Consider the following 60,948-nt stretch of genomic DNA (forward strand, 5'->3'; position numbering starts at 1 on the left):
AAACCAGAAGTTCCTTCCTGTCTGAAAGAGTTAGGCAGATGATATTTGTGGCCTGATTCTCTTCTCAGCTTGAGTTAAGTCAGATATATCTCCAGTGAGTTGACAGAGCTACTTCAGAGTAAAGCCAGGGCGAGGGAGACAAGAATCTGTGCCACACTAATGAAGTCATAACAGCAGCAGCCGTCCAGAGCAGAGTCAGCATTTTAAAACCAAAATTATGTTGATCTTTCAGCTGGAACACACAAGATTTTGAAGCTCATTCAAGTCCTCTGCACCAAAATATTCAAATCCTTTCCAGCATCATTTTATTGCAGTTGATAATATGGGTCTGTAGCATGTTGGGGCCAAGAAAAATGGTAATGACTTTACTCTCTTCTCTCAGCTTGCCAGTTTTTGACTCAGAGGAAAGACTAAGTAGAATAAACAACAGCGACAGGTAAAGAGCCCTTGTAGGTGCCACAAGGTGTGACATCCTCCTAAGCACTGATGACAAGAGGCATTGTTGTGATCACAGCCTAAGGCACATAGACCACAGAAGCTGTTCAGAAATTCCTGCAGTCAGACTTGGGTGACTTGAAAGGTCTAGATTAGAAAGGTTTGGACACTGGAAATTATTTTGAATATTTGCCTCAAATAAGGAGAAAGAACTACCATCACATGCCTTTTTCTTTTTCTTTTGAAAGCTAGCTATCTGCATAGAGTCTAGAAAAAGAAGAATCTCAGAGGATTCTATCTGTGATAAGTAAGACTCCTTTCTTTGAAGAAAGACAAGTGCAGCCTCCAAATTGGGTACCTGCAATATTTGAGATTCACCACCAAATCTGAGTTTCTGGTCCTAGTTAATCCAGTACAGGCAGATTCTGCTATGGGGTATATATGTGTGTTTTCAGCATACAGTGCTCTTTGTCTGCTCAATCTTTCCTTTGGCCTTTGAACCTCACTTGTAATTCCCTACTTAGCTCTTGACCCTTCTTCACAGACTTCTGATTTGACCTTTGCTAATATTCTTTCTCCTGATCCTGACCTGCTTGTCTTACACTGCTTTAACCTTATCTCATCTGCTATCCCAGAATCTGCTCCGCAGTTTATAGTCCCTAATTTTGTGGTTAAGCCTCTAAGGACCTTCTTGACCAGACCTTCTGGTGAAGTGCAGCCTACTTCCCAGATTCTGACTGACTGCAGTACTTCCATCCCATCTCTAAACCTTGTTCCAGTTTGACCCTCCTCAGGGGGCCTGATTACCCACACCCCACTGTATGTGTTTTATCTGCCAGGGCAGAGGAACAGAGTATCTCCAGAACCATCTCTGCTAACTACCAATATCCAGCCTACACTCACTGCTAAGCCATCCTTTCTCTTCTACATCAGAAATCCTCTCCCTTTTGGCCAGGCTTTTTGGGCTGAAATTTTTTGAATTTCTTTTTACATTCCTGTACTTAAGCATTTGAATCCAGTGGAGGCCCTGAACCATCAGTAGATATCCTGGATCCACCTTGCACACTCCAAGTAAAAGATGTTTTTTTCTGTTTTGCTACCAAAGGCATTTCCCTCTCTGGCAACAGATAGCATCAGCCCAAGGCAGTGCTGGCCATTCAAATATCCAAGTCTCACATTGCCCTTCCAGTCTTATCATATCTTCTGTGATACTTTCCTGTGCTACCTTGCCTCTCCTTCCCAATTCCATCCTGATCTTCACAGCCCAGCAAGCATTGACCAAGAGAGGATCCTTTCAGGTCCCATCCTCTTATTGGTCCCATCTTGCACAGCATGTTGTCATTGTCCCACATATGAATACTTAGCAATATCACAGCGTGACTGTACAACAAGGAGCCACGAGGGCATCGCCTTTCCTTTTGTCTGCATCTCCAGAACTGAAGGCCCTTGTTCTCCAAATGAACCACTTCTTCTTGAGCAAGAGAAGCCCAACCTCACTGAAAAATGCAGCTCCCCTGTGCACACTCTGGCGGGTCTGCTGGCTCTTTCCAGTGGCATCGGGTGAAGAAGGCGAGATGCTTCCTGCCTGCAAGCCCAGCCCTTTGGAAGCACCCAAGCTCTGGGTGCTATAACACTCCCAAAGAGCTTAAATTAGAGCTCTGTCAACAGGGTATGAGACTGGTGGAAAAGTATTGTCCTCTTCCTTACCACCAAAATCTGAATCAGCTCAAAGCTATTTAAGCAAAATTGCATAGAGGTGCTGTTAATTAAGTCATGACTATTCAGAACAATCTTCCCATAACAGGGTACTCAAAAATGGGTGAAAAATTATTCTAATAACAGGAAACCAAATGAGAACAAGGCTGTAGATATTATGCATAGATTCTTCCCCAGGCTGCACAAAGGCAGATCTTCTCAAAGTCACAGACAATTTATTAAGTTGATCCTGTACTAGATCCTTTCTTTAATCATCTCCTCATATCTGTGAAGTAAAATGATCCAGAAAGTTGTTGGCCTCTCCAGTAAAAGGAGGGGTCTGGGTGGATATTTGTGAATCTAACAGCTAGAAGTTACGTGATTTTCCTCCTTACCTGCAAAAGATACTGCAAAAGCCTAAATAAAAGGCTTTTTTTCTTTCCTTTCTGGAGAAATAATCCAATCTGTGTGCCCTAACACACTGATGATTTTTTTACTTTCTCCCTCACTTGTCTTCTGATGGAGTGTCCAAGAAACTAAATAGGTGGAGGTTTAATATTTTATTACTTCTATAGCCTTATGATGATATGTTTACAAAGGAAATCGACCTCTTCCTGGATACCAATGAACTGTCAACTTCTCCCAGTCAGATTCTTTGTAACACATGAAAAATCTTTCTCATAGGCAGGCTTACTAGACTAGCTCCACTATAAAAGGAAAAGAAAGCAGAGCAGTTGGATGAGGAGCATGCCTCAAATCCTTCTCTTGAACTCCTCCTCATATTCATCAGAAACATGTAGGAGCTTGGTGTGTGGTGCACATCTCAGGCTGTGTTCACTCTTCTCAGTTTTGGGAAGGATCTGCGCAAGGACAAGGCAGACAGTGTGTCAGAGCTTCCACTGAAACAACAGGGCTTAGGCAGAATCTTTCCTGCGCATTGGAATACCCAGAATAAACTGTTCATTGTTCCCAAATATACAAACAAGAGATTCTTTAGCTTTCACCCAAGCCCTTACAATTTCAACTCTTTCCTTCACGCATGTATCTGGAAATGCTCTTTGCTGATATCTAAATTCCCCATTTCTCTGTCCCAGCAGGAAACCTGGGTTGTCCATTAAGAGCATCACAGCTTGCCAATACCCTGAAACCCACAACACCGGGTAAAACACCTGGCCTGATGGTTCCTAGGTTAATTTTAGGCTTTTTTTTCTCTCTTTCTCTCTCTCTCACACACACCATAAACCTGCAGGCAACTACCTACTTTCCTCTACAAGCATCTGGAGGAGAGTTCTGTCCCCTCTACCTTAAGGGAGGGTTTGATTTCAATCGTTTTCCAAGCTGGGCTGGAATCACAAATCAGGCTTGAACTATTGACCCACCTCTCTTGAATTCTGGGAGGTAAGTTAGTGAAATTCATGCACAATATCAGATGTCTGAGCCAGGTGGGGATTCATAATGGCTGGGCCAGCTCAGATGGCACCTTTAGCAGGATTAGGACAGCAAGCCCTTCATGGCTAGGGCAAAGAAATAGGTATTGACCAAGAACAGTAAATGCACATCTCTCATGATGTGATTTTGAGCCCTCATATATGGAACATGGTCTGGGAAAAGCCCCTGCTCTACAGTCAGTTGGCTCAGAGACCAAAGCAGTGCATAGCAGGGGGTAGATAAAAGCCAGCGTCTCTGCAGAAGGTAGGAAGCTTAAATGGATCACATCCCTGCAGGGCAGTGAAGTCTCTGAACTTTTTCAGGACAAAAGCAGCTAAAGCTTCAGAAAATAAAATAAAATTAAAATAGAATATGAAAAAAACTAAAAAACAGAAACAGAAACAAACAAAAGTTTGAGACAGCCCAAGGGCACAGTGCTGCCTACACTCTTGCAAGGACCCAGGGAAAGAACCTATTGTGGTTATTTGTCCTGGTGTGTGGCAGTGGTGGGATTTTTGAGTTTTGATACTGGGAACAGAGAGGAGGCAGTTGAAGAAGGAAAGGGGCTGGGGCTCACCACACTGTGGGGAAGAGAGGGCTAACAAGGAAATGCAGGAGGAAAGGGAGCTGTCAGTCTGAGCTTAGGGCACACACCACTAACTCAAAAGCTGCCCTGATGCAAGGATGGTGAGTGCCAAGGGCCTGGGAAGAGAAAGGACAGGGTTGAGGGCTGATGGTCTGACATAGATTTGACAGTAGGATCCCATGTTAAGTAGCAGGAGAATTTTGCAGTCATGACAGTCTCTCTCAGGTGGAAGTGTATTTCGTCCTCTTCTCCATCCAGTTCTCTGGTTCCCAACATGCTTTCACCTGGCAGGAGCAGCCCAATGGCTCATCAGTTCATACTACCAACAGAGAGAACATTTTGTTTGTAGTGCACCCTTGCCCTCCCAGCATCAATCCATCATTTTAGTTCATTTTCAGTTTACAGAACTTACTGGTAAAAAGTCAGAGCTGCTGCAGCTCCCCTTGCTTCCTGGCAAGGGGAAGAGAGGAGAAAAGATAAAAATACCAGGAAACTGTACAACTGTCAGAAGCAGCCTTTCTGTAGCCAGCAGGAGACAACCATCAGTGAGGGGCATTTTGCCTTTCCATGTGGGAAGCACAGCACATTAAAAATGTACATTTCCCCCTGGATTGCTCATCTACTCTGAGTTGTCCTTCTCTCATCATATTATTGTTCTGTTACAAAGGTTTAAGGGGATTAGTGAGTGCTTTATGCTGAGTTTGGAATAATGCCAGGATGGCTGAAGGAGGCTGAGAACAGCTGTGTCAGATACCCAAACAGGACATTGGTGTGCCCCTGTATGTCCCCAAGACTGATTTCCAGTCCTGAAAGAGCAGGGTCAAGAAAATGGTGGACAGATCTGGACCCATCAACATAACCTCCCTGGCTCATTGTAACAATCGGTTGTTACATATATTGTTTTAGTGCAGGGCACTAAACACTGGGTAAACAAAATGCTGTTTGGCCAGGGAAAAAAAAATCAATACAAAAGGTAATATATCTCACCTCGAGGGACTTTCCCCAGCTGTGACAGTTTGATGAAGTTCTGCAGCCTGTGGTTTTCCTTCCAACCACACCATTCCGAAATGCTTCTTTCCAGCCACACCATTCCAAAATGTACTCCCTTTCCAAGCATCTCACACAGAGTTGCTCCAAATATGCAAGTCACAACATTGCTCATGAAACAGTCAAAAACTATTCTGCCAATCCATTGGCAAACAATCTTACTTAGAAAAAAGAAAGGGAAAAAAAAGAAAACTGAAGCGCTAGTGAACAGGTATTTCAGTTCAAAAAAGCTACTCCTCCAAGAGCATCAGGCATGGGTAGCTGAGAAAGCACAAGTCAGGCCCAAAACAACTCCAGTGCCAGCCCAGCTCTCCCCAGCTTCCTCCATCCAGCCCATTCCTCCACCTGCTCTGAACTGAGGGCTTGACACAGGAGCACACTGAGGATGTGCACAATCACAGTAGTGATCGGTAATTTTGTTCTGTGGCAATTGCTGCCTTTCAGCATCAGTAGACATCGAGCTGCTGGTCAGACAGGACCTAAGGAGGCAAGAGCTCTCCCCTGGCAGTCACACTCACCTCAGCCAGGGGTGCCTTGGCTCTCCAGCAAGGAGCCATGCCTGCCTGAAAGGCTCATCCCTGCCTTTGCCCTCACCCTCCCCTTGCCAGTGTTTCAGTCCTGCACTTGCACTTCCCGCAGTGATCTCGCCCTGACCTTTGACAGGCTCCACACAGTTAATTAAGTTTGTCTGAAGTTGCTTCATTTTTACAGGGGTTTTCATTTTGCCTATTCCCTTTCACACTGCAGGATACAGCTCCTCAAGGGAAACAAATTCTGTCTTCAGTTGAAAGTCCAGAGGGTTTTTTTCATTGACCTAAATGAAACTCCGGATTTGCATTGACATCAGAATTTAGTCCTAGGACTTTCAAGTCATGCCAAATTCATAGAAATTGAGAGCAGCATAGTTAAAAATCTGCTTCCATTCTTTATTTTAATTAAACAACATTTATAGTACAATTGAACATATGTATGTGCATTTTGAGTGAATATTAATATTTTAAATTAGGCAATTAAATTAATCATGAAAATAAATTAGATGCCAGTACTCAGGGAGTCAGCAAAAGCAGGGACAGAAAGGATTTCTCCTCTTTTACCTGCTTAAGAGTCGAAATTATACATGTTAATGCTAGAAGGTGGTTCATGAATTAAAATATCACAGGGGCTTCAAAAGAGAATAAAGAGCTAGGTAAGAATGATTAATGTGCTTTTACACAAAGAATGATACTTTTTATATATCTTTGACCTTCTAAGGTCAAAGGGTTTATAGGACTGTTTGAAGTTCAGGAGGAGCTGAGCAAGGAAACAAGAGGGCTTTTCATGGGGTGATGAGAAGCTGTGGCTGACATTTCAAGAGCAGAAAGCCTATTTTTATTAACTCCTTCTTTCTCAGGTAAAAAATGTTTTTGACAGAAGAAAGCAAAACAAGCATGCAAATGTGCAAAAAATAATCCAATTTCCTCTGCAAGCACACAGACCTCATCTTGAAGTTCAGCAGATCCAGCAGCATCAGTGTGACTGACCATGAGGAGGCAGAAAAGAAAGACCCACAGGAGGCAGGTCACTGAAGGCAGGACAGCATGGCACTACTGGAGCTTAAATTAACACTGCTCACTGCACTTTTGGAAATTTATTAGGGCAGCTGTTCAAATTCTGCAGCAGTCATAGCATGTTGTTATCGTAGATTTTTCTGCTTAAACTCCCAAAGAGTGTGCCTTGTGCATTTCTGTGCACAGCTCAATGGGTAAGTGAACATCAGGGCAGTTATTTGAGCATGCAAATAGTGGCAAATAAAACATGTGCAAACTAGAGAAAGGAGTGCAGCATGAGGTCTCTGGGGTGGATTAGGTTATTTATCCTCAGTGAGTATTTTACATGCTGAAAAACACTTTTTGCAAGGGGGCAGCGGAAGGATAGGTGAAATTTAATTAACAGTTTTGACAGTGAGATCTTACAAAGATGAATGACAGGCCAAAGTGTTTCATTTCATATTTTCACTATTATTTCCCTTTCTTGTTTTAAAATGGCATTTTTACTTTAAAGTTGTCTGATTACTTTGAAGGGGTTTAAAAAAGAGTTTAAAACCTCCCAAAGGAAATGGAATATTTGAGTAAAATGAAAGTTTTTGATCAACCCTAAATTATTTTTGGTTTTATAGTATAATTACAAATGTGTATGTGACTTTTAGCATAAATGTTCATATTTTGTACACATATGTAGTGTATAAAACATAAAGTAAATTATGTGTATCTACTTACTCAGCCACAGTGGAAAAATGAGAAAACCATTTTCTTCTTTATCTGTTCTAAAATAAACTGAAATTTTATATTTTAATGCCACAAGAAAGTCCTGATGTTGAGTCCTTGCAGAACAGGACAAGTACAAATACAAACAAGTATTGGTGACTTAGGTGTCACCAATATAGAAAGAGCCTATTGCAGTGTCCTCAATTCAGCTACCCAAATGAAAATTCACTGGAGACCTTGAATGGAACACTTGGGTCAGAGGTTGCTTCTCCCTTTTCATTTTTGTCTGCTTTTTCGGTCACTTTATAGACAAAATGAAACTTTCTCACTTTTACAAAATTACTTTTTATTTTCTAGCTCTAGTAAAGAATTGGAAAGGAAAAAAAAATCTCATTTTTCACTATCTTCCTTTGCTTACCCTCAAGCTGTGAATGCTAATACTCGACTGATATTAATGCAGCTTGCTCAATTTAAATAGACTTTCTGAGCATAAGCTGAGATTGCCAACAAAAGTTCTTCATCTGCATATACAAAGCCACATATACAGGTACCATTTTCTACAAAAATGCAGTGAATTGGAAAATTAAAACTGAATTGGAAGTAGACTGCAAGCTTCCACAGTCTAAGGGATGAGTAATTTGATTCCATGCAGAGGAATTGGCTTGGTCTCAGCCTTTTTCCTTGTCTGTATCAGGAAAACACAGGAAGGTTCCATCTCCATGAATATGCTACCACAGAAAAAGGAAAATCTATTGAAGGCTAAACCAAGCCTCTTTCAGCTCATCCTCACAGGTAAAGTAGTTTGAAGCGACTGCTTCCTCTTATTCTTTTTAATATTCTCTCTACAGACATTCAAATGCTACAGGCAACTTCAGCAAAGATTTTTCAATCAAGGGCTTAGTCCAAGCACAGAACTATACCTCGAAGATATGGTATCTACCCTATGAAATCTACAATTCAAATTTCTTTGCTGCCTATAGACTACTCTGCTATAATTCTATCTGTGTTGAGAGAAATGCCATGTACAGTCTTGATTTCTAGAGCTTTCTGAAAGGAAAGGTGAATTTCACCTTAAAGGCTTAATTCAGCCCACTGTTTATTCTGGACCTGTACTGTAAATTCACACATGTTCAAGGACATTTTTTATTTGGTGGGATATCTGCCATGTAATATATGTAGCAAAGGGCAGGCTGGTCAAATTCACCAAATCATTTAGGCTTGAAGAAAAGTTAAAAAAGGAAGACTCAGGAGAGCATTAGTTGTGGTATACTTTTGACTAGTATTGTATCAGTGGACAGCACAGCTGGATGTGAGAAAACACTGGTTCCCTTCCCCTGCCAGAGGAGATGTAAGCAATGGCCCTCACCTCACAGAAGCTCACCCATAGTATCAACTCTTTTCATATTCAGGGCAGGACATCTACCTCCATCTGCCCTGCTATCTTGTTTCACTAGTAATCAATAATTTTAAAAAACCTTAAACTGCAGGTTTCTTACCTTCCAGTTGAGCTCTTACCCCTTGGGATAAGAAGCCACATTCTCTTGCTCTAGCTGTCTCAGTTCCTAAAAATCAAAAAAACACTGCAGAAGAGCTTCAACAGAAGCGACTGAGGGAGCCCCACTAAAACCTGATGGTTTGGATGTTTGCTACAGAGATCTGACTTCAAATTCACTGCTTTGTGCTGCAGGGGCTTGGCAGCACAGGAAATGTGAGCTGTGCATGTCAGGAGTGGTTAAAGGCTATACCATGCAAAGAAGGTGTATGTGAACTCAGCCTTTGTCTTTACCACTGCTGTGCTTCAGAGCAGGATGGGAATGAAGGTGCTGCCTTCTGGTCTACTGATTGTTGAATATTTTTTCAAATCTTCAAGGGAAATAGATACAGGAGGAGGCGTAGGTAGCCTGCAAGTTGGAACAGTCCTCTGGGATCATTTCTGTTTTCCAATAAATATTTATACAAAGTTGAAAAGTCACAAAACAGAACAGTTCTCTGGCAATAAGTTAAAAGTGTCTGACTCCTCTATTTCATTTTCCAGTTTTGTGAATCCATCCCTTCATTTCCTTTGCTTTTCTTGCAAATGCATGGGAATATAAATGTTTCATTTCGGGTTGAACAGAATGTTTCACTCAAGATAAAATGTAATTTTGGGAGTTTTCATTCTTCTTTGGGGAGAAAAAAAAATGTTTAAAGGTCTAGATTTATTTCAATGCAAACCAAAATCTTGATTTTCTGGTTTTTTAACCCCATCACCAGAGGGAAACAAAATCAATTCTGCACACAGCCTTAGTGATACAGTCAACCAATTGCATATGTTAGGTCTCATTTTCTCAGCCTCTGTAAGAACTCCAGACTACAAAAGAAATTGTTGCAACTGGAAAAGGTGTACTAAGCATGTTTAAGTAGAAGACAATATGACGAGAGGAGAGGAGAGGAGAGGAGAGGAGAGGAGAGGAGAGGAGAGGAGAGGAGAGGAGAGGAGAGGAGAGGAGAGGAGAATTGTCTGATATTGCTTGCAGCAAGTCCTGCTGAAAGCTACACTTATTCTGACTTTGAGAAATGCGAAAAGCAAGCAGGCAATGGGAAATTTGGATCTGTTGCTCTGTAGCATTAATGAAAAGAATTAAAAACTAGTCCAAACTCCTACACTTCAAGACTCTTCTGCTCACAAAACCAGGTGAGCCTACGCCAATTCTTTCCAGCATGTGTGTTGAGACTTGGCTGATGCTGCATTCCACAAATAATTCCTCTTCTCTGTGCCTGCAAGACATTTTGGTGTAGGAATTAGAACACAATCCAACATTTCAATTAAAATAATTATTCAAAACAAGCAACCTCTGAGATACATCTATTGTTTCTTGTTTAAGAGGTGCCATTTAAACTTCCAGAGATATGCAGAGAAACTTTGTTTATAGATCAATGCAGTTCTAAGAAAATCCTGCAACCCACTTGCGTCTCCTAAAGGCCACAAAACCCCCTCTAAGGCCTCCCTGTAAGAGGACATTGTTACGATGTACAGGTAAGGATCTTATTGCACATTCGGGAAAATGTTCCTAATAAAACATAAACTACAGGGCCACAAACACTGTGCAGGATACACATAAAATTATTCTGTTGCTTGCATAGAACAACCCACCATCTCCCTTTCTAATGCTTTATTATTAATTAAGGCTCTTGCTAGCCTTTTCAGATGCTTTACTTTAGTTTCCTTATTAATACATAGGAAAACAAAGGAAAATGTGAGAGATTGTTTTACTTTATATTTCTCTTTCTTCAGACTGAGAAAAAACAAGGTTCATGAGAACAGCACATATAAACAAATAGCTTGTTTTAATTACAAATTGCTATTAAGTCTCATTTGTTATGCAAGAGCATTCTCAGAGAGAATCTGGTCTGGTGCTACAAGACTCTGATTTCTAAGCTCTACTAGTGTGTATATGCATCACAGCTTTGCTGAGGCAAGTTCTATTCTTTGACTCTAAATGTCTCCCCAGTGGCTCAACCCTTTCCTGTTGCTTTCATGAAAATGAGAAGTAGTCCTTGATCACAGAGTTCCCAGGTTTTTCCTCACACTGACAAAGGAGATTGTTGTTAGCCTGCTGGCAAGTGTTTTGAACTGTACCAAAGAAATGGGATTCAAGTGAATATTCTCATGCATTGGGAAGAGGGCTGTTAATCCTCCCTAGAAGTGTTATGGACACAGAGATGGGAACATGCAAGGGAAGCTGAGGGCGGCAGTGCACTAAGCACAGATCTTTGGGCAGTTTCTCAGCTTTTCCCACTCATGACCTCACTTCCCAGTGCACTTCCAGGCTTGTGACCCCACTTCTGATTGCCAGCCCTACTGCTGCAACCAACTTCCCATCCAGCCACCTCTCAAGTACCATGACCTCTTGTTTGTAACCCAGTGTTCTAAGAGTCTGCTAAAGAGGTAACTCCCTTGTGGTTCCCTCAGCACAGATGCTGCCAGCAAACCACTGAAATCTCAGGCTGCCTGCTCTGCATTTCCTCACACCATGTCTAGGAGAATATTTGTCCTGCCATTACGCACCCCTGTCCTTTAAACCGTAGAAATAAGAAGTTTAAAGCCTCAAAATACAAGAAGGCCAAGATGTCTCACCCTGGCCAGCCTGATCACCCAGCCTGTGATCTCTCAGTCTCGAAGGCACATTTCCACTGACCACACAGACCTCCATGGATTTCACAGCCATGAAGAGGATGTCAGACTACACCTTGCCATGATCCTTTCACAATCACTTCACCCACAATTTGCAGTGTTCCTTGTGTTACTAACAAAGGGAAGGGGAAAATAAGTGATCTTGGTAAACCTCCCTTCATTTTAATCCTTCCTCATAAAACAATGTCTCAGTCTCTCCTGACTCTGTGGCACTTCATTTCTGGCTTTCTCCCACTTTACCATTGAAGTCTGAGAGTTTTCAATCACATAACCTTTCTCAGAGGCAGTCTTTTATACAGCTAATCACAGAAGAACTACCAACCCAGGTCACGATTTAGGACTGAAACTGATGCCTAATCAGCCTCATATATGCTCTCCTCTCCTTGGTATCTCCTTTTATGAGCTGCCCAGAATCCCACACTGTTTCATTTGTCAGACTGCAGATGTCACTGCAGATTGGTAGAATCCCACAAGGATCCACGTTCAGTTCTCCACGGAAGATCCACACAGGTCAGCTTAAGGTACCTGCATGCAGGTCCACTAAAGCAACAGAGGGAAAACACATCCTACAAAATGTTTTTGTTTTAATAACAAATATTTTCTTGCAGTGTGTTGGTACATCTGCCACACATCAAAAATGCCATCTCTGACTGCAACAACCATATAGGGAACCTTGGAGTCAACTGGAAATTTCAGATGCCTGTTAGTAGTAATGCCTCATGACTCCCTCTCTCTGACCCTGTTTTTCTGAATACGGGGGAGATCTTCACACCTACACACAAAGGCACAGAAGCATGGATTGATTTTTTTCCCCCTTAATGATCATGCCTGCCAGAATGCAAGCCAGGAAATACCAGCTTCCATAGGCACTACCTCTGTGGGTGGTTCGAGGCTGGTTCACCCATCCCTCTGGGGGAACAGATGTTGCCACTGATTCACTTTGCAAGCATGTGAGTCAAAGTCTGCATCTGTGACAACTCACAGTAAAGAATTTTGAGCAGCTGCAGAGCAAAAAGCACAGAGTGAAAAGTCAATCAAGATGTAAGGTAAGATACTGCATCAACCCTGAAAACTGACAAATGGAATCCATTTGATTCAAGCTGCAGCAAATCTACCTGAGCAGAAGAAAGAAACAGAAAGGAACGACAGGCAGCAGTTCACGACTACCCCGTGTATGATCCACAGTGACTGCTCTCTGACGCCTTACATACCTCCTTTGATATTAAAAAAAGCTGGAAGGAGTCTGCAAGATACCACAGGACTTCTAACAATCTTCTAATTCGAGTGCTGCAATCCCTGACTGACCCAGTGAATCACTCAGAGGGTCTGGCTGAAGTGCTGCACCTTGCCATTTGTAGTCACAGAAAGATCTAGGATGTTCTTCATTGCAATGAAAGTGTTGATTCAAGTCTGCTGGTCAAATTCTATTTTTACCATTTCATTTGCCTCTTTGATACAATATTGGCACGCTATCAAAACTAGGGGAGGTTGCTTCTAATTGGTATGCAGTGTCTACCTCACACCACAGGCAAGTGCAGTTCAGCTGACACCAATGTAATTGAAGTTATGTGTTGGTTGTTGTTTGCAAAACAGGTTGGAATTATCTACATGAAAAGTATTGCCTACATAAAGAAGTAACTACCTCTGTGCCTACACAGGAAAGTGAATACTAGCGGGGGGGGAAAAAATGTGTGCAAATATTTGATCAACTTTCTAAACAAATGTTTCCCAGCTGCTTTTTCCTCCTTTGTGTTTGCTTTTTCTGGAAATTTATTATATTGGGTTTAACTAGCTCAAATGCTTGTGCAAGGCAGAAATGCACAAAGTTGCATATTGAGAAAAAACAGATTTTAAATGGGTTTTATCCCTTAACTTGACAATCAGCAGGATTATATTACTACACAGGTCAGTCACAAAAGAGAAACAAGTCCACAAGTCTTAAGTAAATTAGGCCTGTGAGTGAAAACTTTCTCAAACTTACAGGTAGCATTGGTACACCAAAAGATAGTTATCTTCATAGTCTTCAAACAGCTTATAATGATAATTAACCTAATTTAGTCAAAGTCATGGTTTTCACCAGTCAGAACGCTTTTCTAGCTGCTACCAAGACTGTAATTATGCAAAGGGAAGCAACATCTTCAAAATTATGTTCTTTATGAATGTTTTGTCTTCCAAACCAGTGTGGTTCAAGGACTTCTCAAATTTAAAAGGAGTGATTTGACTACATGAATAGTTTCTATTTCTTGTTGGGGTAGGATTTTCTCTACTGCATATGCTACTAGTAGCGGCATAGTAGCTACATGCTGAGCAGATATTTTTCAATGTTTTTCTTGAGTTGCTGCTGTAACATAGAACTATCTACAGTGTACAGAACACTTCTGTGCATTTGCACTGTATTTATCCACTGTTTTTATAACTAATACTGCATTTATTAATTACACTGAGCTTCAGTTGCTATGAATAGTTAATTTACCTGGATTTCTTAAGCTTCACCAAATTTTTCCCAGTTTTCGTTTTCCTATCTACTTCTTTCATCTTGACTAGTCTAAATTATTTGGGGGCCATCTGCTGACTTATTGCCTCTGGGCTTACCATCCTTTCCAAGTTATTATTATATACACGAAACATTGGCCCTAACACAGAAATTTGTCAGACCCTGCTCTAAGGATTTTGTAATAATGAAAACTGATCACTGATAGAAATTGATTCCTTCCTGCTTTTTCAGTAATAACAGCTCTTTGACTTTTAGCCAGTGACTATTTAATTTTTTAATAGCTGCTGTCAAAGGTCTTTCAAAGCCTAAATAAATTTTATTAACTCATTTTAATTTATCCACTGACCACTTCATTGACATAATCAAAGAAGTCCAAGGATTTGCTCAGCACAATCTCCGCTGCAAACACTCATTATGGTCTTCCAGATTAATATTATTTCATTAGTTCAAAGTCTTTTGCAAGGCTTGAATATAAGATTCCAGGCCTGAATTTTTCTGAATCATCTCTAAACCACTATAATATTTCTTTACAAAATTAAGACAGACAAAAAAGAAAAGTTTCAAATAAAACTTTTTTTTAAATGTGAAAGGAGAATTTTTGGTGAATTGCACTAGAAATGTTTATTTTCATTCTGGATTTAAAAAAAAAACAAACATCCTGTCCTGTTTTTCTTGAAAGAATTTTTTTTTTTATTGCTACAATTCTGCTAGGCTGGTCTAGTCTAGCTCTCCAGATTGATATAAAATTATGGTCTCTAAGACAATTATCCCTCTAGAGTACAATCCTTTATGTGGATATTGTCACATAAATACCAGTTGTGTAGCAAGAATCCATCAATAAAGAAAATAAAACAGTGGAGTTTTTAAAGAAAAGACCAAAAAGTTGTTACTATTATGCCACTGCATTATTTCTCATGTGACTGTGCCTTCAACACCCTGTGCAGTTTTGTTCCTCTGACGCCAAAAAGGATATATTTGAACTGAGGAAGGTTCAGGAAAAGGTCACAAGGATGATCAAAGGTGTGGATCAGCTTCCCCACCAGGAATCACTAAACAGAATAGACTGGAAATGAAATGACGGAGTGGGGGTAGGACAGAGGTCCATAAATCACACACATGTGTCACGGGGGGAGCAAACTGGGCACAATGGGAGCACTGTCCCCTCAGGGCAGGAAAGGGGGCACAGTGTGAGGAGAGAAGGTAGCAGGTGGAAAACAAAGGGAAGGCAGAGGCTCTTCACACAGCGTGTTATTAAACTGTGGAGCACTTTTCCTCAGGAGGCTGTGGATACCAGCTCTTCCAAAAAACAGCCACACAAATTCAGGAAACAAAGATATGCAGGGGACTGCTGCATTGTACAGATGCAACTTCCAGCTCAAGGGATGTTGAGCCCTAAATTTCTGGCTGGCAGAAGAGCACACCAGGCAAGCACTTCTCACTAAGTCCTACTCTTGTTTCACCTGGCCATCCATGGCTCACCAGCACCAGAGAGGACCCTAGGTTAGGTAGTTGTCTGGTCTTACCAGCACTGCCATTCCTACAGTCCTACTTTCTCTCTCTGATGCTGAAAACCACTTCCAGTGACAGATTTTTGTTAGCATCTAAACCATCTCATACCCAAGTTATCTGCCAACCCTCTTCTTGTGAGAACAGCAGCTTGGTTTCAGCACCCTGCTTGCAACATTTCTGTCCTTCCTCTTTCCCACAAAGGAGGACCTTTCTGGACATAAATCTTCTGTGGAGTCATCTCAGGAACATCACAGCAATTTATAAGGAACCACAATCATACTGAAGTTCAGGGGAACTGAACAAGCTGGGTGACAAACAGACGCTGACATTTACATTGCAAAGTGCAGACGGCGTAATGAAAATGGATAAATTAATCCATAGAACACCTGATGCCCCAGGTCTGGGCCCTTAATCAGCATGGCTTGCCAGAGAAGAATGGTCAAGAGATAGGTGGTCTGAAGCCAATCTGTAAATTTAAAGCCAAAGCAAAATATTTCAATTTAAAAAAAAATAGAAGAAACCAACAAAACCCCAAAATAATTAAACAGCACAAAAACTGAAACAAGCAAACAAACAAACAAACAAAAAACTAAAATAATCCTGGTTTATTGATGTAAAGTATAAATGCATTTATGATATTTCAATAGCTACATTGGATTACCTTGTCCTCCAAGGAAAATAAAAGACTGTAAAAAAATTTTATTTCAGAGAAAGCTTCAGATATTATGGAGGAAAAAAGTAAATACATTTGATTGTCAAGATGAACTATGCTATTTTCAAGCTTGTCCAAGTGTGATTAAAAATTCAGAGCTTGTGAACTTTTTGTCTTGTTTACTTACATGCAAACATTCCACCATTTGTTCAAAAAAAGAGATTTTTAAATTTATTTATACACACTGAAAGCAAAAACACCAATGCAGCAACAACAGAACATCCAACAACAATCCTTGTTGCTAAATTTGACAGGGTCAAGCTAAAAATCCTCTGGGCTTAGTTAATAAATATTCAGCCTTAAAAGGGTCAGTAACACTTATCCTAGACTCATTTGAAATGTGCACTTTTCAAAAAGCCCTCAAAATAGGCCTTTCATGCTAGTGAGACATCCTGCACTAAAAATTAGCTCTGCTTGGAAAAGTATGGGACAGTGTGGCCTGCTTGACATGGAGAACTAAATTTTATGGGTTTCATTTCTGCAACTGTCACCAAACCATTGTATAATTCAGTCAACGTGATGGCAGGCATTTTTTCAATTAAATAGGGTTTTCTTCCATCAAAAAAATGTGATTTTTGTAAACATAGAGTTTTGATGTTTGTGTTTTTTAAACAATCCCAAATGATCCCTTTTTTTATTGCCTTTAAAAGCTTTGACATTTGCCACTTCAAAAGGACAAGAAAAGTCCTGATCTTCTCTTTGTTATCTTTATTTATGTTTTCCTTCTCACTGAAATGGAAAAGGTCATAAAAAGAGATAAAAAATACAATCAATATTTTTTTACCTTTCTATACTCAACTCTGGAAAACTGATGACATAACATTTTAAACAACAATTGTTTAAAATGTAACTTACAAGATACACTGTAAGTCTATTTCACCCGGAGCTCCCTGCACTCCAGGACTCATGGTGCTCCACATTCCTCTTCTTTCTTCCAAAAGAAAATGTCCCTTGGGACACCACCTAACCCTTGGCCAGTCCTTCCCACCACTACACTGGTGTAGGCATGATCTCCTCAAGCTAAAATGTGCCTGATCTGAGGAGTGTTCATTTTTTGGGCAGACCAGTTCCCTGGTCAGGATCACCAGGTAACCAGAGAGCAACTTGTGCTGGCCAGAAGAAGCAACTGTTGTCCCAGATGGGAACAAGCATTCAAAACAAGGAAACCCAGCTCAGTTATCTCAGGACCTGTTTGTTAAATTACAGACCCCATCTCCAGGAAGGCTGGGCTGAACTTCCCAGCTCCCACCACGAGGGCAGGGTAGTCCTGGCCCCCGAGGTGCCAGCAGCCACAGAGGAGGGACAGGCAGCCCCAGGAAGGGCTCCCCAGGAGGGTGCCATGAGGGGACTGCCTGTATCCCACCAACAGGCACAGCTCTGCTCCTTCCACGTGTGCTGACCACTCTATAGCCCAAAATCTCCATTAGCAAAAGCAAATCCATCCTTTCATGAGAGCAGGGCTGATGCTGGCCTCGCTAAACGCTACGTGTGCATGTGCTGCATGCCCGAGTACTTGCTGTCAGAAATGGTTATGCAAGAAATTGATGAAATTATGCACAATGTTAGGAGCTTCCAGGAGGGAAATAGCGATGTTTACAAACGTATAAGATGAGATTTCATCAGAAACAAACTATGTGGATATGGGATCTTGCTTCATTCCGCATTAAAAGCACATGTGCCCCACTGTTGGATCCAATACACTTAACAAAGACAGGCAACAGACCTCACTCAAAATTAATTTAGCTGCCTGACCTGCAGAGTACGTGCATGAAAATTTATGGTGTGCCTCATCTTTTCCTGAAGGTACATGATAAGGTTTACCTACTCCTTAACCAAAACATTTTAATCTGATTGAATTTAATTCAGTGCTTTAGTGCCACTTACGTACAGCTCTAACAGTGAAATGGATACATCATTTTATTCCAAGTTGCAGAGCTGTTCACACAGAACCACATCCTCCAGACACAGGTACAGACAATTCCCATAAATTTTAGGCTATCCAGGAACAAAAGCACACGCAAAAATGGAGCCTAAATTTTGTCTGTGGTGCCTAGTCTGTAGATTACTATTTGTTGGACACTGATACTTAGTATTCATTGGTTCTCTTTTTTAGTTCTTATTCTTTAATAGTCTGATTTATTTTGCACAGTGGTCCACCATTTCATAGAATAATTTGTCTTTTCTCAAAGGGATCACGTGTTAAATTATTTTCCTTTGTTTCTTTTTAGTATTGTACTACTATCTTTTAAAATTTCAAATAAAAGCATGACTGGAATAAAAGACAGTTAAATTACATCCACATGGATACTAATAAGCAGCCTCTAAAGTCTTAGCCAGTTGCCTAACCAAAACACAAAGCATATGGCAAAGAAGGGGGCCTAAAATTGAAAAACAGCAATTCTGTACTTTGATTGTTTAGTCTGTGTGGTTGAGGGAATATGAGAGTAGGGATAGGAGGGCAAACCTTGGAAGCTTCATGCAATTATTTGGATGCATAATGATGTTAAAGGACACCCACCTGCATGTGTAGACCAATATGATATATTTTTAGACCTCTGCTCTTCTAAAAGCTTCTGTTCATGTTTCTTTCCTCTATATCTCTATAACCAAAAGGTCCAGGACCTATCCAACATAATTGCATCCACAGCCTTGTGTGGAAGACTGACTTGTGTGTACAGCCTTACTCCTGGTATCACAGGAGATCACTAAGAGCTTGGAGCTGCTTACAAATGATGATCTTTCCAAGGCCCCGAGGCAGGGTGCAACAAGCCATGCAAAAGGAGATATACAAAGTGGGAATGGCTGCAAGAGTCCCTCCGCCTCACTGAGCCCATTTGCAAAAGGCAGATGCACACGGCGTTGACACCCAGCCTGCTCCATGCTGAAATGCCCGCAGAACGGGATCACTCACTTCCCAGTGTGTGCATTTCACTGGGGGACAATTATAGCTGGAGAACTGTGCAATTTTTCACAACTGCAATCTGTTATTTTTCTGCTTTCAATTCTACTCAAGCAGATAAAGTAAAGAAACTTTCCTTTTCAGAGCCTGTGTTTCTTTGCAGTGACACAGATTGTGGTATGTTGATGAAAAGACAACAGTTTTCTTTGTCCTTGCCCTGCTCTCAGAGCAAGCATTCAAATCTGAGCTATCTTATCTGAGAGGAATACAGAAAGGACTGAGAAATTATGGTGTAACATGAAGTGATCTGATTTCCAGAGGAGAAGCAGACCTCCACCCGCTGTGCTGCTCCATTGCTGCTGAGCAGTACATCAGGCAGCCAATCTGTATCAACAGCAGTAAGAAAGCATGGCAATTACAAAGTGTTTTTCCCGGGTAGATCATAAAGGGATTGTCCCAGATGGGTAAACATATCCTCTGCTCACCAGGAAACAGAACTGAACAGAATCTGGAATCATTTCAGTCTGAGAAGCAAGGATGACTTGCAGACATAACAGTGCTGAGCATCCCAGAAAGCTGGGTACCAAGACCTGAGTGTAAGACCTGGGATAAATAATGTAGATTATTTTTTTAATTCTCACGAACTTTTTTTCCTCAGATAGAGTCACATTTTTCTGTGTGTTTAATAACTATTTCTTAAAGATGCTTGGTTCCCTTGTATAAGAAGGCCTATGATCCTCAGATCCCCTGTTTTAGCCTCAGGCCTCTTCATGAGGTTCACAGGCAGGATTTTGCAGTAAGTAAGGCAAGATTTTTCGATTGCATTTTACAGAAGTGGTGAAAAGCTAATAATTTCTTGCTTAAATCTTTGAAAAACATATTTCACCTTAAAGTAGGGAGCTGACTGAAGCAGCTCAGAAAATTACAAGCCAGTGAAAACAACGGACTACCATAGAGAAAGCTACACAAACTTAACAACTGCAGCTCAGGAGAAGCCTTTGCTAAAGTTCAACAGATCCTCTAGCTTCAGTTTCTGATAAGATTATTTGAGTTGAAATAATTATAAAAACTTATGTGGGATAATGTTCATTGAATGCAGATCCAGCCTGCAAAAAATTTCTTACAATGCCAGGGCCTTTCCAAACAGATGTTTTATTTTAGTTTTACAAAATCAAGCTGTTTAATCTTGTGACACAATCTACAGTTCTGACATAAAAGGATTTGGCATAAATACGTATATATATATATGTGTGTGTATATATATATGTATGTATGTATGTATGTTTGTATGTATATATACATATGAGTAGACATTAAGATATACTTTAAGTATTTAAACACTAATATTCAGATGCAGAAGAGAAATAGTAATAGAAGAATACAGTACAGTTTGTATAATAAACTGTACCCCATTCTACCTAGCATTTCTTCAGCTGCAGCAATTTTTAAGTGTCCTTCACCAGCAGATAAATATTTTTTGACAAACAGCTTATAAAACTTTTCTTGTTAACACATCTCTCTAAGTGTTAAGTGCCTCTCCCTCTACCATTATAATAAAACAGGTTTTTTGCCTGTGGATGTTTTGAATTGTCTTTGCTCTGTCCAACTGAGCCTGTTTAGATAAATCATGGTTCCTTCAACTTCAGCAACAAGTGACTGCACTATTAATTAAAGCCCTTCTGTTAAGCAAGAGGTTGGGTTAGACCACGGGTCCTTTGGTGTTACCATCACAGAGAGAAAAAGGAGCTTGAGCATTTACAACATAAAGTCAAGGTATGAAAAGAGAGGAGGTAAAAAAGCAGAGGACTCTACTCCATGTTGCACTACTGCAATACAGGCAGATTTCATTGAAATTTAATAGAAATGTGCCCATTCCCACTCTCATTCATACCTTCTTAGAGGCAAGATGCAAAGATTCCAAAACACTTAGGACTTTGAAAACGAACACTTCAAGCCATTTCAGACACAAAACAGATCTCAACCAACATCAAGGAGGCATAAAAGTGGGTTAAAGAAGCCCAGGTGTTCCCTTAACATAAAGGATTACAATGTCAGCATTGTTTTCTGAAACTAACGTTTATACAGAGAATTTTTCGTTCCATGTCAAATGTGACAAATTTTAAATGCAGCCCATCACAACTCATGCTCAAGCCTAGACTGTTGCCACTTCTGCTACAGAAGTAATGCTTTTAACTTTTTTATACACAGACAAACACCAATACAACAACTGAGAAAGCTGAGGACAGAGCCTCCTTTCTGCTGCAAACAACCACACCAAGAAAATTTCTTTGCTATTCTACCATATTAGACACAACTAAAAATTTATACAACAGCCTCAGGGAACATCTCCTCTTTTCCTTTTTGTGGGAATGAATCTCCTCCTCTGCTTGCAAATAATTTTAGAAGCATTTAATTTGTGGATATTTAAACTTTACATGAGTACACTTTTCAAAGTGAGATTCTGGTAAGTTTTGCAAGAAATAAGTATGCCTGTGAGATTTATGATTAAGCCAAGGCCCACAGAAATTAAATGAGATAACCAGCATAATGCTAGTTCATGGCTGAGCTAGTACTGGAACTTGAGAGTCCTGCTTCTGAGTTCTCTGATGTTAGATTGCGTGGATTTGAAAAGATAGACATCTTGGACTCCCAGAGGAAAGTGCTCCAGACGCAATCAATCACTGTCAGAAGTGGGTGAGATTCCACTGAAGTAATGCCAGGGCTGAGTTGAGCAATTCATCTTCAAAGAAGTTCATTGCATCTTATCTCCAGGAAGATATTAATGATATTAATGGCACATTTATGCAATGTAAGTTTCAACATGCAAATTATTAAGACATTTCTTTCAGTTGTTTGCACTTGCTTTCAGACTGAACTATAAAGAGTTTGTCACTAGCCCTACGACCTACCCCACTTCTGTTGAAATCAGAGGTGAAACTCCCACTGACTGCAGTAGAAAACTTCTGAACTGTATAAACCTGGATAAAACCTGGAACAACCTGGTACTTGGTGATAGAGGTTTCCTGGGAAATTTAAAAAAAAAAAAAATCCAATAAGTAAAAGGATAAATGTTGTTGCCATCATCAAGGAATCACAGAATCACATAATGGGTAAGGTTGGAAGGGACCACAGTGGGTAGTCTGGGCTGGCAAAATGCAGGCTAATTGCCATCCTTTATTTCGGGACTGCTGTGCATCTCTTTGTTCCTGGGATACGAGCTCTCCTGCTTATCACACTATGAAGCATTCCCAGTGCTTATATCCAGGGCATTTCGCCAGTGAATAAGGAATGCATAGCTCTTCAGAGCAAGCTTCTATACTTAACATGCCCAAAACCAAGTATAAGCACATCAAATAAGGCTTGGGAAGTTCATAGATAGCTACAGACTCATGTCAGACAGTAACGACATGAGTAGCAACAGTTTGGAAATGGCCGACCGTGGAAGAAAGCATGTGAGCTACCAAATTCACTTCTTTCGAGTTCTTGGTTTCCCAATCTTAATGTTCAACGAGAGAGAGCCTGAGAGTAGTGGAGCAATTCGCAGAGGGTTCTTTACATCCAACCATCTGTAGTCCTCTTCCTCTCCTCCCATATTCCTTCCTATACAGTCCATATTAGCCCATAGGAATGTGGAGCCTGTGGAATTGCCAGAAACCAGTAGCCATGTTACTGTCTATATTCATAATACACAATGATAAAAGGAGACAGTAGCTAGAGCAAGACATTTTGTTTTACACTCTCTAAGTGAAATGTTTGCTCCCATTCACTGCTTGTGTCTCTCAGTGCCCCCTGAGGAAGAATGAAAATCCACAAGACATACATGGATTTGAATTTCACCCCTTCCTGTTCCTTCTAAGGAGTTCCATTCATCACAGGCTGCTTGCTCCTTTTTCACACACAGCAATGCTCAGAAGAAAATTCTGCTCCCAGGACCTTCATCAGTGCAGACTCACCTACCAGCTGCTCACTTTGACCACATCAGATTCCTCCAGATCTGGGAGAGACCAAAGTGAAAACACCAGCAGCAGCTGTCTGCCCCTTGATTCACAATGGAGGCAACCTCTGTAAAAGCCTCCTTTAAAAATATCTCAGGGAGTTTACCACACTTGCATGATGAGCAGAGAACTCTGTGTAGACTGCTTCATGTCAGACAATTACTACCAAATGTACTTTTTCTTCCTGTAATGTGATGGGAAACAGTTCAGTAATTAAAGAGCAGGCTGAAGGGGATATTTTTAGTAACTTGATAGCTTTACAATCACTGAGTTATCTGCCAGGAGTAAGTTGCACACATGTGTGCTTATAATTGGAGTAGCTGCGATTATTCCAATGGGAAAAACAGCTCCTCAGGTCACCTGCATGTGGGGTGTTTATTTGTGCACACATGTGTCTGACAGAGAAACAGCAGTGCAAGGGTCAGCACACCGTAGCTACTACTCCATGGTCCACATCTCTGCTCTCTTTTTCTCCCCTGGAGCATCTCACATGCCCAGCCCCACACCACACAAGACAACACTGTTATGAGTATGTCCCTTTTGCCAGGTGTGTTTTACAACTCTCCACAGGTCCATGATCCCTGCTGGTGCAAGGCCAGGAAGCAGTGCGAAGAGAAGGGGCTGAAAGGAGGGCTGGGAAAGGGGTGCTGGAACTCCCAGGACCACAAACAGGGGGTGGGATAGGGATAGAGGGTATCTGCCCTGCTGTTATTCCTTCCATTGCAGGAAGAAATGTGTGCCATTTGGTTGGACTTGATGATCTCAAAGGCCTTTTCCAACCCAATCAATTCTGTGATTCTGTGATCCTCAGGACACAGAGACCATGCAACTGCTTGGAACAGCTGTCTGTGACAGGCAAAGACACAAAAAGGGACAGAGCAGCCCTTTGCTAACATAAGCAGGTACTTGCAAGCTATTTTCTAGACCTTAAATAGCATCAGCCACAGAAAACACAGATCTGTCTTACAAACCCCTTGCTGTTACAGTCTTACTTCTTGTACCAAGCACAGACATAGGAGAAGAAAGAAATCAGCCAGAATTCATCTGGTTGGTGTCTTTCTTTTCCTTCTTATTTTCTGCTTTTTTTATCTAACACTGTAATTTAGCCACTGCTCTGAGAAACTTGAAGCTTCTCCCCTAGAAGAGAGAGCACATAAAGAGTTTTCCTACACAACCTGGCAGCTTTTAGGTAACCTATAGAACACCTTAGAGCTGCAGACAGAATTGTCTGGGAAGGCTGCAGTTTAATTCAGGCAGTCAGCAAGCTGGCTGGCTGCATATGGACTTGAAGCACATATGCATGGATAATGCACTATCCAGATGTTTCAAAGATTTTATGCATATAGAAAATAGACATATTTTATACATATGTACATACTGTATATGTACATACATCACCCATACAAATATATGTATATAACACATATTTTACATTGGTAAATAGATGGAAATGATGGAAGGATTCAAAACTTACTGCAGTTATTTGGAATACCCTGAGACAATGTATATAGAGGCTTTTCTGTACAGGTTATGGAGTCTCCCACCTTGGAGATATTCAAAAGCTATCTGGACATGGTCTTGGGCAACTGACTCTGGCTGTCCTTGCTAGAGCAGAGAAGTTGGACAAGAGGAACTGTAGAGGTTCCTTCCAACCTCAACCTGTGATATTTCTTATTAAAGCCATGTTGATGCCATTCTATCTGCGGGTGAACTCCCACCATTAGTTACACTTCTTACTGTACAAGAATTCCTTTTAGTTCATTTTGTTATCCACAGATTAGTTCTTTTTTCCCACTGTTGGGGAAACTGAGGCCCTGAGAAACCAAGTGGTTTGCACTGGCTTTGCACATCAAACTAGAGCTGAGGTTTGCCCCAGGCCTCTGTTCCACACCAGCTGCCAAGACTAGAAATCATAACTTCCCAAGACTTCTTGCTGCTTACTTTTTTTCCTCCTCCTTATTTGCAAACTACTTGGGAAAACAAATGCTTCTACATTTTTTCTGAGCTAGCTGTGCCCTTGGTGGCCATGCTGACACTTTCAGTATGTTGTTGCTGAAAGGTGTTGGTTAGCCCCCTTTGGGAAGGAGCTGTCATAAAATGCACTTGAGCTTGAACATATGAGTGATTTTGAGAGCCTGAATCTAAAATTCAGTGACTGCTTTGAACAAAAGTCAGCTTTGTAATGAACAAAGAAAAATTGCCTGCAGTGTGGGTATGTTTGAGATATCTGCAGAACACCAGGACTGTCATACCTGCAATTCAAGATCAAGATTGAAAGTGGCTGCTGTAATATCACACTGAGAAATAACCAACCCTAGCTCCAGAATGACACTGGATATAAGCTGACCAAAGCAGTGCTGCAAAAACCCAGGGGCACTATGAGACAGGGCCTTACTTTCAATTTCTGTTTGGCCATTTGTGCATCTAAGGCACATTCCAAGAAAACTCACCACCAAATACAAACACTGAACAAAACCATGAAAGAAGACTTTCCACCTGCTCCCTCAAGGCAACACTCAAGTTCCACCCAGTGCAGCTGGCCACATGGCTCAGATGTGGTCAGAAGGGCAGGAGAGCTTCCTCCTTCCCTCACTAGGGAACAGCTCTATTTTTAACAGGGTTGTCTGGAACAGGTTTAGTTTCCTACTCTTCGTCCATCCCCTCCTGCAAAAGTTTGCCAAGTGAAATGAAGACCACGGGCAGTGCTCTGTGAGGGATGAAAATGCCATTTCCCAAAGGATGTTATTAACCTGGAGAAGCATTGGCCCCAAAAGGGCTATAAGAAGAATAAAAACTAAGAAAGTGGCTCCCAGGTGCATTAGATGCTACTTGAGACTCTTAAACACAAGTTTGGCAGATCACATTACTCCATTTTTCAGCTTGGAAATGTAATGTGCTTCTCTAGATAGTTTATAAATAATTGCCAGAACTTCCATTTTCTCTAAGAAATTAATCAAAATCAAAGTTCAGTTTCAGTCTCACAAAATATAAGCAGCAATGAATAACACTGTATGTGCATTTAAATTTTTCTAGAAGTTTTCTTTTGTCTTCAGCAATCGAAATCATTATTTCTCTGATGAGTTGCACAGCACTTCAGAGCAAGAAGACATATTCAAAGATTTAGCTGTTTGAGGTTGTTTTCTTTCTCTTAAGTCACAGCACCACAAAGCCACTGTGCAAACAACAGAAGCTTTAAACAACATTTATGGAGACATTTTTACCTCACCCATTTCCATGGTATGTGAGTGCCATGAATGGATGGCAGTGCTGCAGATGGTTAGGATGGCTGCCCATATGCTGGATGAAGAAATACCTTTGGCCCCTGTTTGTTGTGCTTCCAGATGAATGTTGTCAACATAAGAGCACTAGCTGTTCCAGTTGGTGTTTCCAACAGCCTCATCCAAGACCTGATCAATCCCTTGCTCTGGTCAATGGAAAAACTCCAGCCAAGCTCACTGGGAGCCAGACCTGACCCTCAAGCTCTGGTTGCAGCAACAGCACCATGAAATTCATGGTTGTAGGAAAGTAATTCTACACAGAGAAGTTCCTCTTGTTCCTCTTTGCCTCTAAACACTCAAATCACAAGCACATTTTAAATGCCAGAAACAAGTGGGGAAGAGAGAAGGAGAGAGCTTATTTTATGAAAAGCCATTTGCTATGTTTGACCTCTTTACATCTTTCTTTAGATTTTTTTTTTTTTTTTTGTCTGGGATGGCCCAAGCTCTGCAGGGTCTACTCTTATATTGTTTTATACCTTTATTTCCACCTACTTCTTAAACTATCCTAGGAAAGCTAAAAAAAAAAAAAAACCTTATTCAGACAAGCAACTTCATTTTTGTGAAACCAGCAAGTCTGCTCTAGCAGATGGGTTCTGTGTGTTAATGTGTATGCACACCTCTGTGTGTACTTGAAAAACAAGAGAGGGGAAAGAGCCTATCTTGACAATGGCCACAATAGCTTCATTTTTACTGTGCTTGGTCTGTATTTTCTATGTTTGTTACCAGGTAACAGGTGTTCAACATGTGCATTGTGTCTCTGATTACTAAAATAAATTCATTTCCGAAACATACTTCTCAGACTAATTATCTACCTAAACAAGGAAGAGCAATAAAGGATAGACCTCTGTGGTAATCTGCACCATCTCAGAGCCTTAGTTTCCAGGACAGCATTACCACAGGTACAAAACTAAACACAGAATCAAGCATCCCTTAAAACAATCATAAAATTCCACTGGCTTCAGTAGCTGCACTGAAGATCAAATCTCTGATAGGGGAAAGTGAATTGGGCTGCACAATTTAGGAGCCAAACATCTAGAAAGTATTGCCAGAAGTTCTTTCAGTTACTCTTTTAGCAAAGAATAAGAAAAAAACCAGCAGCTTAAAGACCTTATTCTAGATATTTAAAACCAATAGAAGAAGTAATGGATAAACATCATTACTGCTATATCCCATAAACTATGGTGTTTTCAGCCCAGATTGAAAGGAGAAACAAACCAATTGCCATTTCTTTTACATCATCAGATTAAATTCTCCCTCAAGCACCTGAAGCCAAAATAAGAAGCCACATAGTGAATCTTTCTCTGTATCAAACAGGTTCCAAGCTGTTTGATCAAGCTGGACATGTAGAAAAACTTCTCTCTACTTATTTTGATTAATTTGCCATGGGCAGTTCACAAACAGAAATCTGACAGACACTCGATTCTTTGCAAATTAGTCACTCCACTCCTTTGCAATAAATCTTTATGTCCCTTCTTTTTAAAAACATAATATAGCCATTAGCAAATCATAGCTGTGCTGCCCCATCCTATTCTTCTCCATAGCATAAAGTGTCCCACACACTCACTGGCTCCATTCTTTCCCATCCTCTCCCTCTTTTAAGAATCTTTCACCACCAGATTGGCATTGGCAGCCAGCCAACCAGTCGGCACTTTACCTAGACAAGTGCTATGCTGATATGCCTAGATCTTTGAAGTGTCACACAACAAGTCCAACAAGTTCGTTTTCTTCCTATTTTAGTACTTTTTGCAGAGGGCCTCAGCCACAAAGTACATTTCCCATCAAGTTTGGGGTTTGGTAGGTTTGGGGTTTTTCCCAAAACAGCTCTTTTCTGTGCGAACTTCTGTTGATGACTTCCTTTCTTGAAATGCTTTGGCCTTTCTGGTATTTTTGAGAATATGCTATTTTAACACTTTTTGCAGAAGTGCATCAGCCACAAAGTACATTTCCCATCAGCTTCCGGGTTCATTGGTTGTTTTTTTCAAAACAGCTCCTTTCTGTGCAAACTTCTGTTGACTACTTCCTCTGTTGAAATGCTTTGACCTCTATGGCATTTTTGAGAATATGCATGAGAAATGCCTTTGTGAAGACATTACATTATACCTAAATTAGGTGTACACCCTAGGAACCCCAGTTCAGAAAGTCACGGTTGGATAGGTTAATGCCATTTTTAATGAGTACTGATGTGACATGCTGCCTAGATCAAAGTGCAGAGAGCTGTCATTTGTCACTGCCTCCCATTACAGCACATTCTGAACAGGGACACAGAAAGAAAACAAGTAGGACTGAGTATATTTTAAAAACTAACGTCCATCAGGCTGAAAAAAGCACATAGCCTTTAAATGACACCACAAAAAAAAGAAAAATAGAAAAGAAAAGAGAAAACAATGTACCATTGGGTATTGATTTCATTTTATTTCATTACCACATCTGAAGCTGCACTGATAATAAATCACAAGCAGAGCCTAATTTACCAAGTTGTCCAGTGGAGCAGTAAAGGCATTAGGCATTGCCCTTTCCTCTTATGAAAAGCTGTATGTGATGCTGCCATGGGAGGCTATCACCTCCCAGGGGAAAACCATGACCTTCTGGGATAACTGCCTTTTGGAAGAAATAATTTTTTGCTGGCGAGTCTCAGCCTCATCGAGATTTGTAGATTATTATGTTACTCAATCTGGGCATGGCAAAACAGTTTGTGCCTCTAAGAAACCTCTCATTTTGGATGTTGCTGCTTTTACACAATTACACTTCAAAACTGCTAATCCAACGTTACTGCTCACAGTGACACTGGTCTGCCTTTTATATTCAGGTAAATAGCACGAGAGTTACATTAGGAGACCTCCTAAATGCCATATTACCCATGTGCATGCCAAACATGAGACTCTTCAGGTTGGCTTCTTCCTCCAGGCAGTTCCCCTTAGTAATAATGTAGTGCTCATGGCCAACAACAGGGCAATACACTTTCCCATACACACTGCCTTTTCCTTCTCCTTGTAAAACCCAATTGCACACCCAGCGTTATGTTACTGGAAGGAATTTCTCTTAGGAGAGGCAACCAGCACATGCAGACCTGAAGTACCTCACAGGTCTGCAAGATTCAGAAATGCAAATGCTTGCACCGTATTTTGAGTGGATTTCGTTGTTCTCCTTGCTCACGGCATCTGACTCCCTTACTGAACCTGCAGATAAAGAAAAACTATTTGGGTGCCTCTGCCATTTTAGGATTGTTACAAGTGGCAAAATCAGAATTTTGATCTGGATACACAACACTTTTTCCAAATGTACTGCATCAACAGCGTGAATCACCTCCCTTCACACACTTGCCTGACAAATACCTCTGTGGCAACTACAGGAATGGGATGGCGATGAGCAAACAACATGGGGTAAGGGCATTTTTACAGCCTTGCCCAGTGTTATTTGATCATGTTCATAGACACCTGCTTCTTGAAGGATGTTGCTTTTCTCTGTCCATGTCTATCCAGGTCATTAAGAGGATAGCTGATCACTACAGGCTTGTATGGATCACCACCAAGTGCTCTGGAAGCCATCCTTTGTGGCTGGACAGACATTGCAGTGAAGGTGCAAGCGTAACCCTGGGAATCCAAGGCACCAGAGCACCAACTCTGACTCACCACTTACATGCTTCTGTCTCTGTTTCCTCCCTATATAAGCGAGGAAGATCAAGTTTATTCTTCTGTCTCAAGGGACTTGGAAGGAATCAACATTGTTTGTATTTCTTTTTAAGCATGCAGCGTGTAAACACTTCAGCTCAGTTAAGCTGTTCAAAACACAGTTATGTTGATTTTCTCAACATTTCCTCCAATTTGTTACACATTCTTTGCCATGAGGCCCTACAGCTGAGCGCACAATACCAAGCATAAACTGGAAAACATTATGTCCCTGGCCAGAGGACATCACAAATGAAAAGTCCCTTGATTAAAGTCAGGCACAAGTCACTCACATGTACCCTAAGTCTATGCGTGTTTGCATGACCAGGACCTAAGACTAGAGAAAAAAAACAAACTAATCAACAACAGACATGGGGGGATGAGTGCAGGGGAGTGCAGCACCAAACGCATCCTTGACATGCATTTTTAGCTTTTAAAATGCCGGTTTTACACCGTGAGCAGTAACCACACAAAGGTTTCTTGTCGAGGAGAGGACACACACCAACTTTCCTTCTCTTCAGCTTACGGTCCCGGTGGCAAAGTCCCACTTCGCACCCCCAAGGAAGCGGGATTCCGGCCCCGGGAGCCGCAGCCCAGCCGGCACCTCGCTGCCCGCAGCCGCGGCAGGACAGACCACCCCTGCACGCTCCCCCACGCGATGTCCAGCCCGCCACACGCACACCTCCCCCGCCGCCCGACGGCAAAGCCCCGGGAAGCTCGGTGCTCCCACCGCACGGGGTCCGCTCCGTCCCGCTCCCGCTCCCGCCCCCGTGGAGCCGCCCGGCAGGTCCCGAGCGCCCCTTCCCCCGCCCCGGGAGCGCTGTCCGGAGCTGCCGCCAGCCCAGCGCCGGGGCCGCCCCCGACCCGCCCCGGGAGGAGTCCCCACCTCCCGACCACTCCTCCTCCTCCTGCTGGAAGGGGAAATATGAAGCGGAGCCGTCGGCGCGCTGCGCGAAGACGATCCGGGACGCGGCGGCGGAGCGGGCATCCTCGGGCACCGAGCGGCGGCGATCGAGCCGGAGCCCTGCCGGGTCCGCGGCGCTGTGCGGGGCGGGAGCCCTGAGGAGCGGCGGCGGCGGCCCCGGCCCCGGAGAGTGCCCGTGGGCCCCCGGCCCCGCCAGCCGCCTGCCCCCCAGCGCCGGGCCGTGGGCTGCCCGCGGCGGCGCTGAGGCGCGGGCGGCGCGGCGGGAGCGGCGGCGGCCGGAGCGCAGGAGCGGGCGAGGAGCGCTGCGAGGCGGGGAGATGTCTGCCCCGTACGGCAGCCTCGTGCGGTACCTGTTCCCAGCCCTGCTGCTGCACGGTGAGTGCGGGGCTGGCCCGCGGGATGGTCCCGGTGTCCCGAAGAGCGGCTGGGTCGCGAGGGAGCCCCAAAGCCTTGGTGCCGGGGGCGGAGGGGCGCGGGTGGGTGGGTGGGTGCGTTCCCCCGTCGTGGCCGCGGGCACCGAGTCCCGCCCGGGCGGGACAGAGGTCTGGCGGAGGATGGGAAGCGGCAGCCCCCGCTGGCTCTGCCTGGCCCCCCCGTGTCAGCGGCACCCCTGAGCAGCACGCCGCTCCTAAGTGCGTGTCGGCGGATTGTGTTGTACTGCTGGGACTGCTTGGATGCAGCGGTCGGTCCGGGCACCTCACACTAAGTTTCTTTACTCGCCTCCGGGTAAGAGCCGGCGCTGCCGATCTCCGCTCCGTTCGGCCGAGACACCCTGCGGGGCCCGCCTTCCGCCTCTTCTCGGGAAAAGTTTTTTGCCGTGGAGGTATCACCTGGGAAGCCTTCGGCAGCAGAGCGTGCCAGCATCGGGTCTTGCCCCCATCTAAATTTGTTTTGCTGCAGAGCGCAGAGATTTTGGGTGTTAATACACACAGTCCTGCTTTGACAGTCTCTCAGTTTAGCCCTGGACTGACATCTCTCTGAAACTGCACACTAGGCAAAATTTTAGTGAGGAAAGTCGGCGTATTTAAACTTTAAAGTTTAGCCTGTAAATTCGTTCTTAGACCCTTTAACAGATAACCTGTCTTTCCAGAAAGTCCGTGTTCTTCAATAGAAACTTCTGAAAAGGAGGCAGTTTAATGAGCTGCTTAGGTATGTCTAACATTTGGCTGCCAGATTTGAAAAATCTGGGTATGATATCCTTCTGAAAGTGTGACTCAAGCTACTCGGTTACAGCGTAATTTTGAAGAGTGTTCGTAATTCTGAAGTCCTTTGTAGCATCCAGTGTCCGTCAGTTAAAGTTCTCAGGACCCCAAGCTTGCTCGTAAAAAGAGGAATTTTTTTTAGCTGTTAAAATGCAAGTGACCTACATGGATTCAGTGGCAGATCTGTGAGCTGGGGTTAAGGATTTCAAAGGTATTCCTGGGGTTGATTTTGTGAAGCGGGGATTGTCTCTCTCCGTGTTTGTACAAGTGCTAAGCACACACTATGGTATTTAATAAATAATAAAGAGCATGGGCTTCTGATGGTATATTTTGTTTTGAGAAAGAAAGAGTAGGAGATTCTGATCTCCAGGAGGGGGTTTTACACTCTTCTTACAGCTCAGCTATGAGATCCAGAGAGCGTAGAAACATGTTTAGCTGAGCCAGACCTGACAGGACGCCAGAGGTGTTCTTTAAACTCTGTGATCTGAGATGTAAAAGTTGAAATGGGAGACTTGAAGTTAGAGGGTAAAGAGAGGAGGTGTAATTGCAGGGTTGGACTCCCTGGCTCATCTGCTTGGAATTACAGAGCAGAGCTGAATGCTGGCTGGAGCAGGAAACAAATCAAGGCCAATGATCAGATCAAAAAAGCAGCTGCCAAAAGAGGATGATGAAGGAAAATCATCCATTTCTTCCATCTGCAGTTATATTTCACCAAATAGCATAAACCTGAGTTCTCGTAGAAAGATACAACTCACTGCCTCGTATGAAGACAAACACCTTGGTAATGTAGCAGTGCACCGTTTGGATCGGAGTTTCAAGAGTGTGGAAACTACTGCCCTCTTACAAACTTGAAAATTATATCAGTGGCATATAAAGCACTGAAATATGGCCCATGGAAATGTGTTTACCCTGTTAGCTTTGACTTGGTCTAGAGCTTTTCCTTCCATGCCATAAAGTCAGTAGAAGCCTGCTTTGGTCAGCGGCTATCCTGAATTTCTAATATGTAAGAATAACCAGCAATCCCAGGGGATTGCAGTGTTAAGCCTTTTTGCAGCATTCAGTGTTTTCTTTTTGCATTTCTATTGCATATGGCAATTTAAGGGTTAAAAGTGAGTGAGTGTGGGTGGGTGGTTGAGGATTGTTAGGGCTTAAGGCTTTGAAACGCAAGTTAAAATGTCCTGTAAGGCTAAAGCTTCTGCTTTCATTACATTAAGAAATGCCTGCTTTGACATCACCAAGTTGAAATTTGGAAAAACTAGTCTTCATTAATCAAAATAAAACCTGTACATGTACAGTGTCATAAAAAAAAGAAAAAAAGGTTTGCAGCTGGAAGTTGTCCATTATCACTGTTTTCTTTGCTTAGACAAAAAGCCACAGAAGTTTCAGACGTCAAACACTAAGATCATTCAACTCCAAAAAACCTGAATAATAAGAGCTACGTTCAAGTGGATTCAAAACAAATTTGGCTAATTTCTTTTGTAAACATAACTTCTTTTTTTTTAATAAATACAGATGTTAAAAAGAAACTTAAGTGTATTTCTGATTATGCCACTGTTAGAGTAATTAGTTAGAAAGTTTAAAACAATTAGTCGATAACATCATGGAAATGGTACTAATAAAGATGATGAAAACAAGACTGATAGGCTTTTCAGAGCAAAACTTTATGCTTTTAAAAGTTCTCTGGCAGTGTTGCTTAAACTAGTTACATAGTAGTGTTTTATTTCAAAACTTTTTTAGGAAGCGAATAAGTAAATGCATCAGGAGATATAAATACCCATAGCCATAAAATGACCGTATATTGTGCTCTGTGCTAGAGACATATGTGATCTGTTTCCTCAGTTAAATAATGCATTTCAAGATCTAGAAGACAATAAAAATATGGGAAGACACTCTACCTAGTGTAAGACTTGGAGAATTTACTGGGAGTAGGAAGACAGAGTAAATTTTATTCACAATTTTGTCAGTGTAAATTACATTTCACTCATCTTTGTAGCTTGACTGTAGGCTAGCACAGTGGTAAGATGTAGATGTCATCAACAGAAAAGGCAATTTTTTTTGTGCTTTGTAGGGTGCCTGTAGAAAGTAGGCTGGCACGCGATGAGGCCTCAACCACACTGGAGGCAAATACCTGCAGCTATTCAAGGCAAGGCTAATATTTCATTAGTGATGTGATTATTTAAGTAGGGCTGATTGAGGGTGGGATTAAATGAAGTGAGCTTGTTTAGCACTGTCTTCACTCAGACACAAGTGCCATGGGAGTAGGGGGCAGTTCTGCATGAATAAACCCCAGTGCCAAGGTGTGAGTGGAGGATGGAGCAGATGTCTCTGACAGAGAGCAGATGTTTCCTTCAAAGAGGGCAAGACCAAACTACCATTGGTTCTGAACTGCACTGCCGTCCTAGCACTGCACCCACTCCTGTCAGGGGCAGAGTTCCCACTGCCCTGTAGGGAGATAGGCTTTTACCCTTTGGGGTTTCATAAAGAAACCCATGCTCCGAGCAGTGCCATTTCACCTTGCACAGGTAGCAGCAGCCATCCCAATTAAGGACTGTGTAACTGCTTGGCATTTGGTTGTCTGACCACTTCCAAGATAGGGCATTGAATAAGGACCAAGCTGTAGGGTAACACGGGATCTCCATGCTGGTCCTGTCAGCTTTGAGGCAGTTACTTTTTAGCTGTCCCGTCTAAACATACTTTGGATCCCTCCTCAGGATCTTCATGCTCTGAAGCATTCATTTCGCCTCTCTTCGAAAGCTGCACTTGGAAACTGTGTGTGCAAAGAGAGGCAACAGATACATGTGAAAGGAAGTCATTGTCCTGTCTGCTTCCCCAGCCATAAAACCCGGCTTTCCTTTCCCAACCCTTTTGTTTGTAGTAGCTAATTTAGGCCCCAGTCTTGCAAGGACTCTTTGAAGTTTCAAGTGCAGGGAAAACACTGGTAAACACAGCTCGTGGCTTGGTAACAGGACATTATATTCTCCATGGCAATTATGTAAGCTTGTGCTGGAGCTAAAAGCCTGTCATAGGCGTTATCTGACGCTATCCCACATCAAGAAAGAGCTTAATCCAAATGTCTATTTATTTAATTGTGCAGGGCAACTGCCCAGATAAGGAGAGCTATAAAGTTAATCCAGCCAATTATTCTTTATCTGTTGTAAGGTTTTTCCAGTTTCAAACAAGTCTTAACTTGAAAAGAGATTGCTGCAGGAGCAAAGCATGAATGTTAAAATGTTTCTATCAGAGATGAAGCCATTGCTTATTTTGAACTTATGCTATCATTCGAGGTTGTTTTAATTCATAATAAAATTTTGTTCTTCTGTATTTACATTGCTAGAAATAAAAAGACAATAATAGTAATTTTTAAAAAGTGAAGTGGTTCCTGCTGAGTATTCCCAGTCTAAATCCAGGTTTGAATCCTACTTTGAGGTAACATCTCTTCTCCCATCTAGCAAAGGATGAACCTGCTGAGCACCTGGTAGCTTTGAGACTGGTTTGAAGCACTACACTTGGACATGTTTGAAGCCGTGGTTTAGATTCTGATAGAGACATTCATTAAACTGATAAAATCTAAACAATTTCAGATTATTTGCCTTATACTTTAGCAGTCTGGCATAGTTGTGAACAGAATTTGGCCAGGGCATTTAGGCACAAATTAAATTAAAACTATCTGTGTTCAAGCACAGCTCTACTTATTATCTTTGTTGCAATTGTACAGGATTTGCATACTATTTTTCAGAAAACCAAAACATTGATTCTAGCAGCTTGCAGTTTTTTGCAGAAATGTTGGCAGAGAGCTTTGTCATAACCATTCTTGAAACACGTTTGGGTGACGAGCTGCCAACAGATTGCCCTTTTAAGATTTGTATTTTACTCGCAGCTATGTACAGAAAGCTTTGAAGAACTTGAAGGTAACCTATCTTCCCTTAACAATTATTTTTATCTTGAATGGTTATTCCCACATCAGATACAGGTTTATAGGTGAACATTAGAGCCTGAAGCCCTCTGTCTGGTGTGGTGCATGCTCCTATCCACGTCTTTCTGGAATGGCAGCTGTACAGGCCTCCACTTTCCCACTCAGGTGGATGTTGGATCCTGCCCCTATAAAGTGTGATCCGGGATCATGGGCTTTCAAAGCTCTGTGTCATCTCTGAGGGCCTGGACAAGGATCCCCAGTAAGCTGTAGCACCTATTATGCTGTATACATTTCATTTCATGCTAGAGCTGTGTCACTGCTAGGAGTTGATTTTGAAAGGGAAGCTGGCTACCAGCTGATCATGAAATGCTTTTGTTTTGCTTTGGTTTTGTACCTGGCATTTCTGGTGGATTCTGGAATTTTCCTTTTCCTTTAGGACTTGCTCCTTTGTGAAAAGCAAACACTGTGGGGTGGGGGATACAATCGTATGGTCTCTGGTAGTGGTATAGCTAAAGTGAGAGCCAGCCAGAAGCTTCACAAAATTATTATTATAGGTCTCATGCAAAGATTTTGTTTGTTTGTTGGAAGTCTGTCACACTTTCGAGTAATAACGTGGGTGAATTTTGGTTATGTTTTTTTAACAAGTGGGTAATATTCCTTTGTAACACACAAAAATTTAAACAGTCAGTCAGAGAGCGAGTCTGAGATATTCTCAGCTGAGTCTGAGATACTCAGTCATGGAGATTCTGAAAACTACCATCTGTCAGTGCTGTAGAGAATAGAGAACTTGGATCTCTCTGAATGAAAGTAATGGCTCCAACTATGTTGCAACTGCATGTACACTCCAAAGTGGGCTTCTAAAGAGCCATAAAATTCTTTTCCCAGTTTGGTGAATGCGTGTTTTAACCTTGAGCCTTTCCAGCAACATGTCGTTTAACATGGCCAAATGGATCTTTTAAAATAAGTGACATCATCCCTGCAGGACCTCAGTTTTGCAGAGCACCTCATGTGCAATGCCAAGGGTGGAGCAGGGGGACACCGCACTGCCTCTCAGCACCTGCTGCGAGGAAAAACAGGAGATGGTGTTTGATTTACTGCTCTGTGAGGGAAGCAGATCACTGGTCTCAGTGTTTGATCTGCAGATGGTACAAGGGGAAGTTACATCTCCTTTGTGTGGCAGTTCTATCTAGAGGCATATGTCAGTAATTACAAAAGTGTTGAAATGCCTACTTTGTAAGGAAGAAATTTGCACTAAATTAAGTATTTCCTTGCTCCAGCAAGGCAAACATAGGTAAAGGTCCCATCAGTGTCTCTTAATTTTATACTGTAGCTCATATTCTGATATTCAGATCCTGTGATACTGTTTAGCATTACTGAAAGCAGCCCCAAGGGGAAAGGTTTCAGGGTGTTGGTTGAGGAGGAGCTCAACATGACCCAGCAATGTGTGCTCACAGCCCAGGAAACCAAACACATCCTGGGCTGCATCAAAACCAGCGTAGGCAGCAGGGTGAGGAAGGGGATTCTGCCCCTCTACTCCACTCTGGTGAGATCCCACTTCAAGTACTGTGTCCAGCTCTGGGAATCCCAATGTAAGAAGGATATGGACCTGCTGGAGCAAGTCCAGAGGAGTCCACGAAGATGCTCAGAGGGCTGGAGCAGCTCTCCTATGGCAACAGCCTGAGAGAACTGGGGTTGTTCAGCCTGGAAAAGAGAAGGCTCTGGGGAGATCTTGGAGCACCTTCCAGTACATAAAGAGGTCCTACAAGAGAGCTGGAGAGGGACTTTTTACAAAGGCATGTAGTGATAGGACAAGGGGAACAGCTTTAAACTGAAAGAGGGCAGGTTTAGATTAGATGTTAGGAAGAAAGTCTTTACTGTGAGGGTGATGAAGCAGTGGAACAAGTTGCATAGGAAAGCTGTGGATGCCTCATCCCTGGAAGTGTTCAAGGCCAGGCTGGGTGGGGCCTTGACCTGACTGATCCTGTGGAAGGTGTCCTGCCCATGGTCAGGGGAAAGTGGAGGTGGATAATTTTAAGGTCTTTTCCAACCCAAACCATGTGTTTTCTACATCTCTCCCTCTGTCTCTGCAGCCTTCATTATGTTCTCATGGCTGTCTTGATTACCTGAATTTGTTCTTGCTTTCATTTGTCACAATTGAATGGTTAGAGTCCCAAACAAATACCCTCTTTCCTCTAGGGCTGTTGATGCAAATCTCCCATTCCCTGGTGCAGTTTATCATTTGCAAGTTGCAGACAGAACTACAGTCGTGTGGCATAGAGAGCTGAAACACAATTGCTTTTGAGCTGTATCAAAGAAAAGGCACTGTATAATACCACATAAAGTTTGACTACTTTTCAAAAACTCCTTCTTTTCATTATTTCCTTCAGGGAATAATTGGAAATGTCTGATGTGGTTGCTGTGTTTTCTTCTTTGATATGTGCACATACAAGATGGTGTCCTCCCACAGAAGGATTTTTGCTTGAAGAAATTAAATCCCCAAGTATGTCTAAATGAAAAAATAATTTCTAAATGCATCTGTATTCATGAGTCATATGACATGAACTAGGCAAAATATGACTGCTTAAAAGCAAGTGGTATAATAAATATGCATTGGAAATAGCCAGTTGAACAATTTCAAAACCTCCTCATGATGGCAGATTTCAAATGTTTAACAGCTTCAAAAGGAAATGCAAATTTTCAAAGTCTTTTTTCAGTGTGAGATAATTTGTCTGCAGAAGACACCATATTGAAAGTTAGCACTGGTGGCTACAACTTCTGCCAGGTACCTCTCAGGCAGTACATGAACACAAAGCACTGCCCCAACCTAGTAAATCCTGCCTCTCCAAAGATGTGGTCAGCTCAAGCAGAGCATCACCATGATCTATCATTTCTGCCTCCAGAATGGGTGTTGTTTGGTGCTAACATATCTGACTGTGCTCAGCAATGTAGAAATACCTGAGAAGCCTTGACTTCCAGAAAGGGAAAAATACTGACCCTCTGAAAATCAGGCTTCTTTAAGGGCATTGCAGGCAGTGTGCTCAAATATCAAAGTATCCCTAGTATTTATTACCCTATAAAAATTAAGGCCATAAATTCTCATTCACACTGAAGAATTGTTTGTAACTTGCAACGTGACAAAGCTACCAGGTCTTCCAGAAAAGATTTTGTGAGGTTGTATTCATTAATCTCATTAAATCTTGGTATTGTTCAATGGTGAGCACTGTTTAGATTAAGGTATTTATTGTGTTCTTTCTGATCACTTTTTACTGGATAAGTCCTTGTCTCTGTTTGGCTTAGGAATTGCTATTTTTGAATGGTTGACATGTATTTATAATTTTGGCAATGCCATTTCCCCAGGTGTTACCCAAGTTTCTTCCGGAAGATCTAAGACCTAGCCAACAGAATGAATCACTGACACCATTTTCTTTTTTTTTTCTTTTTTTTCTTTTTTTTTTTTTCAGTTGGAAATGGGAAAGGCTTAAGACAGTGTCTACCTAACACCAAATAATACTTTTGTAATTGATTTTTTTTGTAATTGCTGTAGCTATGGTGCATGCTGCCCACGCATGTGCCCAAGTGTTAGATGGGGCCTGGGGCATAAAGCATAGGATCCTGGGCAGGGTAGCTCTCACTGGTAATCCCCAAAAGCCCTGTTTCTTATCCAGGTCAGCTGAGAAGGCACCAGAAAACATGGGATGGTTCCCAGACTCTGCCCCTGGGAGCATGTTTCAGTGAGACATCCGTTTCCTGAGATGGCTGCCCCAATTTCCCAGGCACTCGAACAGCCTCTTCACCCCACCCTGTATCCATTTTCCAGCCCTCTGGTGCTCAAATTCCTTCTGGCAATGTAATACAGTTTCCAACACGTTATATAAGGTTCATGTTTGTCACCTTTTAACCCCTTGATATGAGGTTTTCTTTTGATCCCTGTTTTCCAACATATCTAAGAGCAGGCTGTGCCTGAAAGAGTAAAGGCGCATTCCTTTTCAAGCTATGTATTCATTGTGTTCAATTAATATTGTGGAGAGAGCGTGCTGGTGGATTTTGTATGTATACATTACTAGAAACCAAAATTACTGTGTGCTGGGGATAAAGTTAGCTTTTGAAATTCCTTTTCCCCTTTAAAATAAAAATAGAAGAATCTGCCTTTAATTGACCACCTCAGTCATCGCAGAGGCTTCCTGTGTGCAGAGGCTTTGCTTTTAATATCTGTTTTTCCTTGACTTCAAAGAGCAGTCTTTATTTGCAAGTTTATTATAGAAGCGTTCTAATTAGAGGTGGGCTGAAACCGCAAAGTTTGTGTCCGGATCTGGATACAACTTTCTGAAAGTTTGAAAGCCCAGGTTTTAGATTGTCCTGACCAGAGATTACAGAGGTGTCTATAAAATTCCATTTCAGAGCCACATCTCCTGGGTGTGGAAACTCAAAGCTTCAGTTCAAGCTCTTTTCCCCAGTGTATTTCATAAAGTAAATTTATGTAGTGGATTATTAGTGGTGTGACAGAAAGGAAGAGCTTCCCATATTTTTTTTTTTTCAGATGAGAAAATAAATGTAAACAGTATTTGCCCAGACACATAACAATATGAACAAGTGTCATTCAACACAAGATGGTCACAATATGCTTTATGACGGTGAAGCTCTACTCAGCAGGGTCTCATGATATAATTTACACTTTCTGTCACAGGGCTGGGAGAAGGTTCTGCTCTTCTTCACCCAGACAGCAGGTCCCACCCTCGGTCCTTGGAGAAGAGTGCCTGGAGGGCTTTCAAGGAGTCACAGTGCCATCATATGCTGAAACACCTTCACAATGGAGCCCGGATCACTGTACAGATGCCTCCCAATATTGAGGGCCACTGGGTCTCTACTGGGTAAGGAAAGATGAAACACGATTCTTGGATGGGGAAGAGGGTAAAGAAGCAGAGGAGGGAAGGATGAGTATTCCCACTTTCAACAGCAGGGGAAATATTTTCTTTAATATGGTGATGCTCTAAATTCCAGATGCTCTCTATATGTTTATGCATAAAAGGAGAAGGAGCAGTGTTATGTACATTAAAATAGCATGCCATAAAGCTGTCTTGATGAATCAATTTATTGTGTGTATTTTAAACAGCATGCTGTGAAATATCTTTCAATCTCTCTGAATAGGAAGGAGTCTACCAAGCTGCCAAAATGGATGCTCATTCAAACATAACATTGTACTATATTTGTCTCCATGCATTAGATCCATTGAATGGGTCCTTGTTCTCAGAGCATGTGTCTAGCACAGGTTTTATTAGCAGAAGAAATTAAGAAGCCATATTTCACTAGTTCTATTACTCTTTATACCTGATGACTTGTATTTCAGAGAGCTATTTTGCTTTCTGTGTCTCAGCAGGCAATATTCACATGCTTATTGGAAGTGACTTGTAGTAGGAAATACTGGGGGGTTTTTTAATAGAAAGGAGTGTATTTCAGGATGAGAGGAAATGGTCTCAAGTTGCACCAGGGCAGGTTTATATTAGATATTGGGAAAAATTTCTTCGCTGTAAGGGTGGTCAGGCATTGGAATAGGCTGGCCAGGGAAGTGGTGGAGTTAACATCTCTGGAAGTGTTCAAAAGGCATGTGGATGTGGCACTTGGGATGTGGTTTAGTGGTGAACATTGTGGTGCTGGGTTAATAGTTGGACTCAATGCTCTTAGAGGTCTTTTCCAACCTTAACAATTCTACAATTCTGTTTATATTAAGCCGTGTAGAGGCAGCAAGGGGAACAAGTTTGAAGGAACAAAAGGGCTTTCTACAGGAAGTGGAATTTAACTGCCATTTACACTTTCAGAAAAAAAAAAAGAAAGAAAAAACTCCACAAAACCTAATATTACATGGTCCAAAATCAAGCCAAGTAGAAGTTTTGCATTAATGGTCATAAGTTTGCATTAACTGCCACCCCTGTTGAATGTTTGAGGAAAATCTGAGGACATGATCCTACATATCCTCTGCAGACCAGAGCTCATGGAGTTACACTGAGAAGCTTCTAGAGCAGCTTATAAACCAGTTCTTTGTGCTGTTCCCTGGACGTATGGCATTTCACTTTCTGATGTTATCAGTCATTCTGCTAAATCTACCGTGCAAAAGAGAGCAATAGATGTTTAATAAGCTGCTACTTTTTTCAATGAAGAATTGAGTCACATGGTGGTCCCAAGACAAAAGGCAAAACCAAAACATGATTCAAAGTATTTAAGCCTACAAGATAAAGCCCTTAGATATGATCATCATGAAGCAGTGTATTAATAACAGCAGAGGGAATTGTTGGATAATCAGCAGGCCACAGATGCCTAATTCCTATTTACTCCTGTTCATGCCAGAGGGATATTAGCGCCCAGGTATCTCTATGGTCCCGTGTGGATCTTGTTGCCTGCAGTATATGTGATGAGCCACTTTGCTAAAATTTTGTTTCCTCACTTTTCTTTCTTTTTCTTCCCACAGCTGCGAAGTTAGAGCAGGCCCAGAGTTCATCACCAGATCTTACAGGTTCTACCACAACAACACATTCAAGGCCTATCAGTTCTATTACGGTGGCAATCGCTGCACAAACCCCATCTACACGCTAGTCATACGTGGCAAGATACGTCTCCGACAAGCGTCCTGGATCATCCGCGGGGGCACTGAGGCCGACTATCAGCTCCGCAACATACAGATCATATGCCACAACGAAGCAGTGGCCAAAAAATTAAGTGAGTTGGTGAACCAGACATGTCCTGGATTTATCCCAGAAGATAGTACCTGGGAGCAGGATGTGAGCTATGATTTGCTGAGAGAAGAGAATGGCTGTGAATGCACCAAAGCTCTGAATTTTGCCATGCACGAACTCCAGCTGATCCGCGTGGAGAAGCAGTACCTGCACCACAATTTAGACCACCTTGTGGAGGAGCTATTCCTCGGAGACATTCACACTGATGCTACTCAGAGGAGGTACTATCGGCCCTCCAGTTACCAACCTCCTCTTCAAAATGCCAAGGTACATGTGAGTGTGTGTTTGTGTGTGTGTGTGTTTGTATGTACCCTTTTTTAAGATACTGGTGACAAAGCCCAAATCACTCAGTTCTTCTGAGTGCACTGGTGTAACCTAAAATACAGATGTGCTTCTTATACCGGCAGTCAATCGTAGCCTTAGAGATGACATAGTAAATTAACAGAAGATCACAGAACTTACTTTGTGAGAACAGTTACTTGGCTGTGGTTTATGTGACTGCATCAAATATGCAAGAAAGTAATCCAGTGAACTAAAGTAAATAAAGGCCACTGAGAAGATGGAATCAGAGACTTGTAGGCAGAAGTGGGAGTGGTTGGCTGGGACCATGGCTGTGGGCTAGCAGCTGAGAAGAAGGTTTTGTATAGAACTGAGGTAGCAGAAGAGGAACAGGCATCAGTGGATGCTTCTATAGCTGCAGGGGGGAGCAGGGAGAGAGGAAATCAAATATGAATATCAGCATGTGGAAGCTGGGTGATCCATAACCTGAAGAAGAGACGAGGAAAGTGGAAGGTAAACACATGGAAGGGGCAGCATGAAGGGAAAAAAACTGATGGACTGTGCAGATCGTGGATCCAGACTTAGGCACACACATTAATGAAATGAAAACCAGGTGAATTTTGAATGGGGCTCTAATTCCATTTGATAATTCAGTGTTCAAAGGGGCCTCAAAGTGCCCTCAACTTCATTGGGAACTGATCAACCCGTAGTAAGCTAAATAAAACTCAACCAGGAAGAGCAGACACTGATGGCCTGTAGCAGGAAGGCTGTCTGTGGATCTTTCCTGGTGACATTTCAAAGGCAAGCAGCAATTGGAGCCACATTGCCAGGTGCTGCTGCTGTCGGTGTGCTCCAGCTGGGCACTGCCAAGCGTCACTTCCAGCTAATTGGTTACCACCATTTTTAATCATCTCATCGTAAATGCTTCAAAAATCAGCTACAGCTTATCAGCAATAGCAGGAAACACAACAGGAGGAGGGAGAGTTTTGATGAAAAAGCCTTGGCTGCCCTGGGTCTGCCCTGGGTTGTCTGTCTCCTGTGAACAAAAAATGTAGCCGTTTAAGTCGTTATGTGATCTGCCTTTAATTGCTTTATAACCCGGCCTAGGGATCATTTTAATCCATGGTCAACTGTTTTTCTGTATGAAAACTGTGATAAGCTGTCGTTCTTACGCTGTGTCTTCAAGTGACCAAGGACAAATTTGAGTTTTCTTTTTAAACTTACAATCCCAAAATAGAGAGTTTCAGCAGCAGGAGATGTAGCACAGCAGAATCGTCTTCAAAATTTTGCTTTTCTTTAATTGATTCAAACAACCACAAGAACTTTCACTTTACTTATTTGGGAGTGAGGATTCCTTACTAGATCTCTTCCTTGCAGGTACCTGTAGATAGAAATTATCAGACACCAGGTATATTGTATCTGTTCTAGAAAATATTGTAGATATTTTTCCAACCACTCAGAACGGAGACAAAATCTGATTTAAATCACTGTAACTGGGTATCTTTTCTGGCCTAATCTAGTTGTCTTATTCTGGGCTGATACATAACATAGTAAATGCCTACACTTCTACCTTTTAGGCATTTCATTATACTCAGAGCAGTCCAGACGTACCCTCAGCCAGCTTTATGTAATTAAGACTGTTGTCCAGGCCTGCCATAATTTTAGGACACACAGGTGATGATTTTCCTGCCTGTCTGTTCTGCTACTGCAGCATCTTTTTTTCCCTCTAAAATATAGTGCCTCTAAAATACAATGTTTGAATTTAAGGGATCAAATCTTGCATAAGAGAGGTGTGTTTCTTGAGACAGGTTAGCTAAATAAACAATGAGAGCACTGAAACTCTCATTTGCATTCACAAAGATGTATACAAGTACATCATCTGGATTGCTGGGACTCAGGTCTCAGCTGGAGTCTTCAACAGCAAAAGATGTGTACGTTTAACACAAGTTTTAAGTGTACAAGAGTGCAGCTTGACTTTACATTTTCTAGTAGGTTGCTCTTGCTCAGACTTGACATGAGACTTCTCCTGTCCCCAGAGAAGTCTGGGGGCCTGCTGATACTAGGCTTTCAGCGTGATATAAATAGCAATATCCCTGAAAAATGAACCTTTGCCTTAGCTGCCATGAAAGATTCCAGGATGTTGGTTTGTTGGTTTGTACCTGACCATGACAGTCTCTATACCAACAGGTTCTAACAGGCTCTCTGACCTTCTGTTTGCCAAATGTAGGAAGAATAGTAACAGAAGTGCTTTTTTTCCTTTTTTTTTTTTTTTTTGAGGTCCAGGCAAACATACCGTTGAAAGGTTATAACCCTTCCTTTTTGAACTCTTTTCCTTTTCTAATTGTTGCTCCACTGGGACCCAGCTGAAAATGAGTTTAAATGCTAAATTGAGTTTAAAACTACAAGTCACAGACTCCTCTGGAAACTGGACACCATGAATAAATAGAAACGTTAAATCAACTTGTTTTTTTAAGGTTTCTACAGTCATACCAAGAGGTTGGGGGGGCCATGAAATTGCTTCTGAAGTGAATCAGGTGTATTGTGTGGAATCTTTCATTTAAGGCTTTTTTCATTTCCTTCTTATTTATTTATATTTTAGACTCATAAAGGCCTGCCTAAAATAAGTTAAGAGGATTCACATTTTTAGTTAAATTTATAGTTAAGCCTCTATATAGAAGAAAGTTCCACCCAGCCCAAGAGTTTACACAGCCTGTAAGTTGGATGTGGTAGCCACATTCATTACTTATGTGGTTGAAATGAACGGTAATTAAAAGCAAATGATTGCTGGATATGTTAGGAATGCCAAAGCCACATGATCAGGACTTTAAACAAATAGAATTGGACCTTATCCAAATTCCTGCAGCAATTTCACCACAGGATGGTAAATCAAAAGGGTTGTCCAAAAACCAGACAGCTTTATGCTGAGCTACAAATCTGAATAAATTCACAGATTACCGTATCTCAAGTGTTCATATAAAATCAGGGAGCTTTTAAAAACATATAATATGTCATCTCTTAAAGTTTTACGAATTCTCTTAGATAAGAGCATACCTTAAACAAATTCCTTCTGTAAAATACATGGAAGTTCTTGAGTGCAGATGATGAATAGGTCACTATATAGATTTCTCTTGGCTGGTTTCTAACCTGGCTTGAGATACCAGTTAGGACTGGCTGATGAATGGAGATGAACATCTTTGATGTCTTTTGGCATTTCAAGTCTATCAAACAATTCAAGCTATCATACATGAAGCTTCTTCAGCCAGTGCAAGAGAGCACATGGGTGGGAAGGACAGGATAGGGGAACTGCTTGGCCATCATCACATATATTACACAAAATGTTCCCCATTAGGCCAACACCAAGGAGGCTGCGTGATTGGTCATAATATCACAAACATATCAGGGACTTGTAGCATGAAGGAAGGCTTGAATGCTGTATTCATTCTCTGTGCAAGACAGAAGATGTGTTCAGAAATGTCTGCTCTAAACTACAGAAAATGTGTACAAGAGCAGTACTGGGAGACTTATTTCACATGTAATTGCCTCAGCAATATTTTTTTGTAAACAAAGAACTCCTTGTGCTATTTTATCATGAGATGGAGTAACGGGAAAGATCAGAGCAGTACTATGATGATCAGTCATTCTAGTTAGATCATTACTTAGAAGTAAGGCAGACATCATCTAGAGCATCACAAGAAGTCTAAAAAGTGCTAGGGTAACCTTCACTCTTAGTCATGCTCAAATGTTTGCTGGACACACTCTTTCAGTAAGACATTTTCCCTTGAAAATGCAACTCTAATGACTCTAACTTTATTCACCTCTGAGACCAGACTTTCAGCAGCACCTGGCATTTGCAGCTAATGCAAATTCAACATATGAAGACTGCTGCTTGGGCTTTCCTTTAGCCAAGAAAGAACAAAGTGTGTGAAGTTTTCTGTGCTTTTCAAAAGTTTGGGTCTTCATCTCTTTGAAACACAGTGACTTCATCTCTAGGGGAATGCTATGTACTTGTGAAGCTCTCAGGGAAATGCAATCATAAGTTAATAAATAGATGTTAAACATGTGAAGTGCCTCAGAGAAATACGCAAAACATTATCTCAACAAAAAAGTATAATTTTGGCAGACAAAACTCCTTTGTTTGCTTGAGTAGTGCCACTAGACTTCTAGATTAAGCCAACACTTGAAGGCTGCCTTTTGTCCATTATTACTTGAAAAAGGCTCTTGGTTAGGGAAATTATGAGGGGAAGCAAAGTAGGAATATTCAAAAGAATGTTCAAATGGGTTAATTCCATGTTTATGAACAACAATAGTGGGTGTTGTGCCCTACAGAGATGAGAGAAGGAAACAGCTTTTAGCTGAGGTTGGCCCTTGCTGTGCTCGGCAGCGCTGTTGGCTGTGGTCCTGCGCCTTTGAAGGTGCCACATCTGCACTTAGCACTTTCTGCTCTGCAGCTGCGGTAAAAGCCTGTCCCAACTCAAATGCAGTACCAAGGATCAAAATTAACTATTTAGCCTAGCAAAATAAACCACAGGCCTTCAGGTCAACTGAGCATATGTATCTAAACTACTGACACTTTCCTCATGGTTGGCATTGAAGCACAGTTCCTTCATCTTTTGTAAAAGGGCAGGGAAGACTCGCTGGTAATATTGCATGGTTTAGAGGGCTGTCTGTATAGAATGCTTTTTAAAGGCATAATAAATACAGAAGGCAGCTTTATTCAGGAGTACTTTGTTCTTGAAAATGGACATTCAAGCTGTCCCTTTGGGTTTTCCAGGAATTATTTTTTGTTAATACTTCATAAAACATTCATGTCACCATAATTTACTGTCATTTTAATGGGACAGATGACATGCAAGCACATTCATCTGAGAAGTCTGGTTTTCTCTTTGTTCTTGTCTTTTGCCCAGGCTGAAGTAATTTATACCAGAAAAGAACAACCAGAAGACTTTTGCATTTCATGTTGGTTTTGTTTATTTGTTTTATGCAGGGTTGTGCAACAGAATCAACATCATAGATCAGACAGTTGTGTAATGGTAGTGCCTTGAGATTCTTTTGCTATCTTCCCCTTCATAAGAGCAGTTAATAAAAACCATTCCTCAATATCTTAGAATATATGGTACGCATTTGCAGATAAATCTGAGCATATCTCCACCCTCCTTCCTGCTTGCAGCACCTCTGTTCCCCACCAAAAGAAATACCCATCTGACAACTCTGCAAAGGAGTTACCACTCTCTCCAGCATTTTGCTTGCTTCAAGATTTTTAATTAAAGTTTTAAATCTTTGTTATTCTTCATTCCATTTGGCAGGCTGAGTTATGACTGTGTCAGCCGTGCTTGTCAACTCCCCAGAGCCAGCCTAATGCACATTAGTCAACTCAGCTTCATATGAGGTCATGCAAAGCCTGCAAATTATCACTTTTGTACTGGAGAGAATCTGTGGTCGTTTTTTAAAATGTTGTCTTGGTCTGCAGTTATCTACAGCAGTGGAGGAGCAAGCCTGATACTATCCTGAGCAATTCATAAATGTGTCCTTCCTGTGGACTTGGCTCCTTGGCAATGTGAAGCAAAGCCATCCAACTTTTTTTGTTGAGCTGGAAGCATTTCCCTGAATTGATGTTCTCCCAAGAATTTCCATTTATACCCATCCTGAGAGCGCTAGTTAGTAACACTAACACCTGGTACTGTGTTTTCTCGGGTGGTGAGGTTTAAAGCACCCTGACCAGGCATGATTCGTTCCAGTCCCACCTAGTCCTGCCGTGACATATGGGATTTGGGAGGCGTGCTGAGCATGAGAGACCATAGCTAAGCATGGCTTTTCTCTCCCCTCTTCTTCAGCACTTCCCCTCACAGCAAGAGGTGCATTCACATGGCAGGGGCTTCCTACCCCAGCTTTTGTGTCTGTTGGCCCCTACAAGATCTCAGGCTGCCAGTTAGATCTGCACTGCACACACAGTTCAAGCCTGAGCCCATGCTTGAAGAAATCTAGTGCCTGGCCCCTCATCTCACATCTCCCTGCAACAAGGGTATACTGGGTGCAACGTGACAGGCCCAGTCACATGCTGTGTGGCGTAGTCAATGTCAGACAATTAGTCCTAGGCAGCCACAGAATTCCACAGAACTTAAGAGAAAATTAAACTATGCTGGGAGGGTTTATGTTTCTAACTATCCACAGCAATTGGGAAAAAGATGAAGGAACCTCATCCTTGTTTGCTTTTTTTAATTAGAATCCTCCTTGCTTGGCTTCCAGAGCTCTCTGGCCCTATTACCACTTCAGCTGAGACAGCAGGGGAGAAGGATGAGAAAAAATGTTGGTGGAAATTTTCAGATCATAAGCTATTTTCTCCCCAGCTACAAGAACTGAGTTTTGAGCCAGAGATTCAGGCTTGTTTTGGCATACATGGCTCCATGACTTATTTCAGAAATTGGCTTTAAAGAAACACCTGGGAGGGTGAGGAATGATGGCACTATGGCTTTGGTACTGCAGAGCTTCAAGGAGCCACCCATCATGGGAAGGGATCTTCCAGCCATTTCAGGGGCCAGTGCTTTTGGCAAGGCCCCACTATTAAAAATATTGCATCGCACACCTAAGATAATCAAAACAGAACAGATGTTCATCCTGTCCCTTGATCATTTTATTGCTTTTTAGTTTATGTCATGCCCAAATGAGCTTTTTTATTAGAGTTCTTAATCGTGTTTGGACTCAAATGTCCTCTATCTCTGTTCTCTATTTTCTTTGAGCGCCTGTTTTTAGAAAATAATCTTTTCCTGAAACACATGGAAAGGGAGTGATTTGCAAAGCCTCAGATAGTGTAATTAAGAGCCAAGAACAGCTGACCTAAAAAAGCAAGAGCGAAATATACAGTCAATTGTTAAACATAAATTACTCCATAATTAAGTCAAATTGCTTCATAACAGAACTAGCTCTTTCCCTTGCCCATTAGTTGGGCAAAAATCATACTGAGGGAGTTTATACATGGCATAGTCTTCTGCTAAGAAGTTTATAATATTGTGAAAGATAGTATCACAGCAAAAAAGGTTTATGTGGGCTTAGATTCAAGCGCTGGTCTCAGGGAAGCAATGCCTTCAGAGTACAGCCATGTGAGGGGCCTGAGCCAGCTGGTGTCTCACTGCTGTCAAAGGGATATTTCTGCTTCCTCCCTCATCACCCCAACCTCTACCAGCCCCACTTGTGGTTTGATGCAAACAGTGCCTGGTTATTTCAGCCCTTTCATTTGGACACACCATCAGTGACTAGAAGGCCATCAGGCTGGACATTTCTTAGCATTCCAGCTGGCCAGGCCCTTCATAACTGGTGCAAAGCCTTCAGAATTAGAAGGGCTGCACAGAGTTGCAGCAGCTCAGGACCAAAGAGGTCACAGAGTCAGGTGAACTACAGACAAGTAACAGAGAGTAAACAAGGACCTTACTAGAGTTTGCCAAAAGAGTCACCTTTGCTCATGGTGTAATGGCAGCCAGTGATGACCAAAAAAGACAACAGGCCGAGCCGGTGCTTGGTTTTCTTCACATTTTGAACAAGGGCAACAGAAATCACTGGTTCCCAGGTTAAATTGCCTTGTCTCATGAACTGTTTTTGGAGGATGGACTCCTGGGAGGAAAATGTGAATATAAACCAAATCAATATACTGCTCTGCCAGGGTCTCCTCTGGGAGATGATAAAAGCTTTCAAATTCACTTTAAGAGAGAAGAGACTGTAGCAGAAATCCTTTCTACTGTTGACAGATTCAGCTTATATAAGCTATGTTTAGTTTTATAGCACTGTCATTTTCTTGCTTTCTGGCTTCACTTCACGTGAGTGGGACAATCACAGACATAAAGGTACTGCCATCAGTGCCCTAAAGTGTCAGGGAGCAGTGCAAACAGTCTGCCCAATGGCAGGACAGAATGTGTGGTTGAAAGTCACTGGCATTTTCCACACAGCAACCCCTTGGCCTGGATCCCTGTGGGCATCCATGCAAGGCAGTGGAGGCATCTTTTGGATGTTGATCTCCAGGAAGAAAAAGCAGTATTTCTATTACAAGTGAAAGATACTTTTTGTATATAAATCTGCACTAACTTCATCAGTTGCAGTTAAATGACTCAATTAAATGTTCTTTGTATTTCACTAAGGTACTAATGGACCTTGCACCTGCTTGCAGAATTTAGCTGAAAAAAATGTATCTTAAAATGAGTTAACAAGCTCTACTATGGCAAAAGACTACATCCACTTTAAGAGCATGCTGACATGTGGTCCCCAGAAGACCATATGATTTGGGGTGGAAAGACTCTCGGGAGTTCACCAAGTCCAACCACCTTCCTTCTCAGAGCAGGGCTGTTGGCCAGCACTGGTTCAGATCAGCCAACACAGATATCTTGGGCCTTCATCTCTCAAGGATGCTACTCAATTCTTCGTGGAGAAAGGGGGATGCACTGGGCAGGTTACTCACATCCACCATGTTCAAGCCGTGAGGTGTTTTTCTGAGGTGTGTCAAGTTAAAAGCTAAAGCTCGACACACAGCCGTCTGGGGGATTTATAGAAATACTTTTTCTTTGCACACCTTTCCAGCTCTTTTTTTCTGAGGTCTGAGTGCCCTCTGTAAGATAAAGGCTCACATTCACTGTTCTTACTTAAAAGTTCATGTGAGCTGCTATGAAGTCAGCATTTCTCCACTCACTGCTTCCAGCTCCCAGCACACTGTAGGGGTGACATTCACACAGTCTTCGTTAGTGCCCTGAGTTTCTCCAATAAAATGACTGTAGATAGCTTCAGAGAATCAACATACAACACCCACAATATATTTCTTTTACACATATTAAAACAGGGTTTATATTTACCAGATAGTCACCCAAAGTCTTTTCAGCAATAGTGAAATCAATGAAATGGCCGCTGTTCTATGTCCCTGGGATGTAGAATAATGGTCTATGTGCAAAGTAACTATAAATGGTGTCACTCAGGTGGAAACCTCAGCCTGAAATTCCTTCCACTTCTGCCACAGACTCGAAGCCTGCACACCTAAGCCCTCCTAAGATACCCCTGGTGCTCACAGTGGGAGCTGGGGGTACTTGGCTGCTTGAGGCTGCTGTGTGGCCCACAGTGGTGAGGCACCTCGGCAGGCATCACAGACCTGCTTGGAGAGGGTCATAAAGCTTTCACCATGTCCAGCAGCACCCAACCGTATGACACACTTCATAAACTTGCATTAGGGCTTAGAAAAGCTGAAAGAGTTTAAAAAGCACTGGTTACTGTTCTCCCAGGCTGCCATCCAAAAAGAGAAAAGTTCTTACGACACCCGTGTTTATCTATAGTACTTAAAGTTAACAAGTAAAAGAAAGACAGATAAATACGAGCTCAGCAAAGGTAGTGATTTCTGACACAAGTGTTGCAAAATCCCTATTATAGTAAAATTACCATCTGCCAGCTTCTTGTATGATTTGAAGGATAAAGTCAGCCTTTCCTAGATCCTGAACTAAAATGTTAATTTCAGATAAATGCAAACAAGGGAATTAATCTCTTAAGTGCTCTCCTGCTGTGCAGTCTTACACGTACAAAATCAAATAGTACCACAACATGATAAGAAATGACAACAGATGCCTTAAAATGTGGAGCTGGTGCCACTTCAGCATGAAGTGGCTGGCCTGATGCATTGCCCTGTACCCCAGGTAATGCTCACCGAGGGTTTCTCTCTGCTTTGTTTCAGAACCACGACCGCACGTGTATCGCGTGCAGAATCATCTACCGCTCGGACGAGCACCACCCACCCATCCTGCCCCCCAAGGCAGACCTGACCATTGGGCTGCACGGAGAGTGGGTGAGCCAGCGCTGTGAGGTGCGACCAGAGGTGCTCTTCCTGACTCGGCACTTCATCTTCCACGACAACAACAACACCTGGGAGGGGCACTACTACCACTACTCTGACCCCATCTGCAAGCACCCCACCTTCACCATCTATGCCAAGGGACGCTACAGCCGAGGAGTCCACTCGTCCAAAGTCATGGGTGGCACGGAGTTTGTGTTCAAAGGTAGAGTGGCTTGATACATTGATGGGGGGAGGTAGATATGGGCCAGAGCAGAGTTTGCTCCTAATGACTTGGTTGCTGATGATTTCATTCTGTGATTTTCAGGAGTTCATAATTTCTTATTATGAACTCCTGTGTGAATCCCCAGCCAAACTATACAGCTGCGCAGCATTTCACACCACTGAAGCAATACCCATTTGAGGCAGAGGTCTTTAAGTACACCCAAGAAAATAAGATCTCACATCGCCAAGGGATCTTGGACTTCAGTGGCCAGACTTCAAGCCTCTAAGAAAAGTGGAAAAGTGGTTAGATTTTTGTCCTAGGGCTCCTTCAGTAGAGAGCAAAAAGCATCTTCAAAACTCGTTTCAGATCTGAAGCAATATAAATAATTTTCTGTGGAAGACACATGCAGCAGCATGCATCTTTTCATATGCTCCCAAAGGGGCCCTCCAGCAAGTAAGGGTGTCCCTAAAGACAGCTCTGATTAAAGCCACCAGAGTGAAGACAAGATGTATCCAACCCAAACCCGCTGGGTGCTTCGGAAAGCAGCTCTCAGTGGTGATGCCACCCAGGTCCCTGCGGCTGAGAAGCCTGCCTGTGCAAACAGCCCCATGGCACCCTACTTAAAAAGAGCTCAGGGGCCTGAACCACTCACACAAACAAACATCTCCAAAACATGACATCCCACCATGGCACCAGCCCCAGTGGGGCCTCTGGAAGCCTCAAGCCCTCTGTAGGCTCTTCTCCTTATTTCTGTTACTATGTGAGAAGTGTGAAACTGCTTGCATGGGTCTAATTTAGAAAAGTATCTAACTAGAAGAAATAATTTTCTAATCTGAGATTTATATAGGAGGTGGGAGATACCCTTGCCTGTCAGAACTTGGTCTCTTTGGAGCTGCCTATGCAGCATGTCCCATCTCAGCTCCTGGGGTGAAATCCAGGTTTTGCTTGCATTTCTGGTTTAGGCTATGCCAATTTACCCTACAGATCAAGGTCACTAATTTGGTTTAGGTAAAACTTTCAGGTTCAATTTCTGTAAAATACCTTTTACACCAGCTAGAGTAAATAACATGGACTGTAGAGCCATTGAGTCAAATGGCTGTTTATAAAAACTCAGGAAAAGCTCCCAACAATCTTACTGTAAAATTATCTGCAAGAGAATTTGGCATTTTGGTATATTGGGAGGCATGAGGGCTGCTTATTTGCTTCTGTTTTGGTCAGCACCAATCTATTCAGATCCCCTTTTCTTGATATACAGTGTCAAACACACACCAGGAAAAATCTCTGTTCAGCTTCTGCAGGCTCATTCATTTTGGCTTTTCCCAGCTCTTTTAACTTGCCTGTAGAATGAAACTTCATGTGCCTTAAACTCCTTTGAAATACAGGCAGGTTAGAACTGAGGAAGCTACAGCAGTTCTACGTTTGATACTGCAAGGTGAAGTAGAGCTTGCATTAAGAGATTGTAAGCTGCAGTAGAGCTGCAGATGCAAGCTGCAGTAGAGCTTGTATCTCTCCAATGTTTAGAAATGAGAAAAAACATCTCTCTGTAGGTCAGCTATATTTTATAATCCATGCAAAAAATGACAGGTAATATAGTATGATAGTGCAACTGTGGTGTTTTCCCAATTGGAACTAATTATTTTATTAGGTTTACAGGGTAGCAAATGTTAAGAAATGATGAAAAATACGTTAGAAATGCTCCACTTACTGATTAATACAGAGAGTAATAAAACATGAGTAAAGTTTTATTGTTTCCTCTTTTCCCTATCTCCTAGTATAACGAACCAGGCTTTATCTGCAAAGGATTGTCTGGAATCTATGAAAAGCTCTGCTTAATCTCTGGCTGAGATACACGGCCATCAGGTTTTCTTCAACTGAGTTGGAGAGTGGGTTGTTCTGTGCAAAACGCAATTTTTGCACAGACAAAGTCGAAGACATAAAATGATGCTTATAGATTTGCTGGCCACACCTGCAATATGAAAAATTCATTTAAGAAGGAACAAGGGGAGACAATTTTGATTTAACAGATGTGCCACAACAGGCATGTTGGCTTTGCTTTTGTTTGTGTTCCTCTGCTAATAGCTCCCCTCTTCCTCTCTCACAGTGAATCACATGAAGGTCACTCCCATGGATATATCCACAGCCTCGCTGCTCAACGTCTTCAACGGGAATGAGTGTGGAGCACAGGGATCCTGGCAGGTCGGGGTTCAGCAGGACGTCACGCACACGAATGGCTGCATCGCGCTCGGCATCCGCCTACCTCACACTGAGTACGAAATCTTCAAGATGGAGCAGGATGCCCGGGGCAGGTACCTGCTGTACAATGGCCAGAGACCGAGCGACGGCTCCAGCCCTGACCGGCCCGAGAAAAGAGCCACTTCCTACCAGATGCCTTTAATTCAGTGCGCCTCATCAGTACCCAGATCTGAAGAGTCACCAGAGGAAAATAAAATCAGGCTGTATAGCAGCAGGGCACCGGAAAAATATCCCAGCGCCCCAGCTCTTGCTTTGTTGTTTATTTGTACTGTGTCATATTGGGATGTTCTCAGCTAGAAGCGAGGAGAACTTATTTTTCATTACTACAAAGCCAGGATTCCACCAGACTGGGGGTTGTTTTTCTTCAAGAGAAAGGGACATTTATTTTCTTGATGCACTTGAATGCCTGAGAACTGTTGTTCTTTTCCTTACTTCCCTCTTCCTCCTTGAATCCCGAACGGCACTCGTTTGATGTTTGTGCTTTGAACTTCATCCAGTCTGATCCCTGGCCTGACACGACTGCACAAAAGTAATTGCACTTTAGGACTGCAGACTTCTGGGGGGAGGGAGGGGGTCTCCTTTTTTTTGTTTTTTTAACTGCTGGGATGAACTTTATGATCCTGCTTCAGTCATCTCTGCCATCTTACTGTTGTGGTACTCTTATCCCCAACGCCCAGTTTCTCATCAGAATTTAGCTCTGGGGAAGGGCTCGGTGTTGTGCCAGTACTGTGATAGCAGCTTCCCCCTCTGACTTCACAGCTCTGATGTAGATATGTATATAAGGAGGAAACCCGCAAAGATTTATCTTGCCATTATCTCACAGCTCATAATACAGAAAGAATCAGCAAATCAACAGCCGTCTGTTCAGAAAGTGCTAAATGGTTGATACCCCTAATTAAAAAAAAATAGTCCAAGTAATTTAAGCTGTTTTTACAATCATCATTAAGTTGTAAAAATAACCAGTGGTTTAGTATTTTCTCATTCAATTAACTTAGCTATGTAATTGCTTCGAGGCCTCCCTTTGTATCTTACAACCAAGCCCCCTCAAAGCCAGTCAGCCAGCAGCAGCAGTTTTACTGTCGCATGTACAGAGTGCAGGTAGGCTGCCAATACAAGGCTGCAGGAACGACTTCTCTCATATTCCTGAGGCCTTACGTACTCCACATGCAGTACTTGTGTCAGCCAGGTGGGCAAAGTAAAGCAAGTGGGATCTAATGTGTTCTGCAGCCCTATTTAGCAGCATCTTTTTAGTCATGTGACCTCATGTAAGAACAGAGAAAAGGGTTACTTAGAGCAGCGAGCACACCATGGTCCCTGGTAGAGCAAGAAAGCAGCTGCAAACAGACCAACAGATGGAGGGACACCAACCCAGTCTTACAGAGCAGGGCACAGGAGATGCCCAAATGCAACCACATCCTCCCTTTTCTCGTTGCTGAACTGTCCTAACACATACCAGGGTTTCATAGAGCTTAATTAGCATTGGGTTGAGGAAACGCTGCTGGGAAGGTGGATAGACACAGACCTCAGAGAGAATTTGTCAACAAGAGCCAGCCCTGGAAACTCTCAGGTTTCCCTCAGTGGTAAATATATCCTTTTGTGCACTGATGCAAATGAGAGCGGACTCTGACAGTGGTAAGGGAGATGTTTAAGGCAAGCAATGAGTTACAAGTTCATAGATGAACCATGCTCCCCTACTTTAATGTGGAGCAAAAAACCTTGCGGTGTTTGGGCTGTGGCTTGTACTGATACACACAGGGTTTGGCTCGCAGGAGGAGCAGGAACATCTGTAAGAAACATAAGGAGTAAAGTTGTAGAGTTTCTTCACAGTATCAGCTGCCCATTCTGGTACTATGTCAGAAAAAGAACCTTTAATGTGTTATTTTCAGTATCCTGGGAAAATACAAAAAGCATTCAATTCATGTTTTGAATGAACGTCTTTCAACTTTACACAGTGAGTCTTTCAACTTTACACAGTGAGTCTTCATACTGTCTACTATAGCAAAAGCATTCCTTGAAAACATGGATGTGAGTTTTCTCAGAGTTGGAACAGTTTTCTCAGAGTTGGAACCTAGTTTTGAGACAGCAGGAAGACAGAGGGAAGGAGCGGTACATCGACTTGCTGCCGAGTCAGACCACATCTTTCATATTTTTTCCTAAGACAAATGAAAAGTCACCAAAAACTGTTACTTAAAAAAGTTAGGAATGGAGCTCAGGTTGGCTCAGTAGTCACCAGAGAAAGTTTATCCATCCATCTAATGTCAGATCCTCCTTCAGGCTGTTAGAAGAAGCTGAAAGCCAGCACACCCTGGTGAATTGAGCCTTATGAACAACAGCTATTCTGATCAGCATTTATTGATGGTTTTCTGCTCCACATAGTCAGACCTATTTGAAGAGCCAGTTGCTTGTGGGGGGCATCAACACAGTTTTAACTAGAGGGTCAAGAAGGAGACAGGATGCCTCTAACAGAGTAGTTAGGAACCAGCATGGAGTTTGATTTTCTCTGGATTGAGTTTTGTAGTCAGCAGATTGACACCAGCACATCTCTAACTGGGTTACGGAGCTGTTACAGTGAAACAAGTCCCTTAAATACCTGCATCATTTCTGACTTCTATTTGAGATCTAGCGGCATGAGTGAATTCACACTAGTTTTTATTTAAGAGGATGGGTATTGTGTGACATTCCTTGGATCACACAAGACAAGCTGCTTTCACCACCATCAACCATTCCCACGTTACGTGATCCTATCTCTGAAAAAATATCCATCACTGGGAGTTGTCAGACCACATCCCTAGCCTGTGCGAGTGCCACACACAGCTTGATCCCAGCTGAAATCTGCACATGCTTGTGATGCAGGATGGAAGCAAAGACCAAAGGAACTGCTCCACAGCAGAGTTTTCTGTATTCATCAGGGCAGTCATCTACAGTTTGTTAGTGCTTTGTGGCTCCTTTGTAAATTGCCTAATGTCAAAAATGTTACAACAGTTTCAAGAGAAAGATCTGTCTAGTTATAACCTTTAAAAGCACATTCATGTCTCGGCTGTTTTGAATCATAGACTTGCAAAGGTCTAAGTTTTCCAAAGCTTATGGTTAGACTGCATGAAAATATGACTCACTGTACAAATTGTACAATAAATACTCCTTTTTTCCTTGTCATTTAAAGACACTTAAAAAGGAAGTATTTTAAAAAGGTCTACACAATGCATTACATGGAATCTGATTGCTGACTTCTGCAGTTTATTAGTAGTGTTGACCAGAAACATAATGTTATTATCTGGGTTCTTAGCATATGCTGCACCAGCTTCCCTCCACATGCCTGTATTTTTTGTAATTTTTCTTTTAGCCAACACAAGTCAAGTTGAACAAAGATGTAAGTCTTCAGAGCACATCATTTATGTGCTAGTCCATATTTTCTACACAGCTTCTCCTTGCTTGCAGGCACAGAATGAGGAGCTAAGATTACCCACTCTCTTGGTTTCATCACGCACTAAATTAACTGCTGCACAACACTGCATACATATGTGACACAATATATTCCATTCATTTTATTTCTCCAACCTGACCTCATGTGCTGGCAGCCCTGGCTGCTAAAGAAGTTAAGCTGCAAGTGGTATGGCAGTGGAAGACCTACAAACTGGGTGATTTGTCCCCTGGTGAAATGTAGACGCTTTAAAAAAAATTAATCCATTAATGTTGGTATCTTCAGTAGCTGCCAGTATTGCCAAGACAGGTGAAAGCTTTTCCCTCTGTAATATCCTGTTCAAGGATCCACCTGACAGAAGAAAGGGCAACCTAAAGAAATTCTTAGGCAAATTGTTTTAACAGGCTCTATTCAAGATATAGGACAAAAGGGATCAGAAAAGTCAAAACAAGTGTTCTTGCTCTGTTTTTATACTATTTACATATTGTGCCTGCTGCCCTGGGGTAGAATGTCAGTTCTATGAACAGAAGTCTGTATTTTAGAATATAATGTCAGTCTTGCTTGAGTTGGAGTGTGCTTGCCTAAAGTGCAGGATTTTAAAAGAAAAAAAAATATCATTTTATTTTTGTAAAGTTATAGGAGATATTTTTCTTCTCAACTATGTTCCAGATTAAACTGCTGGGGAAGTTTAAGCACTTGTTAAACTATTGATTGAAATAAAAAAAAAAAAAGCCTAACTGAAAAATTAAGGATTTCTTTGCCTCCTCTACATGTTAGTTTCCTGTTCTGTTGACTTTCTACATGAAAAAAAAAAAAAAAAAAGATAGGTGTCTTGGAAAGAAACAGCCAAAAACCTGACTGTTGAGTAACTTGTGCACAGAAAAGCTCGTTTTCTACTACATACACAAGAAAACATTTTTTGTTTCAGAACATGTCTGTTATTAGAAACAGCACTGATGAATACAGCTGAGAGATTTGGTTTTCACAGCACATCTTCAGGTTTTCTGAATAAAATCATGGCTGGAGGTGCCCAGTGAGCAATGATGGTATTGGCTTGCAAGGAGAGCGTGGTCAGAGCAGCTGTGTCAGAACAAAGGGTATGGTTCAACAGAAACCAAGTATTTTCATAAGTGAGATGTAAACAAATGAACCAGTATTGCTGCTCTGCTATTCCATCCCGTTTGCTTGAAGGGCTACAGCCTGGGGGAAGGAACAGGGAGGGATTGGAAAGGACACTTCTTGAAAGAAAAACCTGAAACAAACTGTGAAGGGAAAGCAAGACACAGGATAAGAAGTGTCTTTGCTCAGGGCTCTGCAGTTTCACGCCCTGCTTTGTGCACAGAAAATGGTGAAATGCAGTCATTGAGCCTTCCACCACCACCATCAAAAGCTTTGGAGTTTACCAGTTCCTGAGTTTTCCTAAGTGACTCAGGAGATCCCTGAAAGATGAGTTCTGTTTTCAGGAAGTATGGCCTAAATTACAAGGTACTCCAAGTGCAGCAGCCACAGCCTGTGAAGTGGCCTCCCTTGCTCACAAAGCAGTGAGTATGGATGAGTTCAGGCAATTTACTGCAAAATTCTGCAAGATTCTACTTGGCATAATTTACTCCCTGACGCAACAGGGAAGGACAGGTAATAACCAGCACCACTCATTCTGGTTCATTCAGTTTCATTCATTTTCCATAATCTTTCCTCTTTCTGTATGTATTTTTGTCCTTTTAGTCTTCTTCTCTAGTGCAATCACTTTGGATTTTTTTGCATTGCCATTTGCTACCAGCAATAAATAAAAATAAGGAACTCCACTTTTAAATCAGGCAGAGACAAACACAGCTTTGAGGAATGATTCCATGGGTACCCTTAATAGCCAAGGCAGAAGTGCTGTCAGCCTGAGCAATTATTTTTCAGGCACCCTCTGCCCATCCATCTATCTCCTTCACAAGTCTCTTCTGGCATGTAGGACCAGTCCCTTCTGGCATGTAGGACCAACCAGTCCAGGGGATGTATTCTAACTAAGGTACTACCAAGCCCTGAGGACAGTAATTAATTCCTGCATGCCATCA

General features: G+C 42.1%; 1 protein-coding gene across 1 annotated transcript; it reads left to right on the top strand.

Moving 5' to 3' along the window:
- Positions 1-31,065: 31,065 nt before the first annotated feature.
- On the top strand, positions 31,066-59,944 carry APCDD1 (APC down-regulated 1). Its single transcript, XM_085052535.1, has 5 exons — positions 31,066-31,460; positions 40,885-41,068; positions 42,661-43,192; positions 52,896-53,217; positions 55,319-59,944. The coding sequence occupies exons 1-5, from the start codon at positions 31,403-31,405 to the stop codon at positions 55,765-55,767; spliced, it is 1,545 nt and encodes a 514-aa protein (XP_084908661.1). The 5' UTR covers positions 31,066-31,402; the 3' UTR covers positions 55,768-59,944.
- The last annotated feature ends 1,004 nt before the right edge of the window (positions 59,945-60,948 follow it).

The sequence above is a fragment of the Lichenostomus cassidix genome, chromosome 2, assembly GCF_008360975.1.
Source record: "Lichenostomus cassidix isolate B80296 chromosome 2, HeHo_3.0, whole genome shotgun sequence".
In the NCBI taxonomy this organism is placed as follows: Eukaryota; Metazoa; Chordata; class Aves; order Passeriformes; family Meliphagidae; genus Lichenostomus; species Lichenostomus cassidix.

What these genes read in the sequence shown, in the direction of transcription:
- APCDD1 (XM_085052535.1), top strand. Translation starts at nt 31,403, where the DNA reads ATGTCTGCCCCGTACGGCAGCCTCGTGCGGTACCTGTTCCCAGCCCTG. An exon ending in GGCCACTGGGTCTCTACTGG is followed by an intron (nt 41,069 to 42,660) that starts GTAAGGAAAGAT and finishes TTCTTCCCACAG; the next exon opens with CTGCGAAGTTAGAGCAGGCC. An exon ending in CTCCTCTTCAAAATGCCAAG is followed by an intron (nt 43,193 to 52,895) that starts GTACATGTGAGT and finishes GCTTTGTTTCAG; the next exon opens with AACCACGACCGCACGTGTAT.